We start from the raw sequence: 60,948 nt of genomic DNA on the forward strand, positions 1-60,948 counted from the left end.
AGACTTGTGCGTTCTTCAGACTGACCGCTTCCCCAGAATGCCCCGCGGCCGCAGCTTGATTCCAGACAGCGCTCACAGTGTTAAGTTAAACATTCCCTTTTCTGCTGCTGTTGTTCTTCAAAAGTACGTTTTGAAATCGTTTGAGGCGATAACATTATACATTGAAGCCTCCCTGTGTGGTCTGTTTACAGAGTTAGTGCGAAAAAAAAAAAAGTCAGACGTTGAGCGGACCAGAGTGACCAGCAGACCTCCGAGGGTAACCGCAGCCAGGGCTAATATTACCCCGTCTGTAGTGCACTTCTCTCGGTCTAGTTATGTGTGAACTACCGCTCGTTCTGATGGCGGTTTTTGCGGTTCGGTAATTTTTTAAAATGTTTTTTAAGCTTTAGAAATTAAAAATATTGTTTTCAAAATGTTTTGTGTAGGGAATAAATAGTTTTGACTGTTAAAGAAATGCTAAACAACGTTGCATGTGATGACGTCACAAGTACGCTTCTGTTCCAATACACATACGTGCTTGCGTGCTCGCGTTCTCGCCAAGAACGGACTTGAGTACGTACTCGCGTTCTCGTGAATTGAGAAACGGCCGGTAATTCGTTGCGTTCGCCTGTCTGCTAAGCTCAAAACAACTGCGCCTGGCTTGACAGAGAAACCAGGAGAACAGCTGAGCATATTTACGACAGTGCAGTTTTACTTTCGCCCTCTGGGGGGAGCCTCGCTGAAAAATCAACACCGGTAGCATAGTATACCTTTAATGGTTAAATAATTATAATTATTCAAATATTTTTTATTGGATTTTGAATTGTCCATATAAAATAACAACCAAACAACATTCCCATCATTAAAAATAAATTTCAATAACAGGGAAAATAATGTAAATTGAGAAATAAAAAAACATTAAAAAATAAGAAATTTGTTAGAAGAGAAAAATAAAAAATTTATCATATTAATAGAAATTAATAAATTAATTAATATCGACATGTTGCAGTAGAGCCTATTACTCAATTATGTTCCAGTGTTTGAAGCAGGGAATTGTAGTTGAAAGTAATTTAGAAACGGCTGCCAGACCTTATAGAACCTCTGGGTTGATCCCCTGATCTTGTGTTTCATTTTCTAAAATTTTAAATGTGCCATTACATCGTCGACCCAGCGCCTGTGTGTGGGGGGCCTCTCTGACTTCCAGTTATGCAAAATGAGACGTCTGGCCAATGGTTTTATATCCGGCTTTTTATTTCAGCCTGCTTCAACGTACAAACTCCTTTCAAAGATCGACTCTTGTTTTTCCTTTGTGCACGATCCCTTTCTCTTCTTAGCTTCATCAGAAGGTTTAACATGTTTCCTTGCCTCAGCCAACCAGTAGTTGACCAAGCGGAAAAACAGCAGAGCAAAAGCCTTAGCTCCATGACTATATAAGAGCCGGTGGCCGTAAAGCGATATGTTCTTGCAGGTCACATGACCTGGCCAATGACGGTGCATCTTCTCCGAACTTAGATGGTCAGTGTTTCAAGAGGCGAGGCTATCACTACCCGATCTGTCCCGGAAGAGTAATCCGTTCTGCGCATGCAGCATCAGCTCATTTGCGCATCCAGATATACATCCGGTTCGCCCTCAATTTTATTTTGTTAAGACCTATATGACCTTTTTCCCTCCCAAAAAATAGGAAGCGTAATAAACTATAATGTGTTAAAGATTAATTATGTATTATCTGAGAAAATAAATGCATTAAAATTAGTGCTGCGCCGATGCCATTTTTTGGCCCCGATACCTGGCTGTGCAGTATCGGCCGATACCATCTGTCTGAAATTGATGTGTGTGTGTATATATGAAGAACTGCATCCTACTTGGATGTAAAATAATCACCATCATGGCTTCATCAAGCTGCTGCCTACCTTTGTACCTTTGTACCTTTCTTAAACAGACTTAAACAAAGAGAATCCAGTAGAACTTTTTATTGCCTGCCTAGAATGGGTGACAATAGTTGAATAAACTTTTGGCTCTCAGAATGGCATTGTTTCCCTATTTGTCGGTACTCGCCGATACCGATAACACCATTTTAGTGCTGGATCGGGGCCCCGTCCGATACTGGTATCGTTATCGGTGCAACACTAATGAGAACCACTACAAACCCATCTGAATGACTGAACCTAATCTTTTTTTTTTTTTATCTTGATTGATTCCCAGGGATTAGGAAAAGCATTTTTAATTTTCAGGTGTTAGGAAAAACCTAAATTCTCAGGGATTAGAAAAAAAAACCTCAGTTCTGTGAGATTAGGAAAAACATCTCTTTTCAGGAATTAGGAACTTATTCTCAGGGATTAGGAAAAAAAACTTAATTCTCAGGCATTAGGAAAAACCCAACTTTTCAGGTATTAGAAAAAAACATCTATTCTCAGGGATTAGAAAAAAACTCAGTTCTCAGGGATTAGAAAAAAAACTCAGTTCTAAGGGATTAGAAAAAAACATCAATTCTCAGGGATTAGGAAAAAAAACTCAGTTCTCAGGGATTAGAAAAAAACATAAATTCTCAGGGATTAGAAAAAAACATCAATTCTCAGGGATTAGAAAAAAACTCAGTTCTCAGGGATTAGAAAAAAACTCAGTTCTCAGGGATTAAAAAAAACCTCAGTTCTCAGGGATTAGAAAAAACCTGTTATCAGGGATTAGAAAAAACCTCAGTTATCAGGGATTAGGAAATAAACTCAGTTCTCAGGGATTAAGAAAAACCTCAGTTTTCAGGGATTAGGAAAAACCTAAATTTTCATGGATTAGAAAAAAAACTAAATTCTCTGGGATTAGGCAAAAACCTCAGTTTTCAGGGATTAGGAAAAACCTAAATTTTCATGGATTAGAAAAAAAACTAAATTCTCTGGGATTAGGCAAAAACCTCAGTTTTCAGGGATTAGGCAAAAACCTCAGTTTTCAGGGATTAGGCAAAAACCTCAGTTTTCAGGGATTAGGCAAAAACCTCGGTTCTCAAGGATTAGGCAAAAACCTCGGTTTTTGGGAATTAGGCAAAACCCCGGTTCTCAGGGATTAGGAAAAACCTAAATTCTCGGGGATTAGAAAAAAAAAGTCTGTTCTCAGGGATTAGAAAAAACCTCAGTTCTCATCGTGGGATCAGGAGTAGATATAAACTAAACACTGTTAGCATGATTGTTGGTCTATAACCTTTCTTTTGGGTTCAGGGCGGGGAATCAAAAGACTGCTGGAATTTTATTTTTAACAAAAATAACTAATACACTGTATGCTGATGATAAATAACTGATACACTGCCAGAAGAAGAATAAAATGTTTACTGTAATTCTGGAGAAAACGCACCATTTTAGGCAGGGTGGAGAGAGTATCATGGTTGGAGTATAAAACAGGCGAACTTCACATCATTGAGCGGAAAGTTCTGACCATAAATCTCAGGACTTCAGAGCATGAAATGAATATTAAGAAATTACCACAGAGTAATCATTAAGGCCTTTCTTTTAGTTAGTGGATGAAGAGTAAAATCATTTAGGATATTTTATAAAGTTTTTTATAAAGGAGGTAAAGTCTCTGCATGAGTGAAAAAGAAATAACAGAAAGTGTCTTGACTTAAAAAAAAATAACATCTTCCAGTCTGTATTATAGGTTTGAGGCCGTCACACTTTTTAGTCCGTATAGAACGATAACCTGCACTATAACAAAACAGCTGTAAGGACAGGAAGCACCACTGGGGAAGGACTGGTTTCCCTCAGCTGGAAGATGTTCAGACAGGATCGGGTCTTTATGTTAACATGAGGAGTCAGAAGTCAGGTACTGCTTATGCTCCCAGCGTCAACAGAAAGGTCCAAAGCTGTCAGGCTCTATTTGTGCAAAAGACATAACTACATTAATAACACATCGCAATAAATAATAAAAAGACTGTGGTGAGAATGGAGAGTTATGTCACAACATAACATAACAAGTAGGTCACACAGACAGTGTTGGAGAGGCTGATGAGAAGAAGGAGCATTAGAGCTACTTGATGGAGCCAAGAAGACAGAAAAAAAAACATTCCCACTTGCCCCCATGCTTCTCTGGATCGTGTTTACGACGAGTTGTTGAGGTTTCAGGCTTTGCGAAAAGGACATTTTCCAAGATGTTTGCCAATATGTCCTCCGTATCTGTGTTTTGATCTAGAAAATGAACATGAGCATGAAATACTTCCCTTCATTTCTCTTCCTTCCAATAATGGGGGGGTAAATCCAGACCAAGATTTAAACAGAAGCTCTAAATTTAAATGGATTCAGGAACAGTCGGTAAAAGAAAAGCCGATCCAAAAATGTTTCCTACAACCCTTTGTTGTTTCTTAAAAGGCCGCAGAAAATCAGAGGATCTCTGATTTGAAAATACTAATAATTCAGAAAAGGAAAAGGATTTTCTTCAAAAGACTTCAGTGCTTTAAAACAGGCATCTGCAAACGTGACTAATCCAAAACAAATACGGTTTATCTGGGATTACGGAGTTAAAAAAGAGGCAGAGGCAAAGGGATTACAGAATGGGTGTTTAAAGGAGCAGATGAAGGAAAAGTCCTCTGATGGGTTGAGAGAACAGACGTCATCTTGGGGTAGGAACCCTTCACAGACGGACAGAGGCAGGAACAAAACAGGCCTTTATGGACATTTTACTCAATCTGCCACTTTTGTCCACTTAAGGTGACGAGTTATCTCAGCTCTGTCTGGACAAGAGTTAAGATCCCCTTTACCACCACAAAACACACTGGAAAAACCATCTAGAAATAAGTAAATATTTATCAAATTGAGTGCATTTACACTTAGTTTGAGCAGGTTAATGAGATGATTTGCCAATGGAATGAGTATTTAGATAAAATGCACTTGAAATGAGAAAAATGCAATTTTGTTTCCTTATTTAAATATAAATTGTCTTGTTCCATTGGCAAAATGTCTGTTTTACCTTCTCAATTTAAGAACAAATGCACTTATTTTAAGCAAAAAATGACTTACCTGTATCTAGATTTTGATTTTTTTCCAGTGTACTTACCAGGTGATTATTGATGAACCAGAGAGGTAACTGAATCAGAATCCGTCCTCTTGAGTCCTACAGTCATTGGTCAAGTAGCTGGAAATCCTTTTATATGTGTTCAGAAGACTTCACCCAGAAGTGTCAAGTAACAAAGTACAAATACTTTGTTACCTTACTTCAGTTGAAATTCTGGCTATCTGTACTATACTGGAGTTATTATTTGTTTTAGACCATTTTTTACTTCTATTCCTTCCATTTTTTGCAATTCACTGGAAAAACAATCTAGAAATAAGTAAAAATGTCCTAAATTAAGAGTATATACCCCTAATTTGAGTAGGTAAATTAGATAGTTTGCCAATAAAATGTGTATTTTTTATATTAAAATAAGCCAATTAAAAAATATGCACTTGAAATAAGACAATGCAATTGTGTTTTCTTATTTTAAGTGAAATTGTCTCCCATTAGCAAAATTACTCTTTTACCTCCTCAATCCAAGAACAAATGCACTTATTTTAAGAAAAAGTAAGTTATCTAGATTTAAATTTTTTCCAGCGTATCTCTACTTTCTACACTGCAAAAATGATCTAGAAATAAGTACAATTTTCTCAAATTAAGTGTATTTACGCTTAAACTTGAGTAGGTAAATGAGATAATTTGCCAACAGAATGAGTATTTTTACTCTTAAAATAAGATCATTAGATAATATGCACTTTAAATAAGACAATGTGGTTGTATTTTCTTATTTTAAACCTAAATTGTCTCCTTCCATTGGCAATATGTCTCTTTTATCTCCTCAATTCAAGAACAAATGCACTTATTTTAAGAAAAAAGGACTTATCTAGATTTGGATGTTTTCCAGTGTAATCATTACATTTTTAAAAACAGACTTGTTAGATTTGGTTTATTTAAGCTGCTGGTGAAAAGTCCCAGTCATCCAGGTCATAGTCATTCCAAAAAAGTTTAAAAAAACAATCCAATAGACTTTGTTGAAGTTTAAAGCCGTTTCACTTCCCACCCAGGAAGCTTTTTCATTTCCAAATGTCAGAAATACACTGGAAAATATCTAAATCTAGATAAGTCGTTTTTTTCTTGAAATAAGTGCATTTGTTCTTGAATTGAGGAGGTAAAAGAGACATTTTGCCAATAGAACAAGACAATTTACTCTTGGAATAAGAAAGCACAATTGGATTGTCTTATTTCAAGTGCTTGTTATCTATTTATCTCATTTTAAGAGTAAAAATACTAATACATTGGCAAACTATCTCATTTACCTACTCAAATTAAGGGTAAATACACTTAATTTAAGACATTTTCACTTATTTCTAGATCGTTTTTCCAGTGTAGCGTTGAGTTTGAGGCTTTATAGAGTGGACTAAAAACAATACTTAGACCTTTTTTTACTTTATTTTTTATATATAATGATAAAATATAATAATCATAATAAAATACAATACAATAACCCATTTTACAAAACATTCAGCAGTCTGATGGCGGTGGTGAAGAAACTGTTGCTGAACCTGCTGGTCCTGCATTGAATGCTTTGAAGCCTCTTCCCAGAGGGCAGCAGGGATAACGGTCCATGGTGGGGGCTGAGGGGTCATTGATGATGTCATGGGCTCGGGACACGCAGCACTGGGATGAAATGTCTTTAATGGAGGGAAGAGGAGCCACCATGATCCTCTGTGCTGTTCTCACCTTCTTCCAGTCTGAGGAGCTGCAGCCTCCACACCACACAGTGAGACAGCTGCTAAGAACGCTCTCTACGGTGCTTCTGGAGAAGGTGGGGAGGATGGGTGGGGGCAGGTGGGCTCTCCTCATCCTCCGCAGGAAGTCCAAGCGCTACTGGGCCCTTTTGACCAGTGAGGTGGTGTTTACAGTCCAGGTGAGGGTGTCTGTGATGTGCTGCTGACTACCTCTACAGCTGAGCTGTTGAGCCTTGTTCTGGCTTAGAAAACATGCAAATTGAACCTGACGAATGGGTCCTCCCCTTAGGAATGGGCAGTCGTTTGTGGTTCTTTGTTAGCCTGCAATACCCAATGCTGATCTATGTCTCTAAAAGGGGGGCCATTAGGGGCAATTGTTGGCCTGGCTGAACAGGTGAGGTGTTCTGTTCCACTGTATGGGGATGGGGGGGGTTGTGATGAAAGTGGGAAGGAATAAACAACAACAAAACAACGCAGCAATAGGGTTGATTCCTTCCAGCTATCATTGCAACCTCCCACTCCCATAAACATTTTTCCTGCATTACTTTTACACTTTAAGTAGTTTTAAAAATTGTACTTTTACTTGAGTAAAAAGCTTAAGTTGATACTCTAAATTCTACAAAATTGTACAACAGTAGCTACGTTTACATGGACACAACTAATCGGATTGAAGGCCTGATCAGATAAAAAATGTTTCATGTAAACATGTCAGACTGAAGATTCTAATCCGATTCGGTCCGATCGGATCTAAATTTAATTCCGAAAGAGAGAGGCGGTTTTTGCCGATCGCCATTCCGATTGGCGTCCATGTAAACACCCATTCGGATCTTAAGAGTAAAATAATCTTCACTGCGCATGTGTGCGACGTCAGCGTGATGTTTTTCCGCCTTGTCAACAACAGGAAACCACCGGTCGCTCTCGCTCTTGTTGTGAACAACATGGCGGGAGGAGTCTAGGAACGCCGACTTATACACTCAAGTTCATTTAAAGCTGCAGCAGCTTTCATGGTCCACTGTATCAAATGCTGCAGTCAAATCTAAAAGTACAAGGACAACACAGTGTCCAGAGTCAGTAGCTAAAAAGATGTCATTAAAAACTCTTAAAAGTGCTGATTCTGTGCTGTGCAATGTTTTAAAACCAGATTGGAAAATCTCAAGAACATTTTGTTCATTTAAAAAGTCCATGAGCTGAGAATAAACAATCTTCTCTAAGATTTTTTAGAAGAAAGGCAACTTAGAGATAGGCCTAAAATTCGACAGAACAGTAGGATCCAGCCCAGGTTTTTTTAATAAAGGCTGCACGACTGCATGTTTAAGATTTAAAGGGACTACTCCAGAGGACAGACTGCTATTAATAATTGTGAGACACGATGGCCCGATAGTGGGAAAGACCTCCTTAAAAAATCGGGGTGGGACAGTATCATCTGGAGACCCTGAAGGCTTCAAGTGACCCACAATCTCCTGCACAAAAGGCAGGGTCACAGGTTCAAACATGTCAAACACAGCAGAGCAGGGGACAAACACCGAAGGATCAGAAGCAGGAGGTGAAATAAGTGCTCTGGTAGAAGTGACTTTATCAATAAAGTAGTGAAGAAAGTTCTCACACACAGCAGGGGAGGCCTCAATTACAGTCTGAGGTGCATTCAGAGCAGAGTTGATAACTTTAAACAACACACAAGGCTTACCACAGTTTAAAAGAACAATATCGGAAAAATATCTTCTTTTAGCCTCTTTCACAGTGGATTGGTAATGACGCCAACACTCTCTCAGTAATTGAAAAGATATTTGCAATTTGTCCTTTTTCCACTTTCGCTCAGCTCTTCGACAATTCTGTCTGGCAGTCCTGGTTGTTTCATTCAACCAAGGCTCTGATTTAGCTTTCTGCTGCCTGATCTTTAATGGAGCTGCAATGTCTATGGCAGTTTGACAGGTGTCGAGAAACCATGAGTTAAGAGCCTCTGTATCCTCATACAAAGACTCAGGAATAACGCAGTTCTGACTGTACACTGCGGAGAAGTGAGCAGCAGTGGAAGGGTTAATCACTCTGCATCTGTGAGCAGCAGCGTGAGATTTAACTATGTGACAGCAAACAGGAGCTTCAAAAAGTACAGGCATATGATCTGAGAAAAAAGCGTCACAGACCTCCAGGTTAAGAACAGGCAAACCATAAGATAAAACAAGATCAAGTGTGTGACCACGTTCATGTGTAGGCCCGAGTACAGACTGAACAAGATTAAAAGAATCAATGATATTTAAAAATTCCCGCGCTAAAGGGCTTTCAGGGCAACACACATGAATATTACAATCTCCAACAATAAGGACCCGGTCATATTTGGGCATGATATCAGCCAAGAACACAGAAAAGTCTGTTAAAAAGTCTCTGTTATATTTTGGAGGCCGGTAGACCACAGCACACAGTACCCTGTGAGAATGCCCCAGCTCAAACAAACTGAGTTCAAAGCTGGTAAAGGAGGTTAAGAGCGATATCTGTTTACAATCAAAGTTACTCTTAAAAACAGTCGCAATTCCTCCTCCTCGGCCAGACGTCCGAGGAGAGTTAAAAAAGGCGCACTCATCAGGTAGAAGATCGGTGAAAACACTGGACTCACCAACCTTCAGCCAGGTCTCAGAGATGAAGAGGAAATCCAAATTCCGGGATATGAAGAAATCCTTAAGAATAAATGATTTATTCACAAGCGATCTGGCGTTTACCAGGCCAAATCTAGCATGAGCTGGCGGGTCAGGGCGATCAGCTGACCGGGAGGCCCGACACAGAGGCCGCAGGTTCCCCAGATTTACTCCGCGCCAGCGGGGACGAAGAGAGCAGAGTCCGCGGGGTTGAAACATCACATCCGAGCCCGCTACCGGTACCAACCAGGCAGCGACGGGGTCCAGGGAACGTCGAGAGACACAAAGGCGAAGCCCCGCTCCATATCCACCTCGATCAGGACGTACCAACCCGGCCTTCAGCCTCACCAGACAGCCGCTACGCTTACCCCGGCGGCGGGGCCGTTTTCGCCGCGGGGGTGGCGTCGGAGTGTGGCAGAGGTATGTCGGGATGCCCGATAGGAAAGGAGGCAACGATTTTTGTCCATAATAATTGAAGTTGACGTTGACAAGATTTTTGGCGTAAATCCTCAGATCTAACAGTGTTTGGCGATCATACACCCGTAGAGTGTTGACGGTATGTTCAAAATAAGTTATAAACAATAGAAAAACAAACAACAATCGGAGCAGCTGACGGCCCGCCTGACACACTGGCGCCATCTTGCTTTTTCCAATTATTGAAATCTTCAATAATTGTTGTTGATTGCAGATGTGTCTAGTAGTTCCCATTGATTTAGCTTGTAAAGCGGGGAGAATGGCGCTAGGCTAACCGCACCGTGACGTCACTGCTGGAAGAAGGCAGGAGGGAGGGGTTACTATATTTGGGCAAAAATGGCTGCTCCTGGTCTCCGTGATCGCGACGAAAATTATTTTTTTTACTGATTAACGCTAAATTTATTAAATCACCGTTAACTTATTAGTTTTAGGTTTGGATAATGATCCATTGATTATTCCTTGCTGACCGGACTTCTCCTTTAAATTTTACTTATTTTTATTTTTTTTTTATAGAACTTTGAAATACTTATGTTAAGTCCACAGTAAAGAATATTTATGATATTTTAAATAAGTATCATCATGGCTCCACCTCCATTATAATTTCTTTATTTTAGTAACTCTGAAACTGCCAGTAAGACACAATACGCTCATTTCAAAGGAGGCGACTAAAACTCCGTCACAAGAATTGAACTCTCCTGATTGGAATTCAGCAATAAAATCCTTGCGAACTTTATATTCTAGTTTTAACTGCAAAACTTGGGTTTCTTTTCTGTTACCTGTTGAACCTTTGTACATAAATCTTTTGGAAAAAAAAAAATATAATTTTTAAATAATTTGATAAGGTTTAGGCTAAAGGCAGTTTGCTGTTTCCCACACGATGTTGTAGCCTCGTGAGACCATCCTGATCTCGCGAGCTTTCAAGGTTTCACTCGCAGATCAGTCTGGAGACTCTCCGTTAAAGAAAATTTGGAGCCGTTTACCAAACGCACGTCCAATCAGCGTTGGCTTTGAGGCGGCTTGAGGTGTGACGCAACGAGAAGCGCGACAGTTCAGTCTAAAGAACATGGCGGCTTCAGCCGATGAAACTAGCGTTAGCGTGGCTATCGAGCAAGTTTTATACAGAGTATTTCTTCACTGAAAGAAGAGCAAAACACTGCTCTGGAGGCTTTTCTCAGAGGAAAAGATGTTTTTGCTCTTCTCCCGACTGGTTTCGGCAAGAGTAGCCTGGCTTGTGGTTGTGTTTTCGTCGTCGCTCTGTTAGTACGTCATATGCTTCGTGTATCTGATTGGTTTATTTGGCCGGTCTATCACCAACATAGGCCAATCAGCTAACCAGTATTTTCGCTCCTTCCCAAAATAACTTCAACAGAAGGTTTCCAGATTGATATGCGGAGCAAATCCAGCAAATCCATCTGGAGGATTCAGGTTAACGATGTTGTGCGTTCTTGAAGGCATAAAAGGAATTTATCGGCTATAAGTAAAATAAATGATTCAGTAATTATTCCAGACTAAATTGAACATATATGGAAATCTCATTTAAACCTAACATTAGGTTTGAGACCGGTTAACTAAAACAGAGTTTATACAGGAATGAGTAACTCTAATTTAGTGCTCTTTTTATGCTCTTAGAAATAATTTTAATGCAATCAACAAGTACCCATGATTCTCAGCATTTATATATATAAATTCTTTATCATCTTAACTGTCAAAAGGCTGCAGCCATTTCCCAAATTCCTTGTTTTTCAGCCACTTTTGTTATAATTTGCATTTTTCCCCCATTTCTCTAGCTTTTTCTCCACCTGAAGCTTCTTTTCCGAACATACAGCTTTACGATCAACTGGAGGCAGTTCTGTGCGAACACGCAGAACCAGTTATATCTGATATATCTGACGAAATTGTTTGTATAAACTTTTTTTTTAAATAAAGCATTTTTAATGAATTTTAATGCTAATTAAGGCCTTAATTAAAAATAATAATTGAATTGAATGACTTCTAATGATTTTTAATGCTACACACGCTGTCATCTATAGAGACGGATGAGAGATTTTTTTTTTCTCAACAGGTACAAGGAAAGAGGGCAAATATCAATGGACGGTGCCTTGTGTAAAATATATATATATATATATATATATATATATATATATATATATATATATATATATATATATATATATATATATATATTTATTTATATATTTATATATATATTTTTTTTTATAGATTAGGATGTAAATGTTAACATTTATGCTTATTTTAACAGCAGCTTGGTCAAAAAAACAAAGAAATTTTAAGCAAAATGTTACAAACATAAAGGAAGAAAAAAGCAACAGACCTGATTTAATAGAATAACGACTTGAACATTTACATGGTTTTGTGTTAGGAAGCAAACAACATGCTGGATTTCCTTTGAATAACGTGATAAAAATCTACTGCTTTGATAAATAGATTAAACTACGACTCTTAAAAGAAAGCAAACAGACGAAGCTTTTTTTTTTTTATTCAAAACGGAAGAAAAAAAAAACAAACAAAAAAACAGTACACAGTGAGGCCTACAAGCATTTTTTAATTAGCACCATAAAGTTTTGCCTGCAGACCACTGCAGATATTAGGAAGCCATTAGAAAAGCACACAAAAACAACAGGGTGCCGACAAATCCTCAGTGTTCACTGCCCCGGAGCAGTGGAACGGCACCTGAATGCCTCATTATATCACATAGTGGAATCCTAAATGAATTTTGCGTGTGTGAAAACAAAAAGGTTCCTGATATTGTGAAGAGCAAACCTCTCCCTGAACTCTTGTTTCTTTTTATCTTTGCTGAAGCTGGCAGGGGTTCTGCCCCGCTGGCCCAGTTATTAGCTCTTCCACAGCGCGCTCCCAAAGCTGTTCTGCTAATGGAGGCCCAATAAGTGAGCCAAGTCTTCTGACACACACGGCCAAACTAATGTTCTCAAATATTCTCACATTGGAGGGAATGTAATGCTACTTTGTACAATCCTACATCTTTTATTTATATTTTTATAGAAGGGTTTGTCAACATCTGTTATTAGAAACACAAATTGTTCCAAAAGGAACAACTACTAATATCTGCTGAAGGCTTAAATAGTGGTATTTTTAACTATATACTCTACAATATACATGAAGTATAAACTGGGTGATTTTGAGTGTTTGCTGCCAGTAATGTTAAGGGTTTTTCTATGGAAGAGGATTCGGGCCACTGAAAAAAAAAAGTTAAATGATTTTTAAATGTATTTCAGTTTAACATGGGGAAAAAAGTCAGAATTCTGACTTTAATCTCAGAATTCTGACTGAATTCTGACAATAAAAAAAGTCAGAATTCTGAGAAAAAAGTCAGAATTCTGAGAAAAAAGTCAGAATTCTGAGTAAAAGTCAGAATTCTGAGAAAAAAGTCAGAATTCTGAGATTAAAGTCAGAATTCTGACTTTTTTCTCAGAATTCTGACTTTTTTCCCCCATACTAAACTGAAATAAAATTTAAAAATCAGTTAACTTTTTTTTCTTTCCCAATGACCCTAATCCTCTTCTGTAGTTTTCTGGCAAAATTAGAAGAAAATGTTCCAATAAATTATTGCTCAAGTGTTGGTTTAAACAGTGTTTAAGGAAAAGGCGTACACACCGGTAACAGTACTGAATTTTGGAGGTATAAAAACGATCACTGGTTAAGGTTCCATGTCACATGCATTATTACAGTTAGCGATGTTCAAAAACACCCATGTTGAGAACGAATACAGTTTTACTCCAAACTATCACAGAAATCCACATCACATCAGCATTATATGGTATAAAAATAAGTTAGAAATCTGGTTCAATATTTTACACAACTGTTAGCTATATGCAAAAAAAAAAAAACAACAAAACAACAAAATAAAAAAAAAAAAGATTTTTTTTTTCCAGATAATTTGGGTTTTAAGCTTTTTTAAAAAAGAGAAAAAAAACAGCTTAATTTAGGTTTTTCAATAAGAAAAAGAAAATTTCAGACATACAAAAACTGAGCAGTGAACAAAAGTAGCCAGTTCCCATTTGTGTTTTTGTTTCCATTTAAAACACTGAGCAGAGTCTGAAGAAGAGCCCCCCGTCCTGAACGGATCAACCTCCAATCAGTGGCGATTTTCCCTCAAGTACAGACTCTGCAGAGAAGGTCTTACAGGCTGAGCACAAAGACAGGAGACAAAGGCAGCACGCCATGGAATAAGCCGTTCTCTGCTGTTTGCACTAATCAACATAACACTTTATCAATTAAGACACTGAGCTGACTTCTTTTAAACACAGGGTTCCTACAGCATACCGTATTTTCACGACTATAAGGCGCACTTAAACGTCTTTTTTTCCCCTCAAAATGTGCAGTGCGCCCTATGGTGCGGTGCGCCTTATGTGTGTTGTAACTGCGACTTTTGAGACCACCTCATTGAGGAGATGATGAAAGAGTGGCTGAATGTAAGGAGACCAGGTGTTTTTTTTTTCCACTCATCACCATCGCTGTTAATATGTAACTCCATGCGTGCCCATCTCACAGCTGATGTGAAAAACATGGGGAAACAAATTAACGCTGTGCTCGCTGTTCAACCGCTCGACATCGGTGTGAACCGGACCCAGCAGGTGCAGCAGAAGCAGCGAGTTTACATGCAAAGTCAATGGTTGACGCGCGTATAGGTGCAGCAAAAGGTCCCGCAGCGCGTTTTGAGCAGCAGGAGCGTTTAAGCATCTGCCAACGCGCTGCTGCTGCTCGAGATGGAAAAATTGAAGTTTTGCTGCTGGACGCGCCGCATCAACCAATCAGAGAAGCTGATCTGGGAGCTGATAGCGAGACAGACACAGCGCTCTGATGACATATGATATTAACGCAAATGGAAAAGGCTGGATGGATGAGGAGATGATGAAAGCGTAGCTGAGGGAGGTGTAGCCTATGTGAGGAGACCAGGTGGTTTTTTCCACGCATCACCATCGCTGCGTGCCCATCTCACAGCCGATGTGAAAAAAAAGGTGAATCAAATGGACGCTGTGCTCGCCGTTATCCCGGGGGTCTGACAAAGGAACTTCAACCGCTCGACATCAGTGTGAAGCGGCCGTTCAAAGTAAGGCAGCGAGCGGCGTGGGAGCGATGGATGACAGACGGAGACCACAGTTTCAGGATATGTGGAAGGCAGCGCCGGGCAAGTTACGCCACCGTTTGCGGATGGATTGTAGATGGAATAACGTGTCTGCTGGCTCTGTTGTACAAGCTTTTGCAAAAGCCGGCATTATTTCTGAGGAGCTGCGCTGCACGGAAAGTGACTCTGACAGCGAAGAAGGGGAAATTGGCATGTCTGATTTAGCGCAGCTTTTTAATTCAGAAACAGAGGATGATGACTTTGATGGGTTTGATTAATACTTTGTAATAAATACATGAATAAAGCACAATCATACTCAGTTTTGCTCCCGCTCTATTTTTCTACCTGAAAACTTAATTCAACAGCAGCCTCTGGGCGGGTCTCCTCCTCTTCACCGCGCCGGCTGGCAGGTGTTTTTTCATCTAAATAATCTAAATCTTGCAGCTATATTTGCTGTGATCAGTGGGAATAAACTAGTTTTAATATGTTTTTAAGTGAGAAAGTCCACCTGAAAACGTAATAATTGCAGTCAGTTCATCCAGATTATCTATTTCTGTCGGAGGCGCTCAGACCCCCACATACCAGCGGTGCACCGACAGCAGAAATCCTTTCATCAGCAGCCTCTAGGCCGGGCAGCCTCCGGGTTCACGCGGTGGATGGCAGGTGTTTTTCATCTAAATAATTTAAACTGCAGGCACCAGGATACCGGTAATAAAAGCAAACAAATTCCATCGGCAGGTTTCAGGATTTTAAGTTAATTTAGGAGTGATCACAGCGCTGTGTCATCTGCGATGTGTCTGTCTCACGGCCAGCACCCAGGTTTGATTAATACTTTTTATTAAATACATGAATAAAGCACAGTCATACTCAGTTTTGCCCCCGCTGTATTTTTAAATACGCAGTAGAGGTATTTAAAGGTAGTAGAGGACATGTACCTGTATATAAAAAACGCGCCCTATAGTCCGGTGCGCATTATGTGTGTGTTAAATACAGAAATGGGACACATAACTGAGACTGCGCCTTTTAGTACGGTGCGCCTTATGGTCGTGAAAATACGGTAAGTTAAATTCAAGACTTTTTAAGACTTTTTAATGCCACTTGAAATAAAAATTTAAGACCAAATTCACAAGAAACACAAGAAAAACCTGCTTGCGACAACTTAGCCCAAAGGTTTATTTTAACATAAACCACTGCACTAATGTTTCAAATTTTGAAAAGCTTCCCATACAGGAAGAAAGCTAAAAACACACAAATGACAGATATATTTAAACAATTATTTAACTGAATTCACAAACTTTGTTTTAGCAGGGAACAAAACAAATCAGTTTTAAAGCCACAACATAACCAGTGCTAAGTCTTTTTTGCAGCAATTTTTCTTTGTGTGGTTTTCTTAGTGTATTTGATTTGGTGATAAGTGGAGGCGTTGCAGAGACAAGGGTGGAACTAAACTGTTTCGCGGTAACTGGATTTTGACGCTTTGTGTTTCGCGTTTCGCATGTGCGACTCCACTGCCTTAATTCCCATCGTTCCGAGCTTGAATGACTTCTTGAATAAAATCCACTGAGCCTCATGTATGTTCCCTGGTTTTAGCCATGGAGAAAACTCTTGGCTGGAGACAATTTTCGTTACATTTACACTTGATCATATTTTCCAGACAAAAAGTTAATGGCGCATCTCCCAAATGTCCCGACCGCAACAACGCTTTTATTGGTTCCGCTATCGGGACGGAACCAATAAAGGCAAGCCGTTATTATTATTATTTTTTTAAAAGGTCAATTTTAATGTTTTATTTAGATTACAAAAATAAATCGTAATAAAAATAATCCTATTTATGATGTTTTAAAAATTAAGACCTACGAAAAACTGATTTAAGACATTTTAATACCAATTAAGGCCTTAGTTTTATTTTGAAGAATTCAATGCCTTTTAAGACTTTTTAAGGACCCGCGGGAACCCTGAAAAACACAGTACGCTATTAGAGCTAACGTCTGGGTTCAAACAGCATCATAATAAAAACTCGACCTAATGTTTGGGTTGGGTAAAAAAAAAAAAACAGAGAGCTGCTGCTTTATGACTATAATGGTACATTTTTACCAAACAGAAGGAGAATCAGAACCTAAGATTATTTTTTAACACATAAAAGCGTTACACAGCTGAAAAAAAGACAGGGTTGTGATTTGATTGTTTTGTTTTTTTTGAACTTATAAAACAAAAGTTTCCTTTTTATTTTTTTAAATGTTCAAAAACACGCAGGGTTTGGAAATTATGAGAAGAGTTTGGGTCGTGACATGATGACAGTCACTGGAAATGCTAACTGATGTTTATGAACGTCACACAGCAGGCTCACTCAGGATGAAACAAATAACAGATTTTTCTTCCCTAACAAAGTGATGTTTGCTGTTATTTATGGGTCTTTTGAAATATTATCGATTGAGATGATGAAATACTCATTTAGAAAAACTGAACATGCTGTGATATAGAGCCATTTTCAGAAGCGGAACGCCACAAAGGAATCCTTCCTGAGCTAATATTTTATCTATAAACAAAGAAAGTAGGAGTTTCTTTTGTTTTTTGTTGTCTTTTATTGAACAAACTATAAAAACTCTAATTTATTCAAGGTTATGAGACATAGCTGTCCATGAATTTATTATACTTACAGATTCTCAGTAGTAAAGAGGAAGAAAAAAAAAGGTTTGACAGGGAAATAAACTGAATTACTATTTTATTGGTAAGAATTACATTCAAAATGTATCCACTACACTGGAAAAAATCAAAATCTAGATAAGTCATTTTTTTCTTAAAATAAGTGCATTTGTTCTTAAATTGAGAAGGTAAAACGGACATTTTGCCAATGGAACAAGACAATTTATATTTAAATAAGGAAACACAATTGCATTTTTCTTATTTCAAGTGCATTTTATCTAAACATCTTATTTTAAGAGTAAAAATACTCATTCCTATGGAAGAGGATTAGGGCCACTGGAAAAAAAAAAAAGTTAACTGATTTTTAAATTTTATATCAGTTTAACATGGAAAAAAGTCAGAATTCTGACTTTTTTTATTGTCAGAATTTGGTCAGAATTCTGACTTTTTTCTCATAATTCTGACTTTAATCTCAGAATTCTGACTTTAATCTCAGAATTCTGACTTTTTTATTGTCAGAATTCAGTCAGAATTCTGAGATTAAAGTCAGAATTCTGACTTTTTTTCCCAGAATTCTGACTTTTTCCCCATACTAAACTGATATAAAATTTAAAAATCAGTTAACTTTTTTTTTTTTTTTTTTTTTACACTGGCCCTAATCCTCTTCCGTACATTCCATTAGCAAATCATCTCATTAAACTGCTCAAATTAAGTGTAAATGCACTCAATTTGAGAAATATTTACTTATTTCTAGATTGTTTTCCAGTGTAAATATAAGGAAAGTATTTTGTTATTAATGAGATTTAAAGAGAAAATAGCATGCCAATAAACATGTTTAGAAAAGTCTGAAACATGCTGTAGGCTGAAGTGCAGCGTCTCTATATTCTAATTGGTTTAATAAAAACTGGAAAATAATTTCTACACCTGAAGCGAATGTATCTGTTAAATGGTTGGGCTTACCTGCGCTTCAGTCGCTTCTGAGGAAGAGCTCTGAAAAAGCAAGAAAAAGAGAACAATCTATACTCCAACATGACTTCAACAGACAAACAAGGTTCAAGTCACATAATCTGAATCTGGCAGCTGGAGCATAGCGCTTACCGCCACAACTACCCACCAAACACATTTGTTTTGAAATTGTATGCACTGGTACAACCTTGACATAAATTGTCTGGTTGCTGACGGTTAAATTCAGCTATGAAACCAGAGTCCGGCTGCAGGCCCTGCAGTTTCGGAGCCTTCAGGTTCAATTAGAATCACTCAGCCTGGCTGCGGATTAGCAGGCTACTGAGCCATATATCTCTGTTAAGGAGACCATTCTGTTGTTCCTCTTTCAAGAATTCACCTCGTACATTTTATGACTTTCGGTGCCATAAAGTAAAACTTGTTTTACCATCTCAATAAAGAAAACTGTAAAGCTTATATAACAGCTAAAACTCAACATCAGGGCTGATGTGGAAGGTTTTAAAGATAAACAGAAGCAGCAGAGAACAGCATCAAAATATGTTTTAATTATAATGCAACACTAATCAAAACTGAATTTCTTTCATACCTGTCAGATTACAATAGCAATTGATTCTCTAATGACTAGCTTATAAATTGGATTCTGATTTGATATAGATGAAATAAATAAACATTTAGATTAGGATGTGGCCTGTTCCTGAACTTGGTCAGCTTGAACCGCAGGAAAAAAAAACAAACAAACTGTTAAGTAAAGAAAATCTGATATTCCTGCAAAGAGCTTTCTCCAGCTAACCATTGAAAATCAACACTTGGTGCCCCCTACTGGAGGAATGCGAGGCTGCAAACCAAACCTCAGCATGTGGCAGTAATCCTTGCAGATTAATTCACAAAAAAATGAGATAAGAGCTGACGTAGTAGTTTTTAACTACTCAGCTATTTTTTCATGACCAGATGATAATGGATAGGGCTCGATGGAGACCCTAGAAGCATCATATTCTCACCGGTAGATGTTGGGGTCTAGCATCATTGCTGTGTCCTGCGGTAATTGCGATAAGTGCACTACTTTTGTTTTCAGCTGAGATCGCTCCGTTTCATTCACCCACACGTCTGGCAAACTGCAAAAAAAAAAAGATTAAAGATTCACTATGAATCAAAGGAAACAGATGGAAAAAGCAGTGCTTTATGGTGAAAAGGTTTGTGTTTTTAATACACAATATGAAGGGGGCCTACAATGTTTCTGAATTATTAGTTTATGTGTGCATCTATTAGATTGTTTCTAATGTTAAATATTTTCAATAAGAGTTTTCTTACTTTTTAAACCAAATGTAAAAAGAACATATCTGCAGGAATTCATTCATGCACACTATAGTATGTTGCTCCGCTGCACATACAGCATTTTAAGCTCCTTTGTGAAAAGTAGTGCAAGCACTACCACGGCAAACTGAGGTGCAGAAAAAAAAAAAGCCAACAAAGAGCTTAGCAAGTCCACTGCGCTAAAAAAAAAAAAATAGCTTGAAGTAAATACCTGGGGTGAAACTTACATCTTCCCTTTAATGGAGGAGAGAGAAAAAAAGAGGAAGTTTCTCCTCCTCTATCCTCTGTTGCCTGCGTTTCTTCTCAACTAAAAGTTAAGATGAGAAACGTCTGCAAAGCAGTTTACATTTAGAGTAAGAATTATTCCATGAGCTGAAGTGACAGAGGAGGACTGAAGGCGGCTGTGTACCAGTAAACATCTGTGCGGTTAGTGACTGAAATCCCATCACGTTTTCGTTCCATATCAATAGTCCATGCATTTAAAACAGATACTCTCATCTTTTAACATTTCCTTCCTGTTTACTTCCATTGCTGAGTCGTGGATTGTAATACACTCGCATGATTATAATAAAGCTATTATATGCAGAATATCAGCTAGAACTCTACGGATAGCGTATGCTGACTTGTGAAAGCAAGATTGTTGGGCTTTTATAGCACAGACATTTTTTTTTTGCACATTGCGGAGCAGGACACTGTAAAAACAAACAAATAAAAAAAAGATAATATAATTTGACAAATTTAAATACAATTGAGTGTAGAAACCAAATGAGGCGCGGGTTTTATCCTTGTAACAACCAATAAAAGCTAAAATGTTCAAATATCTTATTGAAATATGGAAAGAATGACTGAAGAATTTTCCTTCTAACTTCAAAACAGTTTGAAATAAAAAAAGTCTTATATCAATTCAACTTTGAAAGTACTCTAAATATGAAATTATTACATATGTCATAAAAAAAGTGGTTTAAAACTACGTATTTTCACGACATAAGGGCACGTAAAAAGGGCAAGTCTCAGTTATGTGTCCATTTTGTATTTAAAAACAAAATAAGGCTGCACCGGACTATAGGCGCGTTTTTATATCAGGTAATGTCCTCTAACACTTTAAATACCCATGCGTATTTAAAAACTACAGCGGGCAAAATGATTATGACTGGCTTTATCAGATTATACACAAGTATAATCAAATGGGTGTTAGGCGTGAGACAGAAATCGCAGATGGACACAGGATGGTGATCAATCAAAATGACTTAAAATCTAAACCATGCCATGGAATTTGATGCTTTATTACGGTATCTGTGCTGAGTTTAAATTATCAGATGAGACACACACTGCATCACCGTGAACGGAGGCTAAAAGCACAGACTAAAATGAGGCTGCTGAATGTAAATTCTGCTGTGGGTGACGCTGTAATCTGGTCCTGTAGGTGAGAGAAATAGAAATAGGATGAATGATGCATCCTATCTATCTTGTTGCGTGCTTTCTCTCACTAAAAGTAATATGAAAACTATTTCTTCCAAACAGACATTAGCTTTGAATTAGTTTTCCTGAGCCTGTGTGACAGAGGAGGATCTGAAGAGCGGCTTCTACCCAGTAAACATCTGTGCGGTTATGTGACTGAACCCTCACGTTTTCCAGTTTCCATATCAATACGTCCATGCATTTAAAACCAGATACTCCTCATCTTTTCCCTTTTTTTTCCTTCCTGTTCTACTTCCATTGCAGAGTCCGTGAGATCTGTAATACACTCCCTGCATGAATTATAATAAAGCTATTTATATGCAGAAATCAAGTAGAACTCTACGGCGATAGCAGTAATGCTGCACTTGTGAAAGCAAAATCTGTTGGGCTCTTTATAGCAACAAGACAATTATTTTTATTGCCACATTGCCGGACAGGACACTGTAAAAAAAAACAAAAAAAAAAAAACAGATAAATATAAATATTTGAAAAATTTTAAATACAATTCTGAGTGTAGGAAACAAAATGAGGACAGGGGGATTTTATTCCTTTGTAAACAACCAATAAAAAGCTAAAATGTTCAAATATCTTATCTGAAATATGGAAAGAATGACTGAAGAATCTTCCCCTAAACTTCAAACAGGTTAAATAAAGGAAAAGTCCGTTCATATTCAGAATTCAAACTTCTGAAAGTACTTTAAATATGAAATTATTACATACTGTTCAATAAATAAAAAGTGTTTTTAAATACCGTATTTTCACGACCATAAGGCGCACCGTACTAAAAGGCGCAGTCTCAGTTATGTGTCCCATTTCTGTATTTAACACACACATAAGGCGCACCGGACTATAGGGCGCGTTTTTTATATACAGGTACATGTCCTCTACTACCTTTAAATACCTCTACTGCGTATTTAAAAATACAGCGGGGGCAAAACTGAGTATGACTGTGCTTTATTCATGTATTTATTACAAAGTATTAATCAAACCTGGGTGCTGGCCGTGAGACAGACACATCGCAGATGACACAGCGCTGTGATCACTCCTAAATTAACTTAAAATCCTGAAACCTGCCGATGGAATTTGTTTGCTTTTATTACCGGTATCCTGGTGCCTGCAGTTTAAATTATTTAGATGAAAAACACCTGCCATCCACCGCGTGAACCCGGAGGCTGCCCGGCCTAGAGGCTGCTGATGAAAGGATTTCTGCTGTCGGTGCACCGCTGGTATGTGGGGGTCTGAGCGCCTCCGACAGAAATAGATAATCTGGATGAACTGACTGCAATTATTAAGTTTTCAGGTGGACTTTCTCACTTAAAAACATATTAAAACTACTTTATTCCCACTGATCACAGCAAATATAGCTGCAAGATTTAGATTATTTAGATGAAAAAACACCTGCCAGCCGCCGCGGTGAAGAGGAGGAGACCCGCCCAGAGGCTGCTGTTGAATTAAGTTTTCAGGTAGAAAAATAGAGCGGGAGCAAAACTGAGTATGATTGTGCTTTATTCATGTATTTATTACAAAGTATTAATCAAACCCATCAAAGTCATCATCCTCTGTTTCTGAATTAAAAAGCTGCGCTAAATCAGACATGCAAATTTCCCCTTCTTCGCTGTCAGAGTCACTTTCCGTGCAGCGCGGCTCCTCAGAAATAATGCCGGCTTTTGCAAAAGCTTGAACAACAGAGCCAGCAGACACATTAGTCCAAGCATCTACAATCCATCCGCAAACTGTGGCGTAACTTGTCCGGCGCTGCCTTCCACTTATCCTGAAACTGTGGTCTCCGTCTGTCATCCATCGCTCCCACGCCGCTCGCAGCCTTACTTTGAACGGCCGCTTCACACCGATGTCGAGCGGTTGAAGTTCCTTTGTCAGACCTCCCGGGATAACGGCGAGCACAGCATCCATTTGATTAACCATGTTTTTCACATCAGCTGTGAGATGGGCACGCATGGAGTCACAGATTAACAGCGATGGTGATGCGTGGAAAAAAAACACCTGGTCTCCTTACATTCAGCCACTCTTTCATCATCTCCTCAATGAGGTGGTCTCAAAAGTCGCAGTTACAACACACATAGGGCACACCGCACCAAAGGGCGCACGGCACATTTTTAGGGAAAAAAAGACGTTTAAGTGCGCCTTATAGTCGTGAAAATACGGTAGGATTAATTTTCATGTGAATGTGCTTTACTGGAGGCTTCCATGTTTGTCAAAGAACACTACTGCCACCTACTGGTTAGTGACGTCACGGTGCGGTATCGGCTGTTGATCAAGTCCCAGTGCTGTATCTGGTGTTTGTCACAACGCGCTATTATCCAAGTCATCTTGAAAACATTCTTCTTCCAAATGTTGGCTACATATTACGGGTTTTTTCTCTGGCCAGAAGTTCAATGGCAAATCCTCCCTCTTCAAGTTGGCGATCCAACGACCAACCCGTCCGTGGAGGATCAGGAATCAGAAAGGTGGAATAACTCTTTTTTTCCCCCCACTTTTACCCGATATATTCCAACATCCAACTGCAATGCACGTGGGCATTGTCAGTTTCACTATAGCTCTGGTGAATTTCAATGGTGAAGTCCTCTGGAAATCTTCAATAATTGTTGCTGATTGCAGATGTGTCTAGTAGTTCCCATTGATTTTGCTTGTAAAGCGGGAGAATGGTAACCTGACTCCGCCAGATGGATTTGCTCCGTATATCCATCTGGAAACCTTCCGTTGAAGTAATTTTTGGAAGGGGCGAAAATACTGGTAAGCTGATTGGCCTATGTTGGTGATAGACGGGCCAAATAAACCAATCAGATCAACGAAGCATATGACGTACTAACAGAGCAACGACGAAAACACAACCACAAGCCAGGCTACTCTTGCCGAAACCAGTCGGGAGAAGAGCAGAAACATCTTTTCCTCTGAGAAAAGCCTCCAGAGCAGTGTTTTGCTCTTCTTTCAGTGAAGAAATACTCTGTAATTCCGATAAAACTTGCTCGATAGCCACGCTAATGCTAGTTCCATCGGCTGAAGCCGCCATGTTCTTTAGACTGAACTGTCGCGCTTCTCGTTGCGTCACACCTCAACCCGCCTCAAAGCCAACGCTGATTGGACGTTTGTTTGGTGAACGGCTCCAAATTTTCTTTAACGGAGAGTCTCCAGACTGATCTGCGAGTGAAACCTTGAAAGCTCGCGAGATCAGGATGGTCTCACGAGGCTAAGAGAATGGCGCTAGGCTTACCGCACCGTGACGTCACTGCCGAAAGATGGCAGGAAGGAGGGGTTACTATATTTGTGCAAAATATAGTAGCACCGCTGGCCACTCCAAGACTCAGCGATTACAACAAAAAATATTGTTTTTAATTTTTTTTTACTGATTAAGGTTAAAACGTAAAACGTATTAGTTTTAGGTACAGATAATGATCCATTGGTTAATCCTTGCTGACCAGACTTTTACTTTAACAAATATTTCCGTGGAAACAAAACCGCTTTATCTCAATGACCAACGTTACTGAAGTGAGTCTTTTCACAAAGCGAAAAAATAAAGAATTTGAGCTAAAAGTGGCGAAAAAAATCTGCTTTTAACTGATGATTTTGGACTTTTTAACAAAATACTCCTAAATACCAACAAAGCAATCAAAACTGCATAGAGAAAGGGAAAAAAAAGTAAACTACTGACAAGATAAAAGTATTGTGCCAAAAATAAACACACTGCGAGATTCTTTCAAAATAAAATAAATAATGAAAAAAGTTAAAGAACGGCTCTAATTGAGGTTTGAGGCCTTCACAGTCAGTGACCGTATATTTCAGTGTTTGCTATCCTGCAGCAATCAACAGCATGGAGGGGAATCCGTTCACTCATCCATTACAGATTAAACAGCAATTACAGCTCCGTCTGTCCCAGACTTCCCACTCTTCTTCCTCAGTGAACCGCAGGTGAATTGGGTTCAGGCTGGCTCATGTTAATCAGTAACTCATTTATCTAAACTGAGTTAATGAGTGTCAGTCACAATGTGAATGGTTTGCTTCAGCATTAATAGACGTGACTTCCCACATTTATGCAGTTAATGATTGACTCAGTGACTGACAAACACACTCACACTAATTCACCCAAATGAAGCAGAAGCCATTAATGCAGAATTCAGTGCAACACTGACAAGCTGTAGGTTTGTTATTGTGTGGCGTCCTCTCACAAATGTGGATAAAAAAACCTGCATTATGTATGTTGGAGTTAAGCTAATTTGGATTACTATCTACCGGTAACCAAAGTCTACTTTAGAGCCCAAGCAATGGAAAATCTCAACATAGTGCTGAATGGTGGAAATCTCCCACAAGTTCAGGAAACAAACAACTCATTTTATCAAAACCAAAACGGCAGCTGCTTTGAACAACCTTAATATTTTGACAACCTCTCACCCTCATCTAAAGCAGAACTTTGTTGGAGCTTTTGTCATTACCAAAACAAAACAAACCTGCAGGAGCATCAGCAGCGCTAAAGCTAACAGATGCCAGATGTTTCCACATAATCCTGAAAATGAACCCAAGCGGCTGCAGCCTGATGTGTTTGTGAAGAACACATGCAGAAGGAAGTTAAAAGTCCTGGCAGAAAAACATTGTTTACAATCTATCACAACAATTTCTATCATTCTGTGTGAAAGCAAATGTTGCTCATAATCAATAAGCCTGAATATGTATATATTATATGTATATATTATATGTATATAATATAATAATAATAATAATAATCAATTTGCTGATATATCGCAATTTTTTACCTAATATAACATCACTTTTTTCAACTCCTAATATCCATTTTAATTAATCGATTAATAATCGGATACTATGGAAGAGGATTAGGACCACTGGAAAAAAAGTTAACTGATTTTTAAATTTAATTTCAGTTTAAAATAGGAAAAAAGTCAGAATTCTGACTTAAATCTCAGAATTCTGACTTTTTTCTCAGAATTCTGACTTTAATCTCAGAGTTCTGACGTTTATATCAGAGTTCTGACTTTTATATCAGAGTTCTGACTTTTATATCAGAGTTCTGACTTTAATCTCAGAGTTCCGACTTTAATGTCAGAGTTCCGACTTTAATCTTAGAGTTCTGACTTTAATCTCAGAGTTCTGACTTTAATCTCAGAGTTCTGACTTTAATCTCAGAGTTCTGACTTTAATCTCAGAGTTCTGACTTTTTTCTCAGAGTTCTGACTTTTTTCTCAGAGTTCTGACTTTTTTCTCAGAGTTCTGACTTTTTTCTCAGAGTTCTGACTTTTTTCTCAGAGTTCTGACTTTTTTCTCAGAGTTCTGACTTTAATCTCAGAGTTCTGACTTTAATCTCAGAGTTCTGACTTTTTTCTCAGAGTTCTGACTTTAATCTCAGAGTTCTGACTTTTTTCTCAGAGTTCTGACTTTTTTCTCAGAGTTCTGACTTTAATCTCAGAGTTCTGACTTTAATCTCAGAGTTCTGACTTTAATCTCAGAGTTCTGACTTTAACCTCAGAGTTCTGACTTTAATCTCAGAGTTCTGACTTTTTTCTCAGAGTTCTGACTTTAATCTCAGAGTTCTGACTTTAATCTCAGAGTTCTGACTTTTTTCTCAGAGTTCTGACTTTTTTCTCAGAGTTCTGACTTTAATCTCAGAGTTCTGACTTTTTTCTCAGAGTTCTGACTTTTTTCTCAGAGTTCTGACTTTAATCTCAGAGTTCTGACTTTAATCTCAGAGTTCTGACTTTAATCTCAGAGTTCTGACTTTAATCTCAGAGTTCTGACTTTTTTCTCAGAGTTCTGACTTTAATCTCAGAGTTCTGACTTTAATCTCAGAGTTCTGACTTTAATCTCAGAGTTCTGACTTTAATCTCAGAGTTCTGACTTTAATCTCAGAGTTCTGACTTTTTTCTCAGAATTCTGACTTTTTTCTCAGAATTCTGACTTTTTTCTCAGAATTCTGACTTTTTTCCTCAGAGTTCTGACTTTAATCTCAGAGTTCTGACTTTTTTCTCAGAGTTCTGATTTTTTCTCAGAATTCTGACTTTTTTCTCAGAATTCTGACTTTTTTCTCAGAATTCTGACTTTTTTCTCAGAATTCTGACTTTTTTCTCAGAATTCTGATTGCTAAGAAAACCTCTTAAACTGCAGAGAAAACCTAATCAAATTATAGTAGTAAATTAAACTGTAATCCTTTCATTCATGTTCAATATTTGAACACAAGCTACATTTCCAGACTTTTAAAACATGATTGCTACCAAAATACTAATGACGAATATTGTATACAATAGATTAACATAGTTGAGGGGTTAGCCAATGCTAGTAACAAGAACGGCAATGAATTCATTTGGATAATTTCCCAAGAGAAAAAAAAGCAACAAAACAGACTACAAAAACTGTTAATGAAATATGGCTTTGCTATATTCTGTCATTGGCTCTTAGATCCATGATGTTGTTCACCAATTCCACTTGTGATGTAATACATAAAAAAAAAAAAAAAAAACAAAGTAGAGAACACTGTGCAGACTAAAAAATATGACCCAGATATAAAGACCAGCAGAAAACAAATTCCGCGTTTCTGCTTCACTTTTAAAGACTTCAAGTACGCAACAAAATGTATTTAACCCTGTAATGCCAAATGTATCGTATTTGATACATACGGTTTCTGAAATGTTTTGCGTCTGACACCTTTTGCATAATTTAATAGTAAAAACTTTGCTCAAAATCCTATTGTACTTGACTTATCGCATAGTAATACATTATTAATATCAAAAATGTATTTCTGTTTTTTCTTTTTACATATTTTGTTAAAAGGCCAAATAAGGACTTCAAACCAAAAAAAAAAAAAGTTATTTTCTGTTTTGTTTTATTCTTGGATAGGGCTTTAAAGGGTTAAGAGCTAAAAAAAAAGAAAAAGTTGATTTTGTGCATCTCCTCTGCTAGAGATACTCCTGAAAACAACCTCTAAGCAGTTAAAATCCTTTTTTTAGGCACTCATTGTATTTTTTGGTCTAATGTAATATTTTAATCTTAAATGTGTTTATTATTCTCTTTCTTAATCAAGCTGTGACTGAAAAACAGAGTGATCACATTGATAACCCTTATATTCAACCATTCCGTTCTATTTTGTGGGAGGGGAAAAAAAAACATTTATTTTTGAAATGTCATCATAGAGATCAAGGGGAAGTGGAATTCCTTGTTTGTGTGCAAAACCTCTGTGAAAAGAGCTGATTATGATTCATTAGCCATAAGCGGAAAATCATCATAATTACCATTTCAAAAAGCCTTGAAACATCAGACTGTGTGTAATTAATCCACATAATGTGTTTTACTTAGAGAATTAAGTTCTTGAAATAAATGAACTTTTCAATAATACTCTAATTTAATGAATGGGTCCGTATATATATGACTCATTTCATTCTAACTAACCCAGTTACCTCTCTGCCCTATTTTCATCCTCCCATGGCTTTCATACAATCTCTCCCTTTGTTGGGTTCCACCACCAATCCACATCCTAACTGTTTGATATTAATCAGGGAGCTCTCTCTCTCCCTCTCTCTCTCATCACCAAACCCCTACTTTATTTTTTGTATCTTCAAGCTTTTTGTCTTTGCAAAATATTGAACTTTCCAGAGTTACTTTGAACCCAAAAAATACAATAAAAGGTTTGATTCAGTATCTCCAAAGGTCTATTTTCTTTGCCCTCGGCCACTATCGTTCTCTTTTGGCTTTATTTCTTAATTTCCAAAGCTCTCCTGGGCTTCCTTCACTTTGTTGTCTTCCTACCTTCCTCCATTATCATTTCTCTTTCCTCTTATTTTCTCCTCATTTTAACATCTTTGTCATCTTTCTTCTCCCTCTAACCTTTCCTCTGATCATCTCCAGAGGCCGTGCTGCCAAAAACCTTCAATGGAAATGTAAGAGAGCCGCACGCATGTCGGTATCTCCCCTTGGGCAAAAAAACTGCAGAAAATCATTGTTATGTCAAGCTCTTTCTTTATGAGTGTGGTGCTAAACCTGCCTGTTCTGTTCCCTGACTGATACAGTGAGCTTAGCTTTTGTACTCTGCATGCTCAGCTCCAGGGATCTGGACAAAGATGGGAAGAATAAGAATCTATGGGTGATAACCAGGTGGTCAGACTGGGCTGAGCAACATCCATTCTGACGGATTAGCTTTATGTGAAATTAGAAACCTGTTCAAAACATTTACAATGAAACATAACTGATATTTGATAAGTGCTGATTCACTCTTAAAAAAAAAAAGGATCTCCTGATGTTTAACCATATAAGGCCACTTCTATTAACCTCTAGATAACCACAGGAACAGCTTTCATTTACAGTAGAACATTGAAGCTCTGTGATCCAGACAAAAAAATACATCCTTTCAAATTTTTAAGTAGTTATGAAAAAGTTCATTTAAAAACAGAGATTAAAAAAACATAATCAAAGCTTATTTACACCAAGGGTAAATAAATAACAGCCTTAAACCACAGTAGCAGTGGCTTTTATAATCTTACCTCTGATGAATCTGATTAAATTATTTAGGAAATGATTTAGACGTCATACGTTGGATAAGTTATGGGTACGTTTTCAGGGTTCCTACAGCATAAGGCAAGTTAAATTCAAGACTTTTTAAGACTTTTTAATGCCACTTGAAATAAAAATTTAAGACCAAATTCACAAGAAACACAAGAAAAACCTGCCTGCGACAACTTAACCCAAAGGTTTATTTTAACATAAACCACTGCACTAATGTTTCAAATTTTGAAAAGCTTCCCATACAGGAAGAAAGCTAAAAACACACAAATGACAGATATATTTGAACAATTATTTAACTGAATTCACAAACTTTGTTTTAGCAGGGAACAAAACAAATCAGTTTTAAAGCCACAACATAACCAGTGCTAAGTCTTTTTTGCAGCTATTTTTCTTTGTATGGTTTTTTTTAGTATGTTTGATTTGGTGATAAGTGGAGGCGTTGCAGAGACAAGGGTGGAACTAAACTGAGAAATACCGGCTCCGTTTTTTTGTGTTTCGTGCTGCGCATGTGCGACTCCACTGCTTTAATTCCCATCGTTCCGAGCTTGAATGACCTCTTGCACAAAATAGAGACTGACATTTTTTCGGGAATCCCACGGGAATCCCATGGGAATCCCGTGGGATTCCCGTGGGATTCAGTATTAGTCAGTATTAGTAACGATTAGTAACGGGAAAGGAGTCAGTATTAGTAACGATCACGTGATTGGGACGGTACAGGATTAAACACTAACGGGAGCAGACGGGAGCGGGAGCAAACCAATAGTAACTAAAAAAAAAACTAGGATCGATGCCAAAAAAAAAAAAAAAAATAGAAAGAAAAAAAATCCAGTACTGGCGCCGCCATTTTGTAGTTTTTTTCTTTGAAGCCTACACTATAATGCGAGTCAAAAAAACTACACGACCCAAAAACCAACAGTGCTTCCACTCTGAGTTTTTTACCCGCGCTCAAAGACAACAAGAATGGGAGAGGTGCAGGAGCGGGAGTCATTCTGAATGGGAGCGGGATGGCAGTGGGAGTAATTTCACCAGGAGTGGGACGGGACAGGATTAAGATTTCTACTCTGGCCCGGGATCGGGACGGGACACAATTTTTTTCTGTGGCAGTGGGACGGGACAGGAGTGAAAATCCACTCCCGTGTCAGTCTCTAGCACAAAATCCACTGAGCCTCATGTATGTTCCCTGGTTTTAGCCATGGAGAAAACTCTTGGCTGGAGACAATTTTCGTTACATTTACACTTGCTCATATTTTCCAGACAAAAAGTTAATGGTGAATCTTCCAAATGTCCCGGCCGCAACAACGCTTTTATTGGTTCCGCTATCGGGACGGAACCGATAATGGCAAACCGTCATATTTTTTTTTAAATAAAAACAAAAAAATTGTCAATTTTAAAGTTTTATTTAGATTACAAAAATAAATCGTAATAAAAATAATCCTATTTATGATGTTTTAAAAATTAAGACCTACGAAAGACTGATTTCAGACAGTTTAATACCAATTATGGCCTTAGTTTTATTTCGAAGAATTTAATGCCTTTTAAGACTTTTTAAGGACCCGCTGGAACCCTGGTTTTGTATAAGTTATGAGCATGCTGAAGTACGCTGAAACACGATGAAACACGCTGGAACACGTCGACATACGGCAAGTACATCGAGAAATTTTGATGCTGAATATTCCCCTACAAATGGCAATGAATACCATACATGGGCCATACGTTACAGGTAAGTTATCTGATGGTTGTCATACGTTAAGTGTAAGTTACTCCTAAGTCGTGGCGTCTAGCTTATCCAAAACCTATGAGAAACTTATGCATAACTTATCAAGAATTATGCTGCCGTGCTTTATGCATAAGTTAGGCTGTCATTGGACATATGCTCTAGACTCGTTATGAATACGCCATGTATACGCCCAAAATTGAAAAAATACATCGAAAGTTCAGCGTATGCCAGCGTTTTGGGAGATTCTGGGAAATTATTACGTTTTTTTTTTTTTACATTAAAAAGCCCCAAAGTGACCAAAGTTTGCAGTGTGGAGAACAGAGCAATGCAGCCCCTTTCCCACCTGGTGCTGCCTCTCAACTGTTTTACTTCTTTCTTGCTTACTAGAAAGCAAAATCTGGCACACTTGGATTTTTTTCCTTTTTCAAAGACAAAAAATGAAAAAGGAGACGTGTAGAAAGTAAAGAAGTAAGACTCTATACTGTAATTAAAGCAGGGCCGTTTTAAAACTACAACTGGTTGTCTTTTTAAGGTGTCTGCTGAGTCACCTTTATATCTCAGATTTAGAGCTACGATCTATATTCTCTAGGGATTATTGATTATTTATTATTCATCATAATGATTTGATCTGAAATATTCATGCAAATCAGCAACATAAAAAGAGTGAAGACGGTCGAAGATTTCAGCGATGAAAGTCAGTCATCAGAGCTAGAACACTATAAAAGATTTATCTCTAAAATATTCTCCTTTTTTCATTTTTTTTAATTAATTTGGTTTTGATTGTGTTTAATTTTGTATTAATTTAATTTTAAATTAAGTGTTTGTTAGTAGGACATTCAATTTGTATTAATTCAACCTTTTACTCACATGTCTTCAGGTGTCCAGTGTAGCAGTACTTTCACCTTGCCAGTCCCCTCTTTCCTCTTGGCTAGGACCTACCAAACACAGAAAAGTTGGTTCATAATGATTTATTACTTTGCTTTTGCTCCATTTGTTGGTAAACAAAACATTTGGTGTAGATTTGCCAAAACAAGATCACATGACTGGAGGTAAGATATTAACCATGTTTTAATGAGTAGATAGGAGGAGCCATACGTGTATATTAGATAAATAGAAGAAGCAATGACGCCAAAAAACTTAGCAAGTGTGAAAAAACAGAAAACATATGGATGCCAATAGGATAAGACGTGAGTTTTGCTCAGAATACGATAGAAAGGTTGGTATTCACTGAGGAGAGACCTACAGCTGCAAACGCTTCAGATTTCTCTGCTAAGTTGATGGATGTTTGAGTACAAGGTCTTACTAAAACAGAATTACTGACAACATCGCTATTCTAAGTGTTTTAGCTAAAGGGACTGAAAAGTTCCCAGCTGACAGCGTACAGAAAATGCATTTAATCTGCCGATCGCATTCGGTGCAAAAAGTCTTTTAAGGCTCAAAAACTGTTAAGTAAACACTATCAGGATGATCATTAATATCTGCCATATATAATGTAACTGGAGAACGGCTGTAGGGTTTTTAAATAGTCATAACACATAATTTTTGGCTATTTAAGCCTGGCAAACACTTTGCAATATTTTCAATCGTTGCACGGAGCTACAGCTCCCATTGTATGAAGAAACTGCAGTGCTTTAAAATTCACAGCTCACAATATATGTTTCCACACTGAGCGACCCGACGCTCTGATGCGATCTACCTGCTCACACTGCATGTCTAAACACCACGTCGGACTCAGCTCCGCAATGAGATGCCGCTACTCTGACTCGTCTATCTGGAAGCCAAACCAGTAGAAGGGGGATGTGAACCTCTCTAGAGTGAAACGCGCTGCCTTGGCAAGTTGTGCAATTTTGTGGTGAGAAAAGGTGCGGACGTATTTGGACAAAGACATGGCTGATCAAAGGTGGCTACTACGGTCTGTCAGTTTTACATAAAGAACTCCATTTTAGTTCACTTCTGTGTTTTTTGTCTAAGAAGAAGAAGGAGAATCCTTCTTTGCGCACTGAACAATTTGCTCACGATGGTTGATTAATCAAGCATGTTTGATTTCCCCCCGATGTTACGATTCCTAATCGGGAGGTGGTCTGAGAGACTGATCGCCCCTTTTAACCCCCTGTACGCTACACAACGCACGATCAGGCTGAAAGTCTGCCCGATCGAAAAATTCTCGCACGACTGAAAAATCTGCCCAAAAACGGCAAAATAAAAATTCGCCTAGTACGATAGCCCCACCTAACCTGACTCCGCCAGATGGATTTGCTCTGCATATCCATCTGGAAACCTTCGGTTGAATTTATTTTGGGAAGGGGCCAAAATACTGGTTAGCTGATTGGCCTATGTTGGTGATAGACGGGCCAAATAAACCAATCAGATCAACCAAGCATATGACGTACTAACAGATCGACGTTGAAAACACGACCACAAGCCAGGCTACTCTTGCCGAAACCAGTCGGGAGAAGAGCAAAAACATCTTTTCTTCTGAGAAAAGCCTCCAGAGCAGTGTTTTGCTCTTCTTTCAGTGAAGAAATACTCTGTAGTTCCGATAAAACTTGCTCGATAGCCACGCTAACGCTAGTTTCATCGGCTGAAGCCGCCATGTTCGTTAGACTGAACTGTCACGCTTCTCGTTGCGTCACACCTCAACCCGCCTCAAAGCCAACGCTGATTGGACGTTCGTTTGGTGAACGGCTCCAAATTTTCTTTAACGGAGAGTCTCCAGACTGATCTGCGAGTGAAACCTTGAAAGCTCGCGAGATCAGGATGGTCTCACGAGGCTAAGCACCACCCACCAAAATATTTTTTGCCTGCAAGTGGTCTAGCCTCGATCAACGGCGGGCCAATCACAACGCAGAGATGTGTTTTGAATTTCTGGATGCAAAGCGGGCGGGGTTTTGAGGGCGGACCTACAAAGCTGCGTCGCTGGAGAAAGCACAACAAGGAAGATGGCAATAACTACTGAACAGCTCTCGTTTGACTCAGCTTTTGAAGGATTAGACTTGGGGTTTTCGTTGAAACCTGAGCAGGAAGAGGCTCTACGTTGATTCATTTTTAAGAAGGACGTATTCGCCGTTTTACCAACAGGCTGTTTGTTTACACTCCCCAACCAGCTTTCTGTCGGGCTTACTACGTCACAGTCAGTTGCGCTCTTTTTGTCAGGGCATTGGCCAATAGGAACAGACATGGTTTGAAAACCTTCGGGTTGTTGTTATCAACAATCTTCCGATGTCTCATTCATTGGGGCTCGACTAGATTAAACATTTAATCTCGGATTTAGACTGGTTTATCAGGCTAGCAAAAATGGTACAGTGTATGTTTTAGAAAACAATCCAATTCTGACCCCTTCTGTCTAATAAAACAAGACTGCATCTTTTAAACTGTTTTATAGTTATGAATAGGTAGGGCTCTTCTAATGAAGAAATCCAAGTGTGAAATTTGACCTCTTTGCTCTCTGAACCATAAAACATGTGTAGATAAAAGCTGGAATATAAACCTTTGATACTCATGCAGGTGTTTAAATAATAAAAGAAAGAATTGATTTAGATCATGTCAGTAATAATTTTTCTTATGCTATAAAGCCATAACTGTAGGAAACTTGCTGTTGTAGAGTTTCACAAATAACTTCAGATTATTACTGAACTCTAAACATGTTTGCAAACTTTAAGGTTTTTCAAAGAGTCATAAACACAGGTTTTTACCAATGGTTAGACCCTAGAATGTATAAATACCATCCCATCCATCACAAAGTGCTGTATAATAAAAATATTCTTTTAAGGTTTTAAAAAAAAATGTTGGCTATTTTTTACCATCCTGGGTTGTCTTGTTTTTAGAGATATGATCTTATACGTCATTTGGATGTTTTTCCTATTTTTGGGGCGCCTGCTTTTAGGACAATGAATGAGCTCAAATGTAAAGAACTTGTCTTACGCACATGCAAATCTTAAAATATGTATTTCCTCTTGGGATTGGCAGCAGCGTAGATGGAAATGAGGCTTGATTTGAAGGGAGCCACAAAGACCCAGACTGCTCCACTTAAAAAGCTTTACTTTTTCTGTCTTACAAAAAAAAAGGTATTAAAAGTTTTTATAATCATCCTTTACGGAATCCCAGTAATTTCACTCTTAAAATAGATTGATAATGTACAAAAGTAAAGTAAAAAAATAGAGCTATATCCACAACATGAGTTGAAAGGACCTTTACTAAAAAACAAAACAGCAAAGATAAAATATTAAAATCTATCAACCATCCGAAAGCAAAGCAGAAACGGTAACAAGCAGTGAACACAGAGAGAGTTTATAGGCTTAACAGGCCATTGAGGTAAGAGGGAGTCAAATGATGTGTTGTCTAATGTACCAGAAGGATTTTAATCAAAAATCATGTTAAGGTTTTCCGGTAATAAATTCCTATAAGTTGGTTCAAACTGATGGATACAGTTTTACACTGATTAACAAGATTCCACAGAACTAGATTTCATCAAAAATCTGTTATATTATTATTATTGTGGCACTGCACAGGCCAGGGCTGCAATAGAGGCGTCAAGCAGAATAAAGCAGCACATGATTTATTTAGTGATGATGGATCCAACCTTCTCACATTACGTAGGTGAGGTTTTGAGAAGAGCAGCCTACATGAAGCATATACATGCACCAAGTTCTGCTTATTGACCAGATAAAGTACAAAAAGGTTAAAAAAAAACAATCCACTGGACTTTGTTTCCAAGTTTGAAGATGTTTCGCTTCCCATCCAGGAAGAATTTTCAATTCAAAATGTCAGAAATAGCGTTGAGTTAAGAGGCTTTATAGAGTGGTCCAAAAACAAAGCCTTGTTTTAGCTTAGAAATTAACGGGTGAGATCCCTTAGAAATGAGGGTCTTTTGGTTCTTTGTTAGCCTGTAATACCTCATACCTGTCTATGTCTCTAAAAAGAGGGGTTGTTAAAGACCTAAAAAAAATAATTAAATACAACTTAAATTAAAGTAATACTTGGCTCAAAAGTTAGAGAGTGGTATGACTGGTACCTTTAACACCTCTTCTTTCCATTTCGACTGCTTGCTACTTTAGCATGTCATCTATCTGTTACTGCCATGTGATTCTGACCAATCTCTATAGTTATGCTGCTATAGTCTTAGACTTCTGGAGGACATAGGGACCCCTTTTTCATCATTCTATCTCTTTTCTCCCACTCTGCAGAATCTGTTAGTTCAATCTCTAACGTTCTGCTCTTTCTGCTTTTTCTCATAGTAGCTTCATCTGGTCTGTTCCTGTTTGGCTGTGACTCCATCCTGGAGAGAAATGTCATCTGTGCTGCTGCCATCAACACCTGTGTTTATAGATGTTGGAGATCAGCCTGTTTTTCCAGTGTAGTCCTGTTTCTCTGACTGTGACTAACTGGATGTGCTCTCTTTATCCTCTGACATGGGAGCTGGCTCGGAGCTCATCTGCCTGGCTGTGTGTTTCCTGGACGGGGCCGCCTGTGGAGCTGGTTGACAGTTGCCTTTTGTATCTATGCTGCTTTTTCTATGTCTGCTTCTGTCTCCTTGAACCCCAGTCGGCCTCAGCAGATGGCCGCTCACACTGAGCCTGGTTCTGCTGGAGGTTTTTTCCTGTTCAAAGGGAGTTTTTCCTCTCCACTGTTGCTACAAGCATGCTTAGTGTGAGGGATTGCTGAAGAGTCAATGAGTCAATGCAATCAACTGGTTTTTCTTAGATAGAAAACTTTGAATCAATCTGACTGGATGATCTGGTGAACTGGAAAGTGCCTTGAGATGACATGTGTTGTGAATTGGCGCTATAGAAATAAACTGAACTGAATTGAATAGATTGGCTAATTTGTTGAAATAACGAGCAAAAGGCCAGGGAGGTTGAGTCAGTTGCTAGTTTGCTACCTTAAAACAAAGGTTTGACTGAAACTAGTATAGACAATTAATCAGGGGACAACAACATGAGATGATTTTTTATGACCAGAAAACTTGGGTGATTAAAAACGCTAGATTCTAAAAGTGATTGGAAGGAAACTTTAATGGAGAGGAAAGTGCTTGTAATTCTTGTAATTTTAAATGGTCAAAGCAGACACGCTGAACACTGCAGGGTTCAGATGTGTCATCTAGGAAGCTAGTAGGGATGATTGATGTTCTGATTGTTGCAATCTCACAAAAGATTTAAATCTAGAAAAACAATCATATTGATTGAATCTAGGTTTCTTCTTCTATTAAAATTCAACTATCATTTAAAGGAGAAGTCTGGCCAGCAAGGAATAATCAATGGATCATTATCTATATCCAAAACGAATACGTTTGTGGTGATTTAATGAATTTAGCGTTAATCTGTAAAAAAAAATAAAAACAATATTCGTCGCAATCACCGAGTCTGGGAGCGGCCATTTTTGCCCAAATATAGTAGCACTTCCCTCCTGACATCCTCCGGCAGTGACGTCACGATGCGGTAAGCCTAGTAGCCAATGTAGCCAACAATTCAAAGAAGAATGTTTTCAAGATGACTTGGATAATAGCGCGTTGTGACAAACACCAGATACAGCACTGGGACTTGATCAACAGCAGATACCGCACCGTGACGTCACAAACCAGTAGGTGGCAGTAGTGTTCTTTGACAAACATGGATGCCTCCAATAAAGCACATTCAAATGAAAATTACTCTAAATTAAAAACGCTTATCATTTATTGAAAAGTATGTAAAATTTCATATTAAAACTACTTTCAGAAGTTTGAATTCTGAATAGGACCAGAGTTTTCCTTTAAACAAATAAGGTAACCCTGATGAGTCAAACGCAACAGAATCAATATTCTATTTGATCATGGCAGAATATTGTTGTGCGTTAAAAGAAGTTACCATATCTAAAAAATTATTGTCTGTTCTGCTTCAACAGGCGTATAACACCAACCTTTTCACCAACCTTTTAAGTCCAACCTATGCTGCTTGGTTTAATTCTCTCAAGTACTTTAGATGTAACTCAAACAAAACCAGCTGTTCTACTGCATGTTTAGTAAAATACAAAGCTGGAATTAAGTGGTTCCCTGGAATCAAGTTAAGAATTATAAACAAATGCTACATTAAAAGAGAACATGACAGTGTTTGCTTAAGCTGAAGGAAAAGAAGTGGACTTGTGTTCTAGGCAGGAAGAAGTGATTTGTGAGCCGAGTGGTCTGATGATGGCCGCTGGCGCTTTAAGGAGCAGATTTTAATCCTCTATAAACCCACGAAAGAGTAGTAGTAAAAAAAAAAGAAAGAAAGAAAAGAGGGGGAGTACACAGGGAGTGAACAGTAGATATTACTGTGTTTCCAAAACAGCATAAAAAAAATTGGGAGGGCTAAAAAGAAGGGAGGGCAGGCCTGCTAAAACTGGGTGCCTGTCTAAAGTCAGGGGGTCAAGACATGGATGACGCAAATCGGTAAAATAACAAAAATATTACATTGTAAACATGACTGAGTTAGTGTGTCAGGTCAAGAGGTCTGCTAGCCAAGCTCCACAGAACCCCTACAGCTTTGCTCCAACTACCCCCAGTTTGAGGAAGGCCCCCTGGGGCCCCGCTGGCCCTCATCAAAATCCTCCAGAGGTTGGAGGGGAACAGCGTGCATCTCCTTCCGATCTCCATGACCTTGACTCTCACTTAAACTCTACCCCCCCACCCTTCCATGTTTCTCTGAATTTGCTACTTTCCTTATAATCTGACTGCTTTTCCTTCTACAGATAACCTTGATCCCATTCATTTCCTTAACTACTTCCTCCCTTTCTCATTGTATCATTAGCTGCTTCTAATGTTGACTTTTTAAATTACTTTATTTAAAGGCAGATTAAGTGTTAAAATTTTATAAGAATATTTAATTCAACTCAATTCAAAAATGCTTAATTAACTTCAGGAGTTGTAGGTGTGGATAGAAGGTAGGATCTTCTCTCTGGAGAAGAATCTTACTGAAGACATTCTGTTGTCCATTATCCTTAAAATGAAAAAAAAACAACATTCTTGATTCAATTAATTGGATTTATATTGGAAAAAGAATTTTGTTGTGTTTTTGAAGTGCAGTGTTTCATGTTTTTTCTATCAGATGTAGGCCGTCAATTTTACTCGGTCTAAGCTTTACTGGATTCTGCCTTTAATGCAGAGTTGTTTAGATCCACTACTCATACATGGCAAATGAATGGCAGCCGAATGGCAGCCGCATGGCAAACGAACGGCAGCCGCATGGCAAACGAATGGCAGCCGCATGGCAAACGAATGGTAGCCGAATGTCAAACGAATGGCAGCCGAATGGAAGCCGCATGGCAAACGAATGGAAGCCGCATGGCAAACGAATGGCAGCCGCATGGCAAATGAATGGCAGCCGAATCGAAGCCGCATGGCAGCCGAAGGGCAAACGAATGGCAGCCGCATGGCAAACGAATGTCAGCCGCATGGCAGCCGAATGTCAGCCGCATGGCAAACGAATGGCAAACGAATGGCAGCCGCATGGCAAATGAATGGCAGCCGAATGTCAGCCGAATGTCAGCCGCATGGCAGCCACATGGCAAACGAATGGCAAAGGAATGGCAAAGGAATGGCAGCCGCATGGCGTACGAATGGCAAAGGAATGGCAAAGGAATGGCAGCCGCATGGCAGCCGCATGGCAAACGAATGGAAGCCGCATGGCAAACGAATGGCAGCCGCATGGCAAACGAATGGCAGCCGCAAGGCAAAGGAATGTCAGCCGAATGTCAGCCGAATGGCAGCCGCATGGCAGCCGCATGGCAGACGAATAGCAAACGAAAGGCAGCCGCATGGTAAACGAAAGGCAGCCGCATGGTAAACGAATGGAGGCCGCATGGCAAACGAATGGCAGCCGCATGGCAAACGAATGGAAGCCGCATGGCAAACGAATGGCAGCCGCATCGCAAACGAATGGCAGCCGAATGGAAGCCGCATGGCAGCCGCATGGCAAACGAATGGCAGCCGCATGGCAAACGAATGTCAGCCGCATGGCAGCCGAATGTCAGCCGCATGGCAAACGAATGTCAGCCGAATGTCAGCCGCATGGCAGCCGAATGTCAGCCGCATGGCAGCCACATGGCAAACGAATGGCAAAGGAATGGCAGCCGCATGGCAAACGAATGGAAGCCGCATGGCAAACGAATGGCAGCCGCATGGCAAACGAATGGCAGCCGCATGGCAAACGAATGGCAGCCGCAAGGCAAAGGAATGGCAGCCGAATGGCAAAGGAATGGCAGCCGCATGGCAGACGAATGGCAGCCGCATGGCAGACGAATGGTAAACGAAAGGCAGCCGAATGGCAAACGAATGGAAGCCGCATGGTAAACAAATGGCAGCCGAATGGCAAACGAATGGCAGCCGAATGGCAAACGAATGGCAGCCGCATGGAAAACGAATGGAAGCCGCATGGCAAACGAAAGGCAGCCGCATGGCAAACGAAAGGCAGCCGCATGGCAAACGAAAGGCAGCCGCATGGCAAACGAAAGGCAGCCGCATGGCAAACGAAAGGCAGTCAATTTTACTCGGTCTAAGCTTTACTGGATTCTGCCTTTAATGCAGAGTTGTTTAGATCCACTACTCATACATGGCAAATGAATGGCAGCCGAATGTCAGCCGAATGTCAGCCGCATGGCAGCCACATGGCAAACGAATGGCAAAGGAATGGCAAAGGAATGGCAGCCGCATGGCAGCCGCATGGCGTACGAATGGCAAAGGAATGGCAAAGGAATGGCAGCCGCATGGCAAACGAATGGAAGCCGCATGGCAAACGAATGGCAGCCGCATGGCAAACGAATGGCAGCCGCAAGGCAAAGGAATGTCAGCCGAATGTCAGCCGAATGGCAGCCGCATGGCAGCCGCATGGCAGACGAATGGCAAACGAAAGGCAGCCGCATGGTAAACGAAAGGCAGCCGCATGGTAAACGAATGGAGGCCGCATGGCAAACGAATGGCAGCCGCATGGCAAACGAATGGCAGCCGCATGGCAGCCGCATGGCAAACGAATGGAAGCCGCATGGCAAACGAATGGCAGCCGCATCGCAAACGAATGGCAGCCGAATGGAAGCCGCATGGCAGCCGCATGGCAAACGAATGGCAGCCGCATGGCAAACGAATGTCAGCCGCATGGCAAACGAATGTCAGCCGAATGTCAGCCGCATGGCAGCCGAATGTCAGCCGCATGGCAGCCACATGGCAAACGAATGGCAAAGGAATGGCAGCCGCATGGCAAACGAATGGCAGCCGCATGGCAAACGAATGGCAGCCGCATGGCAAACGAATGGCAGCCGCATGGCAAACGAATGGCAGCCGCATGGCAAAGGAATGGCAGCCGCATGGCAAAGGAATGGCAGCCGAATGGCAAAGGAATGGCAGCCGCATGGCAAAGGAATGGCAGCCGCATGGCAAACGAATGGCAGCCGCATGGCAAACGAATGGCAGCCGCATGGCAAAGGAATGGCAGCCGAATGGCAAAGGAATGGCAGCCGCATGGCAAAGGAATGGCAGCCGCATGGCAGACGAATGGCAGCCGCATGGCAGACGAATGGTAAACGAAAGGCAGCCGAATGGCAAACGAATGGAAGCCGCATGGCAAACGAATGTCAGCCGAATGTCAGCCGCATGGCAGCCGAATGTCAGCCGCATGGCAGCCACATGGCAAACGAATGGCAAAGGAATGGCAGCCGCATGGCAAACGAATGGAAGCCGCATGGCAAACGAATGGCAGCCGCATGGCAAACGAATGGCAGCCGCATGGCAAACGAATGGCAGCCGCAAGGCAAAGGAATGGCAGCCGAATGGCAAAGGAATGGCAGCCGCATGGCAGACGAATGGCAGCCGCATGGCAGACGAATGGTAAACGAAAGGCAGCCGAATGGCAAACGAATGGAAGCCGCATGGTAAACGAATGGCAGCCGAATGGCAAACGAATGGCAGCCGAATGGCAAACGAATGGAAGCCGCATGGCAAACGAAAGGCAGCCGCATGGCAAACGAAAGGCAGCCGCATGGCAAACGAAAGGCAGCCGCATGGCAAACGAAAGGCAGCCGCATGGCAAACGAAAGGCAGCCGCATGGCAAACGAATGGAAGCCGCATGGTAAACGAATGGCAGCCGCATGGTAAACGAAAGGCAGCCGCATGGCAAACGAAAGGCAGCCGCATGGTAAACGAATGGCAGCCGCATGGTAAACGAATGGCAGCCGCATGGTAAACGAATGGCAGCCGCATGGCAAATGAATGGCAGCCGCATGGCAAACGAATGGAAGCCGCATGGCAAACGAAAGGCAGCCGCATGGCAAATGAACGGCAGCCGCATGGCAAACGAACGGCAGCCGCATAGCAAACGAAAGGCAGCCGCATGGTAAACGAATGGAAGCCGCATGGTAAACGAATGGAAGCCGCATGGCAAACGAATGGCAGCCGCATGGCAAAGGAATGGCAAAGGAATGGCAGCCGCATGGCAGCCCACCTACCTGAAAACCAAGCAATATCCCCTCCAACTTCCAGCCACTGGAGTGACCCCCTCTTGCATATTTTTTTTTACTCTGACTCCACCCTTTCACTGAATTACAGGGTCCGACCAGGAGATGGCGCTTCTCTTAAGATGTTAATGTCCACAAATCAGGACAGAAATAATATTTTAGTACAAATATTGATGTTTAAAAGGGAATTGTAGGGGACCAGCCAAGGAAAGTTGGGAAATCAGAATGGCTTCTACTGTACAACTGACAGCATCTGTTTTTTTAAGAAAAGTTTCTGTGATATGGAACATGAAATGTACAAATATTTAACAAGTACAAAGTTAAATATTTACTGTTAAATTGTTCAGAAAGAATATTGGATGGTAGCCAGAATTGGATCACTGGGCCGAATGGTGACCAGCGAGTCGTTAAATGAATATTAACCTCTTTCTTTATTTAACAAAGCATAAACTACCAGCTTAAATTTATAATATTCTTTGATAAAAATACTAAAAATTTCAGAAAACTCAGTTTGGTAAGTTAGAAAGGGTGTTTAAAAATCAGAGGCAGCAGAAGAACAGAAAAAGTAAGAAGCATCTAGAAAGAAACTTAAACTCCTGTTTTTTTTTGTTTGTTTTTTTAACCATCTTTTATGGACAAAAAATAAACTTTTTTTTCTCTAATCAAATTGCTGAAAGAGCAAATTAACCCCAACTGCTGGTTGTCTTTTAGATCATTTAAATTACACACATATACTCATATACAACAACCCCAAAAAAAACAAAAGACATAAATCCACCCCCTCAAAAACTGAGAATAAGCATTTCATTATTTTTCATGACATAAAACACCTCCTCCATTTTTCCCATGTTAAACTGAAATAAAATTTAAAAATCAGTTAACTTTTTTCTTTTTTTCAGTGGCCCTAATCCTCTTCCTTTATAGGTAGAGAGATAGGCTTTATGGGCAGCTGCCAAAAGTTTAATGAGGAAATTTATCTCTCCTTTGGAAACTAAATAAAAACTTATTACACAGATCTGTTTTTATTAAACAATCGAAACAGATTTTAGTCAAATCAGCTCTAAATCACATAATGAGTGAATATGCTCCTAAAAGTTTGATTTTGAAGACGCCCAAGGAGAAAATTTTTACACATTTGGTTTCCATTACATAATTATGCCTAAATTTGACGTCTGCTTTGGGATGGCGAAATGAAAGGCTCTCCTAGGGTCCATTTATGCAGGTATCACGACTAATGACCGAGTACAGTGAAATAGAAAAAAATCTGAGCAGAATCAGCAGCATGTTTCAGAACAGACTGCTGATTTACCGAAACATTTAGATTGCGACTGCAGGTTGTCTAGATGTAACTGGACAATGGCATTTAATTAAAACATGTTTTTATTTTACCCTCCTGTCAAAAATGTTACCAGCAGATTTTAGGGAAATGGTTTCAACCAAAATACACTGAAATATCATAAAAAATTTTAAATAACTGAAAGTAAAAATAGAGGTTAAATTAAGCAGATTAAGGAAATGACAATTTTATTTTTGCATATAGAGTTCTTCTTTGCACCCAATGAGGAAATGAGGGCTGATGACGTTCAAAGCCCATAAGTTATACATAAAAAACACAAAAGATCCTTTCCAAGCGTCTTTGTTGTGATTCAGAGGAAAATAGCATCAAGCTAAAGGGGCTTTTTCTGGGTTCAGCTCAAGTTCACAACAGAACTGTAAATGGAGGCCAACTTTAACAGAATTGATTATCTGCTGCCCTCTGGTGGAGATAAAAAAAATAAAGTCTAAGGAAAGAAGCAATACTAATGCTCTGTGATGGAGCTAAATTAAATCAGGATTACTTTACGGCAGGATAAGATATAGATCTAGGATGGGAGATGTGATCTACAGATTACCGAACATCAATTTTACTTTGCGGCTACACGAGTAACCGTGACGATCGAGCAGTTCAGCACAGATCAAATTGTCCTCTTGGACAGAACATTGAATTAATTTCACAACCAAGTCATTATAAATACTGCAGCACATCTACCTGTAAAAATGAAGTTTTTAAAAAGGAAAAAAAGCTATCGAAGAATAATATTTCTTTCATTTTATAGTAATTAATAAAGTTAATGCAATTGAAACTATATGTAGTTTCCAGTAATCACATCCTGTTCAGGGATTATTTATTCTGGAGAACTTTTTGACTATAGGAGAAACTCAAACTTAAATGAAAATGTTTTGAGTCCTTAATTTCTATTAAATAAATCTCTATTTCATTGTTTTGTCTTTAAGCCTGTTTAGAAACAGAAAGCGATAGAAATGTAATTGAGGAGATAAAGAAGACGTACTGTACTGTGAAAGACGACGCTGTGGCCGTTGCCGCCGCTTTCGATGTGGGTGGTGAGGTTGAGGCAGATGGCTCTGTGACGCAACGCATCCATGGTTTGGACATCAAAGAAATCATGGGGCCTTGCTGGAAAGGGAAACACATTCAGACGGAGACGAGTTCAGGAAAGGTCAAATGGCAAAATTTAAAGTCTGAAATTTGGGAGAAAAATTTGACCCCCAAAAAATGTAAACTATAAAGACATGCTTTAAAATAAAGAGGTTTGGAGACGATACAGCTCTCAATTAAAGGGTTAGGTGTTATTTTTAACATATTATGTGGTAAATAACCGTCTCAATTAAAAGCAATTCAAAGAGATGTAGGAAAAAAACCTTTACAACTTTTAAATAGTTTTTCATAATTAATACAAACTTTTTCTGTTTGAGCTTCATAATCAGAGATTCTGAATTTCATTTTGATTAATTTTCATTTCATTTTATAACTCTTAGGACCCCCCCCCCCCCCCACAGAACAACAATCTGTTTCTGTCAACACGTCAGCATGAACAGACAGCGCTTGGAACTGGTCAACTGTGTGATTTCCTGATCCCGCCACAAGTGGGCAGTAATGTTCTTTGACACTCAACAACATGCACATGTGTACAGAGACCACTGATCTCTATTCATTCACTAGATTGTTGATTGCCCAAAAAAATTGAAGCTCCCCACTCCCACAGAGAGGCGCCATAAAAATACCTACATGTGAAGCATTTGGCTGCAAAAACAAGCAGTTTGCCGGCCGTGGGAAGAAGTTTCAGTCAGTTGATGTACTAATCAAGAAAATCCACATATACGCCGATGTATATGGAACACAAAGGGCCGGATCTATCAAAGGTTTGCATGTATAAAAATGTGAGCTATTTCACTGCGCACGCTAAAAAATGTACAAACTGATCTATCAACAGCGTGCTAAAAGGATTTGGTCTTTAAAACGTGCTAAATAGCGCCTCTTATCCATTTAGTACTCTTTCTGCACTGAATATGCAATATGGGGCGTTTACACGCAAAAGTGCGTCTTGTGGGAGGAGAACATGTAAATATATTAATTTAGCACTCGCAAAGTGATTTATTAAACCTAAAGCAATTTTGCTAACGGTATCTGACTCTATATTTAACACGTTTCAAAAGAAGCTGCAAATGGTCTGTATGCGTAATTGCGCACACATGGCAGCAATTGTCGCAAGAAGGAGACATCGAAATGAAGCAAGGAGACGCAGAGAACGCAGTTTTTCACTCCGTGTGAATATTTTTGGAATGAACGAGGAAACGATGATCAAAACATATCGTTTATCCAGCATTGCCATTTTGGAGCTGTTGGGGGAACTCCGAAAGGATTTGGAGCCAGCCACTGGGAGGACCCACGCAATACCAGATATCACAAAACTCCTTGCAACATTGCACTTTTTTGCATCTGGGTCATTCCAGCGTACGGTTGCAGCGAGAGCTGGGATCTCCCAATCTCATTTTTCAGAAGTGCTGTCCGACGTTCTAAATGCCATGTCGCCCTGACGCCCTACCGGAGAATCCCGACCTCCCCCCTGCGCCTGTGGAGCAACATGCCAATGCTTCAGTAATCTCACCCACAGTCACTTCTTGTGAGCCATTTGGTATGTGCATTTTTCTACAGGGCAATACAAAACACCTGTTTTTTTTTTGGTTTTTTTACTGCAGTGAAGTAGAAATTCAGCCACATACCACCTTAGGGAATAAAGGTTGCCAAAGTTATATATATATATATATATATATATATATATATATATATATATATATATATATATATATATATATATATATATATATATATATATATATATATCAGTGATGGTGAGATGAAGCCTCATGAGGCTTTGAACCGTTTGGCCAAATTGCTTCAATGATCCCCACAGTTCATGAGGCTTCATGTGAACATGTCACCACCTACTGGTGGACAGCAGAACTACAGTTTGTAATAAAATCTGTGATTTCTTTTTGCAATTGTTTTTTCTTTTTTCCCCTTTAAAGTTCCCTTGAAATTGTTAATGGTTGGTGTGTATATTAACATTTTTATAAGTTTTTTTTTTTAAGTGTAAAATTTCTTAGAGCAATCATTTAAGGTGCACAGTTTTTTTTGCCATTTTAGTGAAATAAACTCAAGCAGACAGTGAAAGTGTTTGTGCAAATTGGGCAATGATGAACAAAATGAAAGGTATTACTCATTTTTATTCAAACATGATAGTTTTTCCATGTTTTTTTTTTATTTTAATCAGGTTGGAAGTTGTGTTCAACCAATCTTTTTACTAAACCGACCTAATTTTCCCAATCTATAGTTTTACTCGGGCAAAACAATGCAGTTTAGTCTCATCAGCCAGAATAATTAAGTTTAATCGCAACTTTCAAAAGAGAGAGACAGGTCTTGAACCATCAACCTCTAGGGTGAGAGTCTGTCCCTTACAGAGGATGCCACTCATGTAGATGGTCTGTGGTGGGAGAAAATACTTCTTAAAACTGACGTATTAACACTGGCTTTGTCTGGTGGTTTGCTCAGATTTTGATCATTACATTGTTTATTCAAACCAAATTAGCTTTAAGTAACTAGATTGGTTGGAAAAGCAACCAATCTATTCTTAGAATCTATCCAAACTTTATCCAGCTGAGAGCAGCTCTCCTCCAATCTCCCACATCTTGACTGAACACTGAGGCTGTTTAGATGCCCGTCAAAATTCTTGCGCTTCCCGAACCAGTTACCGAACCGGTCACGTGGTATCACGGTAGCGAGGCCTCGGACGTCATCAATGAATCACGCCTCGACATGCGCATCGGGGAAACGCCCCCTCCATTACTCGACACACGCCTCGAAGCCTCGGCTCATTTCATAACATCACTAATATATATATATATATATATATATATATATATATATATATATATATATATTTTTTTTTTTTTCTTTTTTTTTTTTTGGAGGGGGTGTCACTGTAAGATTAAAATTTCTTAATGCACTAGTTTGTACAAACTAATAACTACTTTGCCGCAAACCACAAAACGCGCAAAACCATCATTTAAATAGGGCGTCTCCAACAGTTTTGCACCTGCCACCAGTTACGCAATCACTCTTGTTAAATCACCCGCAAACCAAATTCCAGTTTGCAAGCACAAATTAATGCACGCAAAATTGGATCTTGATAAATCCGGCCCACTGTGTGTCTGATGATAGCATCACGTTGGGTTCGCGTTTATGATGTCAACAGTGCGAAGGAAATTGGAATGTAAGGAAGCCAGGGTGTAATCAGTGTGTTTTATTGTTTTGCTCTATTATGTCTCTGAATCCCTCTCACCAAAGCTGCTCCATGTTTAACGAATATAAACAGAGTTGTTTCGGCTCTGAATGTAATCAGAGTCATCTGCCGCGGTGTGTTGACGTCCCCACGTTGTGTTCAATAGTATCACGTAATTTAGCATACCGACACAGCTTTGGTGTTCCCAAAGGTGAAGAGATTTTAACGCCGGTCTCTTGCTGTGTCGTTTGACCCGAGTAGACATGCGTCAGTGAGCTGTTCCCACTGCCACTAAAAGCCGATTGTTCCCGAGTTTAAAAAGGTTTTTTGGCCAGTGGGAAACTGCAGCAGTACAGAAAAAATAATTACCGTAAATTCCGGACTATAAGCCGTTACTTTTTTCCTGCTGTTTGAACACTGTGGCCTATAATACAGTGCGGCTAATACGTTTTTTTCATGGTGCGTAAAACAGACCAATTAAATTGATGAGGTGATGACCAGTGGCGAGAAATCCTTCACCAAAACTGGCCGCATGCGAAGGGCATCTTTCACTGATGTCTACCAGTGGGTTCTCAATGCGTGGAGCCGTGTGAAAACATCCAGCATCACCGGCGGGTTTTGGAAGGGGTTTCAGACACAGAGGAAGAGCACTTTGAGGGTTTTAGTGCACAGGAGGAAGAAGAAACTGATTAATGACTTTTCCTGGTCGGCTGCAATGTTCTGTGCGTTTTTCAATTAAAAGTACCGGTATATGCAGCGTTATTTGGGTGTTACAAACACATACGTATATTTAAATGTGTTACAGGTAGTTTGAAAAAAAAAAAAAAAAGCATTCATAATGTGTACCTTATTTGTTTGTTTTATCATACAGATTAAATCAAACGTTAAAAAAATGCTCACGTGCAATATCTTTATTTGTAAATATCTCATACAACGCGGGAAACCTGTGGCTTAAAATCAGGTGCGGCTTATAAAAGAACTAAATTAATTTTCTTTCTAAAATTAGAGCGTGCGGCTTGTAATCAGGTGCGCTCTATAGTCCGGAATTTACGGTAACATGAATGACAACGCAGGTCAAACCCCAGTTATTCAGTGCCTCGGTTAAAAAAAAAAAAAAACTCTTAGATGTGTCTTTGCTTTGACACACCTAAATCAAGTAATTAGGTCATAAAAATGACTCCAAAGATGATAGTAAATATTGAGGAGGACCAGCGACACTTCAAGGTTCGTGGAGTTGAAATCCGCTCGCCAAACTCGTCAACACAACATTTCCGCTCAAATTCATTTTCTATCTTTGCTCTGCTCTCCTATTGGTTACCATCTGTAAACAGGCGGCATTAGGTTTGAAGTCCATGAACTTATTAGCTCAGGCCTTTAATGTACAGAAGACCTGCTCTGGTGCGAATGATTCACTCCAAGAGAACAGAGTAGGAAGCAAACTGTTGATGTGTAGAACATCTCTCTGTATACTTTGAAGCAGCATTAGCAGAAGGTAAAAATGTATTTTCAAGCAATGACTGGGAAAAACAAAGACAAAACTTTCACAACAAATTAAATTGGTTTACTTGTTGGATACGTACGCAGGGACCACCTCCGTTTGTTTTTGAGTTTCTTCCTTTTGTTGAGTCCTGCCTTAGATGGAGAGTCCTCCTTTAGCCTGGCCTGGCTGGACATTTTGGACGAGCTCTGATGGCTGAAATGACTGGGGACATGACGGGCCAACCCTCCCTGAGAAGCAAAGCTGGCGTTGCAGCCGCCAACTACACACTGAAACATATAAGAAGCAACAGAGGGGAAAAAACACTCAAAAATGATGAAGAAAATTCTGCTGATGATCAGTTTATATTATTGCAGAACTAAAATTGCAGAGTCCCAGAACTGATATGGGAGAAAAAAAAAGATAAAGCATGCACACGAAATACAGATTTGTTCCCACGAAATATTCATTTGCTCCCAAAAAATACTGCTTTGTTCCCAATAAGTGCTAATTTGTTCCCAGCGAGTTCGAAATTCGTCCCCAGCGAGTTCGAAATTTGTCCCCAGCGAGTTCTAATTTGTCCCCAGAGAGCACGAAATTCGTCCCCAGCGAGTTCTAATTCGTCCCCAGCGAGTTCTAATTCGTCCCCAGAGAGCACGAAATTTGTTCCCAGCGAGTTCTAATTTGTTCCCAGCGAGTTCTAATTTGTTCCCAGCGAGTTCTAATTTGTCCCCAGAGAGCACGAATTTGTTCCCAGCGAGTTCGAATTTGTCCCCAGCGAATTTGTCCCCAGCGAGTTCGAATTTGTTCCCAGCGAGTTCGAATTTGTTCCCAGCGAGTTCGAATTTGTTCCCAGCGAGTTCGAATTTGTTCCCAGCGAGTTCGAATTTGTTCCCAGCGAGTTCGAATTTGTTCCCTTTGTTCCCAGCGAGTACGAATTTGTTCCCAGCGAGTACGAATTTGTTCCCAGCGAGTACGAATTTGTTCCCAGCGAGTACGAATTTGTTCCCAGCGAGTTCTAATTTGTTCCCAGCGAGTTCTAATTTGTTCCCAGCGAGTTCTAATTTGTTCCCAGCGAGTTCTAATTTGTTCCCAAGCGAGTTCTAATTTGTTCCCAGCGAGTTCTAATTTTTTCCCAGTGAGTTCTAATTTGTTCCCAGCGAGTTTGAATTTGTTCCCAGCGAGTTTGAATTTGTTCCCAGCGAGTTTGAATTTGTTCCCAGCGAGTTTGAATTTGTTCCCAGCGAGTTTGAATTTGTTCCCAGCGAGTTTGAATTTGTCCCCAGCGAGTTCGAATTTGTTCCCAGCGAGTTCGAATTTGTTCCCAGCGAGTTCGAATTTGTTCCCAGCGAGTTCGAATTTGTTCCCAGCGAGTTCGAATTTGTTCCCTTTGTTCCCAGCGAGTACGAATTTGTTCCCAGCGAGTTCTAATTTGTTCCCAGCGAGTTCTAATTTGTTCCCAGCGAGTTCTAATTTGTTCCCAGCGAGTTCTAATTTGTTCCCAGCGAGTTCTAATTTGTTCCCAAGCGAGTTCTAATTTGTTCCCAGCGAGTTCTAATTTTTTCCCAGTGAGTTCTAATTTGTTCCCAGCGAGTTTGAATTTGTTCCCAGCGAGTTTGAATTTGTTCCCAGAGAGTTCGAATTTGTTCCACCAAAATACAATTTTGTTCCCTCTAAATACTAATTTCCTCCCACAAAATATTAATTTGTTCCCATTGTGTTCAAATGTGTTCCACCAAAATATGAATTTGTTCCCTCTAAATACTAATTTGTTCCCATAAAATACCAATTAAAAAAGGCTAAAAAGAAAATAGTAAAACAAATCTTCTGATCAAGTTTTATTTTAGGCTGGGTATGAGCTATAAAAACATTCAAAGAGACAAAGACATGAGAAGTTTGATGTTTCAAGGAATTTTCATTAATGATGCATTTTTATAGAACATTTTTAAGAGAGAAGAGGAATAATATTTTTAATTTTATTAAGTGGCAGGTCACTTCACTGACGGGACGTATAACTTGGAAGCCTGGGTAGACTTTATTATTGACCAACAAATTCATACTTCTTGGGAACAAATTTGTATTTTGTGGGAAAATTTTTTTTACTACTTTGGAACAAATTAGTATTTAGTGGGAAAAAACTAGCATTTTGTGGGAACAAATTCATTTTTTGTGGGAACAAATAAGTATTTTGTGGGAACACATTAACATTTCTTGGGAACAAACTAGTATTTTGTGGGAACACATTAACATTTCTTGGGAACAAACTAGTATTTTGTGGGAACACATTAACATTTCGTGGAAACAAACCAGTATTTAGTGGGAAAAATTTACAGTTTGTGCGAACAAACTAGCATTTTGAGGGAACAAGTTCATTTTTTGTGGGAACAAATAAGCATTTTGAGGGAACAAGTTAATTTTTTGTGGGAACAAATAAGTATTTTGTGGGAACACATTAACATTTCGCGGGAACAAACTAGTATTTTGTGGGAACACATTAACATTTCGTGGAAACAAACTAGTATTTAGTGGGAAAAAATTTACAGTTTGTGGGAACAAACTAGCATTTTGTGGGAACAAATAAGTATTTTGAGGGAACAAATTCATTTTTTGTGGGAACAAATACCGTATTTTCACGACCATAAGGCGCACCGTACTAAAAGGCGCAGTCTCAATTATGTGTCCCATTTCTGTATTTAACACACACATAAGGCGCACCGGACTATAGGGCGCATTTTTTATATACAGGTACATGTCCTCTACTACCTTTAAATAGCTCTACTGCGTATTTTAAAAATACAGCAGGCCCAAAACTGAGTATGACTGTGCTTTATTCATGTATTTATTACAAAGTATTAATCAAACCTGTGAGCTGGCCATGAGACAGACACATCGCAGATGACACAGCGCTGTGATTACTCCTAAATTAACTTAAAATCCTGAAACCTGCCGACGGAATATGTTCGCTTTTATTGCCGGTATCCTGGTGCCTGCACTGTAAATTATTTAGACGCCGCGGTGAGGCTGCTGTTGAAGGGATTTCTGCTGTCGGTGCACCGCTGGTATGTCGGGGTCTGAGCGCCTCCGACAGAAATAGATAATCTGGATGAACTGACTGCAATTAAGTTTTCAGGTGGCCTTTCTCACTTAAAAACATATTAAAACTACTTTATTCCCACTGATCACAGCAAATATAGCTGCAAGATTTAGATTATTTAGATGAAAAAACACCTGCCAGCCACCGCGGTGAAGAGGAGGAGACCCGCCCAGAGGCTGCTGTTGAATTAAGTTTTCAGGTAGAAAAATAGAGCGGGAGCAAAACTGAGTATGTTTGTGCTTTATTCATGTATTTATTACAAAGTATTAATCAAACCCATCAAAGTCATCATCCTCTGTTTCTGAATTAAACAGCTGCGCTAAATCAGACATGACAGTTTCCCATTCTTCGCTGTCAGAGTCACTTTCCGTGCAGCGCGGCTCCTCAGAAATAATGCCGGCTTTTGCGAAAGCTTGAACAACAGAGCCAGCAGACACGTTAGTCCAAGCATCTACAATCCATCCGCTAAAGGTGGCGTAACTTGCCCGGCGCTGCCTTCCACATATCCTGAAACTGTGGTCTCAGTCTGTCACCCATCGCTCCCACGCCGCTCGCAGCCTTACTTTGAACGGCCGCTTCACACCGATGTCGAGCGGTTGAAGTTTCTTTGTCAGACCCCCCGGGATAACGGCGAGCACAGCGTTCATTTGATTCACCTTTTTTTTTTTCACATCGGCTGTGAGATGGGCACGCAGCGATGGTGATGCGTGGAAAAAAGCACCTGGTCTCCTCACATACACCTGCCTTTCATCATCTCCTCACCCATCCAGCCCGTTTCATTTGCGTTAATATCATATGTCATCAGAGCGCTGTGTCTGTCTCGCTGTCAGCTCCCAGATCAGCTTCTCTGATTGGTTGATGCGGCGCATCCAGCAGGAAAACTTAAATTTTTCCATCTCGAGCAGCAGCAGCGCGTTGGCGGTGCGTCAGATGCTTAAACGCTCCCGACGTGCTGCACCTGCAGCTCAAAACGCGCTGCAGGACCTTTTGCTGCGCCTATACGAGCGTCAACCATTGACTTTGCATGTAAACTCGCTGCTTCTGCTGCACCTGCTGGGTCCGGTTCACACCGATGTCGAGCGGTTGAACAGCGAGCACAGCGTTAATTTGTTTCCCCATGTTTTTCACATCAGCTGTGAGATGGGCACGCATGGAGTTACATATTAACAGCGATGGTGATGAGTGGAAAAAAAAAACACCTGGTCTCCTTACATTCAGCCACTCTTTCATCATCTCCTCAATGAGGTGGTCTCAAAAGTCGCAGTTACAACACACATAAGGCGCACCGCACCATAGGGCGCACCGCACATTTTGAGGAAAAAAAAAGACGTTTAAGTGCGCCTTATAGTCGTGAAAATACGGTAAGTATTTTGTTGGAACACATTAACATTTCGTGGAAACAAACTAGCATTTTGTGGGAACAAATTAATTTTTTGTGGGAACAAATAAGTATTTTGTGGGAACACATTAACATTTCGTGGGAACAAACTAGTATTTTGTGGGAACAAATTCATTTTTTGTGGGAACAAATAAGTATTTTGTTGGAACACATTAACATTTCGTAGGAACAAGCTAGTATTTTGTGGGAACAAATTAACATTTCGTGGGAACAAACTAGTATTTTGTGGGAACAAATTAACATTTCGTGGAAACAAACTAGTATTTAGTGGGAAAAAATTTACAGTTTGTGGGAACAAACTAGCATTTTGTGGGAACAAATAAGTATTTTGTGGGAACAAATTAATTTTTTGTGGGAACAAATAAGTATTTTGTGGGAACACATTAACATTTCGTTGGAACAAACTAGTATTTTGTGGGAACAAATTAACATTTCGTGGGAACAAACTAGTATTTTGTGGGAACAAATTAACATTTCGTGGAAACAAACTAGTATTTAGTGGGAAAAAACTTACAGTTTGTGGGAACAAACTAGCATTTTGTGGGAACAAATAAGTATTTTGAGGGAACTAATTCATTTTTTGTGGGAACAAATAAGTATTTTGTTGGAACACATTAACATTTCGTGGGAACAAACTAGTATTTTGTGGGAACAAATTAACATTTTGTGGGAACAAACTAGTATTTTGTGGGAACAAATTAACATTTCGTGGGAACAAACTAGTATTTTGTGGGAACAAATTAACATTTCGTGGGAACAAACTAGTATTTTGTGGGAACAAATTCGTTTTTTGTGGGAACAAATAAGTATTTTGTTGGAACACATTAACATTTCGTGGGAACAAACTAGTATTTTGTGGGAACAAATTAACATTTCGTGGGAACAAACTAGTATTTTGTGGGAACAAATTAACATTTCGTGGAAACAAACTAGTATTTAGTGGGAAAAAATGTACAGTTTGTGGGAACAAACTAGCATTTTGTGGGAACAAATAAGTATTTTGAGGGAACAAATTCATTTTTTGTGGGAACAAATAAGTATTTTGTTTGAACACATTAACATTTCGTGGGAACAAACTAGTATTTTGTGGGAACAAATTAATATTTTGTCGGAACAAATTTGTATTTGTGGAAACAAATTTGTATTTTGTAGGAACAAATCAATATTTTGTGGGAACAAATTAATATTTCCTGCGCACGCTATATCTCTTTTTTTCCTCCCATGTCAGTTCTGGGGCTCCATAAGAAAGAACTAATTTATGAATTAGGTTTTTCTTGAGGCCAAAATGTAGATCGGAGCAGTGGTGAGCTGATTTCCTTCAGAGAAGGAAATGCTCTACCGCACAGCATCACAAGCGTATTGTTGTTTTTTTTGTACCTTGAAGGGTTTATCTCCACTGTGGGTCAGCATGTGTCTCTGCAGCCAGCTCTGACTAGTGGACGGCGTGTTATACACCTTGCAACCCTTCCAGAGACATACAAACACCTGAGGAACGAACAAACAGACAGGAGAAAGAATCAGACCAGCAGCCGTGACGCTCATTCCAGGACTAACCTTAGTTCTTTGTAGTCTTAATTTCTCCTGAAAACAGCAGCAGGTAGAAGATGTCCAGAAGGTTTGGGATATTCCTAATATTTTTTTCCAAGACAAAGAAAACCATAACATTTAACCATTGCAACCATCTCCTTTGGTAATGTCGCCTTGACACCTCCCCATAAATTGCTGCTGAATGTAATATAGTGAGAAAGAGCAACATACCAGAGACATACATAAGATGTATCTGACTCACATTGAGATGGATAAAAAGAGAATTTAATGCAGACCAGAGGTATGAGTATATATTAAACCATCATAAATCAACACAGGTAGATTTGGCTTTATTATTATCCTGGAGGATAATGCTGATGAAAAAATGGACATGCAGTTATTAATGCCTGCATAAAAGGTTGTGGGGAATCTGCATGCAGGATTCAATCATCCTACTCATCCACACCGTATCTAAACTTTCAGCAGACTTGTCTAAAACTTTAGTATTATTGAGTATTAACAAACAGTGGATGGTAAAAAAAGACCTATTTTATGCTCCCTTAACTCTAAATTTGTGGCTTTTTGATGCAATCAGCATATTTAAAGTAAATTGATATAAGGAAAAAAAGGAATACATTATCAACTTTGACCTCAGATAAAATATCCAAACAAGCATTGATTGGAAACTATCCCACTCAGTTTTATTTGAAGGTAATAATTATCTATAAAATAATGATAATAATAAATATTATCAATATCTCACTTCTCATAAGCAGACTACCCAAAAGAAAAGCAATAAAAAGATGAGAATAGCAAAAGACAAAAACAGATGTAAAGATAAAATAACATAAAATTTGGGAAAGTTCTCAGTGAATTGAAATAAATAACACTTTGGGCATTGTAGATATTTAAATTTTCATATCCTCCAATAATACATTTTTGCGGAACCAATCACTGTTGCCTCTCAGATGTAACCAGCTGTCTTTGGTTAAACTGTAACACTTGTTGGTTTATAAAATGAACAATAATCTCCATTTAGAAATAGAATTTGAAAAAATATTTTCAAATTGCACTATTCAATTATGTCTTGATAAATACAATTAACAATTCCTCTTTAAAAGTTCTATTTAAAATGTGCAATTAGAAAATGCTTTTTAACTGGTTTTCCAATTGTATGATTTAAAATAAATTAAAAATAGCCGTTTTTTTCTATTTTTAGTGAATCTTAAAGTTCTCAATAGGTAGGTTGCATTAAATTATTTAAGAAATCAGATGCAAACCACCTTTTTCAAATAAATAAAGTGAAATAAATAACACTTTGGGCATTGTAGATATTTACATTTCCATATCCTCCAATAATAAATTTGTGCTGTTGAGTCATTAGAATGTGAACTGAGTATTGATGAAGGCACAAATATGCAAAAAAATATAAAATAAAAATGACGTGCTGCCTGTTGAAACACACGAGCAAATCATTTTACACCTTGTCTGCATGTGTTGCTACACAGCTTCTTAAAAATGGGCATCTACCCTATTCAGATTAGTGAGAATCTACAAAACTAAGGACTTTTTCCAACACAGAAATTCTGCTCATAAATCTTCAGCATTGTTCTGCTCTGTGTTTGGACAATAAAACCTAAAGAGAACCAAGTAAGCAGACCAACCCCTCCTCTCTGGCCGTCCACATGAATACCCCTGATATGCTCAGCCAGGTCAGGGCTGGAGTTGAAGCACTGTGGACAGCGGTCCCAGCAGCAGTTGTACGACATAGTCTTAGTCGCTGAAGACCTGGCGCTGCTCTGTCCGTTCAACAGTGCAGGAGTGGAACGCCCACTGGAACCTATGCTCTCCATTTCTGTGGTGGTGCTGCAGACACTGAATGGAAGAAGTAAAGAAACGCTTCATTATTAACCGTCATAAAACATATGGATCAGGCTTTGCTAAGACATGAGGAACAGGTGCAGATTGTTTCAATGTAAAAAAAAAGATCAAATAAAAATATATAGCAGCCTTATTCTGATTTTTATGTTTGATAGGATAGGACAGTTACTCTTCTTCCAGACATGATAACATAAAGAGATGTTGTGATGAGTAGTTTATACAAACTCTAATCAACTTTAGTGGAAATAAGGAAAAAAAAATCTTTTTTAGAAGGGTTCCTTTTGGCAGGGGTGGATTTAGGAAATTTGGGGCCCTAGGCAAAGACAGGCTGGGGGCCCTCTGAATTGAGAAGCCAACACATAATACAGATATAGAATTTTTTAATAGAATATACATAGATTATTTGTTCTATCTTTTGTCCCTCTCATATTCATTTTCTTGCTGTTTTCCTCTGTTTTCTTTTGTCTCTTTTTCTTTTCATATTGGCAATGTGCTAAGCTGACTTAATTACGGAAGAGGATTAGGGCCACTGAAAAAAAAAAAAAAGTAAACTGATTTTTAAATTTTATTTCAGTTTAACATGGGAAAAAAGTCAGAATTCTGACTTTTTTCTCAGAATTCTGACTTTTTTCTCAGAATTCTGACTTTTTTCCCATACTATACTGAAATAAAATTAAAAAAAAAAACAGTTAACTTTTTTTTTTCCCAGTGGCCCTAATCCTCTTCCGTATTTAATGCCGTCTCAAAAGGAATCAAATATTTTCCAATCACTAAGCCCATTCAAACTTAGCTGATTGCTCCTTCCTGTGTTTCTAAAAAGGCGACAGCAAAAGTAGATAACAATCTTTCTTTTCACTGTAGACAAGCCATGATCTGCTTATCTGTTCTCCATTTTTCATTTAAATAAAATAATAGCTGCATGAATTATGACAGCAGACAAGATAGAGGAGAGCAGGAGGCGGGGTTACCAATCTACTTGCTCTGGAGAGCAGAGTTCGCTGCTTTTAGATGTTGTCTACAAAGTCTCCAGCAGCAGAAAAAAGTGGCTAGATTTGGCGCTAGGCACTTTTCTTTTTTTTATCAAAGTGCCAGAGGGGTCTGAAAAGTCGCTAAATATAGCGACTAAAGCGCTAAGTTGGCAACACTGCTCGTTGCATCATTTGTTTTCAGATGGTTTGCTGCTGTCTGTTTGCACCTTTCTGTGCATGTGCAGCAACATGTGCAGGACTGATCCAATATGGTGGACACTGAAGGGGGGCTGAGACACATTTAATATTCTAAGCGTTCTGACTGTATTTTTACTAAAGGATTTTTATCAAAAACATAATTAATAAGCACAAATAAGTAATAGTTGCATTAACAATACAAACAGGAATGAGTTTTATTGGGGCCCTAGGTAACTGTCTAATTTTGCCTAATGGTAGACCCCCCCCCTGCCTTTTGGTATCAACACATCACTTTCTTCAGGGGTGATTTTGGGTTTCTAAATTATCTCTAATTTCCTCATCTTGAGGAAATATCATTGAATTGTTGATATTATCTTTCAGTGTAAGATGTTACAGAAATAAAGAATTAATTTCAAGTATTTTAAAACATATATTTAATTAAATATATTATAAATGGGGTTTCAAACCCTTTAGAAAGTGATTGAATAGTTTTAAGAGAGTTTGTAAAGGAGAGAAAATGATGAACTTTAGGCCAACCTGTCCTCTGAGCTCGGTTCTCCGTCAGAGGAGGAGACCTCCATGCTGGAGCGCCTCTTGTCTCCCAGCTCACCGCCGCTGCTGCTCTTCTCTCCATCCTCGCTAGCAGAGGTGCTTTTATCGCAGCTTATTCCTGAGGAGCGGCTATCATCGTCTAGCTCCTCCTTCAGCTCCTTCATGGTGATTCTACCGTCCTCTCCATTGTTTCCTCCCAGACTTGGCAGGGACGGCGGTCTCTCCTCCGGCTCCTCGGGAACAGTCACTGCTTCCCGGGTTGCCGCTGAGTCCTCCTTCCCCGCCTCCGCAGCGTCTGTCGCCGCGGGTTTCTCCTCATCGGCCTCCACGTCCCCATCTTCCATTTTCGGCTCCACTATGCTGACTGCTTGCTGTTCTGTTTCCGGCTCCGTAGAGCCATTTTCTTTTTTCTCACATTCAAGCTCGTTTGTCTCACTCGGTGGGATGTCGCTCCCACCGCTGAGGGCGGTTGATTCCTCTAGACCCTCTACCGCCATTAGGAGCAAAGACGATGAAAGGAGATAGTTCGGCTATTAAAAATGTCTGGCACGGTCAAACGGAACAACAGCGGGACGAAGGCGGGGCCTGAGCGCAGCCTCGGTCTCTGATTGGCTGAGAGGGGCAGTGGGAGGAGAAACGCTCACGTGAAGCTCCGCATTAATGGACGTAACATCAGAATTTTATCAGAGACACAAGCAGCCTGATGTACGGAAGAGGATTAGGGCCAGTGGAAAAAAAAAAATTAACTGATTTTTAAATTGTATTTCAGTTTAGTATGGGGAAAAAAGTCAGAATTGTGACTTTTTTTCTCAGAATTCTGAGATTAAAGTCAGAATTCTGACTTAAATCTCAGAATTCTGACTTTAATCTCAGAATTCTGACAATAAAAAAGTCAGAATTCTGAGATTAAAGTCAGAATTCTGAGATTTAAGTCAGAATACTGAGATTAAAGTCAAAATTCTGAGAACAAAAGTAACAATTCTGACTTTAATCTGAGAATTCTCACTGAATTCTGAGAATAAAAAAGTCAGAATTCTCAGATTAAAGTCAAAATTCTGAGATTTAAGTCAAAATTCTGAGAAAAAAGTCAGAATTCTGACATTAAAGTCAGAATTCTGTATTCTCCCATACTAAACTGAAATAAAATTTAAAAATCAGTTAACTCTTTTTTTTTCCCAGTGGCCCTAATCCTCTTCTGTACTGGGGTGGCTGGTATGGAGGACCAAAACACTCACTGCAAATCAGGGGCGGATTTACCATTAGGCAGAGATGG

At 39.3% G+C, this 60,948-nt stretch overlaps 1 protein-coding gene across 2 annotated transcripts; it reads right to left on the minus strand.

Annotated features, from left to right (window-relative positions):
* Positions 1–13,838: 13,838 nt before the first annotated feature.
* Positions 13,839–60,279, minus strand: LOC119783243 (zinc finger protein AEBP2-like). 2 transcript variants are annotated; one of them, XM_038284655.1, is made up of 9 exons: positions 59,661–60,279; positions 57,741–57,951; positions 55,927–56,034; positions 50,145–50,346; positions 45,289–45,413; positions 32,374–32,441; positions 19,505–19,618; positions 18,504–18,533; positions 13,839–13,961 (listed from the first exon to the last, which is right to left on the minus strand). In XM_038284655.1, exons 1-9 carry the CDS (start codon positions 60,170–60,172, stop codon positions 13,955–13,957), a joined length of 1,377 nt encoding a protein of 458 aa, XP_038140583.1. In that variant the 5' UTR covers positions 60,173–60,279; the 3' UTR covers positions 13,839–13,954. The 2 variants fall into 2 exon arrangements, with proteins under 2 accessions (XP_038140583.1, XP_038140584.1); XM_038284656.1 differs by having other exon boundaries at positions 13,926–13,961; positions 50,160–50,346; positions 59,661–60,272.
* Between the last annotated feature and the right edge of the window lie 669 nt (positions 60,280–60,948).

This window comes from Cyprinodon tularosa, unplaced genomic scaffold (genome assembly GCF_016077235.1).
Source record: "Cyprinodon tularosa strain WSP-4 unplaced genomic scaffold, ASM1607723v1 ctg200, whole genome shotgun sequence".
Lineage (NCBI taxonomy): Eukaryota > Metazoa > Chordata > Actinopteri > Cyprinodontiformes > Cyprinodontidae > Cyprinodon > Cyprinodon tularosa.

Bases quoted from the DNA above. Each gene is read 5' to 3' on its own strand.
- LOC119783243 (XM_038284655.1), bottom strand. From the start codon at position 60,172: ATGGCGGTAGAGGGTCTAGAGGAATCAACCGCCCTCAGCGGTGGGAGC. The intron at 50,347-55,926 runs GTACAAAAAAAA...TATATGTTTCAG, and splicing joins GTGGAGATAAACCCTTCAAG to TGTGTAGTTGGCGGCTGCAA. The intron at 45,414-50,144 runs GTAAACCAATTT...TTCCCTTTCCAG, and splicing joins CCTGCGTACGTATCCAACAA to CAAGGCCCCATGATTTCTTT.